Source organism: Amblyomma maculatum, chromosome 10 (assembly GCF_055883805.1).
Source record: "Amblyomma maculatum isolate TAMU_Amacu chromosome 10, ASM5588380v1, whole genome shotgun sequence".
Classification (NCBI taxonomy): Eukaryota; Metazoa; Arthropoda; class Arachnida; order Ixodida; family Ixodidae; genus Amblyomma; species Amblyomma maculatum.
The window spans coordinates 29,302,380-29,374,468 of NC_139353.1; the positions used below are offsets into that span (position 1 = coordinate 29,302,380).

At 44.0% G+C, this 72,089-nt stretch overlaps 1 protein-coding gene across 1 annotated transcript; it reads right to left on the reverse strand.

The window, feature by feature from the left end:
* Positions 1 to 26,208: 26,208 nt before the first annotated feature.
* Positions 26,209 to 33,376, reverse strand: LOC146176006 (uncharacterized). Its single transcript, XM_084582354.1, has 5 exons — positions 33,181 to 33,376; positions 31,390 to 31,530; positions 29,688 to 29,776; positions 26,592 to 26,811; positions 26,209 to 26,347 (listed from the first exon to the last, which is right to left on the reverse strand). The coding sequence occupies exons 2-5, from the start codon at positions 31,433 to 31,435 to the stop codon at positions 26,265 to 26,267; spliced, it is 438 nt and encodes a 145-aa protein (XP_084438480.1). The 5' UTR covers positions 31,436 to 31,530; positions 33,181 to 33,376; the 3' UTR covers positions 26,209 to 26,264.
* Between the last annotated feature and the right edge of the window lie 38,713 nt (positions 33,377 to 72,089).

Genomic DNA, 72,089 nt, shown 5'->3' on the forward strand with positions numbered 1-72,089 from the left:
CGAGGCGGGACATAAAAACAGACGGGTAGTTTATTTCTTTCCTGGCGACTGTCCGGGGCTGAGGTCAGCGAGGTGAAGGCCAAAAGCCGGGCAGCAGGTGAGGCAACCAGGAAGACGAAGGATATAAAACATAGCGGAATCCGCGAGCGATAGTGCGCTCGCTTGAGGACCGGTTCCCCCTGCCCGTGCAGGAGGGAGGAAGGGTGTGCGCGCGCCGCGATCGAAGTACAAGAAATGCGCGCGAGATTTTAATGCACTAGGCATGGGCCTCACGATATTCATTACATATGCAGCCTACACAAGCTTATTTGTGTCATTTTTCTGCTCTGCTGAAGCGCTCGTTGAAGAAAGCGTAGACTGAAAATATTACAGGCCTCAACATAAAATACCCACATCATATTAACATGCAAGAAGGCAGTAATTTTTCACGCAGAGGGTGAGAAGCCATCTACCGGTTATGACACTTTGTTGAGATAGGGAAACTCCGAGGTCGTCGAAAGTATAAACGTACTGGATGTTTACTTCCAAAACAGGTATAGTCAAATGATATTGTCATGTGTTTACAATGTCTGCAAAACTAGCTATTTAGTAAGTCCTATTTCCATCCTAGACAAATTACTATCTATCACTTAGTCTGGGTGCAATAACCGATAAACTCCTTAATAGACATTGAGAGCACGAAAAAAATTTCGAACCATTATTAATCTGAAAATTTTCATTTCAAAAGAGAAATCTTCAAGAATTTAATAATCATTTCATTATTCTAGGTACCAATATGTTGGTTTAGTATGGTTTGTAGGGTTTAACGTCCCAAAGCGACTCGGGTTATCAGAGATGGCTCCGGAAATTTCGACCACCTGAGGTTCTTTAACGTGCGCTGACATCGCACGGCACACGGGTGCCTGGCTTTCCGCCTCCGTCAAAAAGCAACCACTGTGGCCTGGTTTCGTTCAGGTACCCTTCAGCACAGTCATCGGGCACCATACCCACTGCACCGCCACGGCGGGGCGCGTACCAATGTTACCCTGTGATGCCACAATATGTGATTTTATGAAGAACTATTATGTAACTATAACCTCCTAAGCGTATATAAACTCAGCATTAAAAGATATGCGCAGTTTTTAAACATATAGAACTTCAAATTTTATGCAGCGAGGTCTACAATACAAAACAATTAACCGTGGTAAAGTGCCGAGGTACCGCGCAAACTGCGAACTGCAGATGCGTCAGAATAACCTGTATGGATTACTAAATGAATGCATTAAAGCAGAAACCAATGTTCAAAAAGAACATTATTGCTTCCTGAAAGCATTTATTACCTCTTTCGCATTTAGTAAACAAAATGCCCTGTTGTAACTTTTTCCTTTTGGTTGATGACAGTGTTTATGTATAGAAGGAGATATTTTAATTGTATAGTGTACTTTTCACCACGTCATTGTTAAAAATAACATGCTGTTATTTGTAGTTTTTGTTGTTCTAAACTACCTTGAAAATCTCCGTCAATGTCGAAGGGGCCAAGATGTAGTTCAAGCTTTAATCGAGTAGCTTTTTTCTTTGGCCTCTTTGACAGTGTGAACATAATGATGTGAAAAACAAATAAAATCAAATAACGCTCCAAAAACATTTTCTCCACGCCTTGTGTTGGTTTGATGGATGTTTCTAAACACATCGTGATGTCGCGATCCTGCCTTCTACTTTTCATTCTGCGTACATCATGTGAATTCTAAAATGGGTTGATAATTAATCGATTCAAAGCTGTTCAGGAAGAGGTATCTGCGGCATTTTTTCATGCACTTAATAGGCTCGAGCGCATCAAGTCTGTGGCGTCAGGTACCGTAGTACTGCAGACATTATCCATATTGATCCTTTGGTATAGATACAGTATCTTTCCAGAATAGCCAAGTACCTTTTTATACACACTGACCTTGTAAAGAGTTTGATCATTTTGTCCTGTTTTCTTTGCGCGCGCTCGAAGGGCACGCGATTACTGGTGTCGTTTGGATGAGGGGCATTCGGATTTCCTTTCAGCACTCGCATACACCTTACAAGTATACTTTTTGATCAAGAATTAACCAAAACCACACAGCCAAAATCATCTGTTCGTCAAGGCTTTCAACTTTCGGCTTCGTTCTGTGCCCTATTCTAGAACGCATTTGCACCAGCGTTATTACCAGTGCAGCTGAGTTCTCCAACGCGCTCAATACAAGATTCAGACTTTACTGGACTAACTGACAACATGCAAAAGTATTTAGCAGTTCACTAGATTGTTCATGAGTAGATATGTGTTGGTTATTTTTGAATTAATTTAGTTTGGTTTACGGGTTTTACATCCCAAAGCGACTTGGGCTATCACGCGCCGTAGTGGAGGGCGTCGGAAATATCGATCACCTGGGTTTTTTTATTCTGCACTGACATCGTACAGCGCACGGGGGGCTTCTTTTTCACCTCCATCGAAAAGTGGCCGCCGCGGCGAGAATTCCATCCCATGTCCTTTGGTGCAGCAGTCTAGCGTCCTAAACACTGCTCTACCGCTACGAGGGAAATATATTTCAGCTCCACAATTACTTCTTTAGTTCTTAATATGCAAGGTTAAAATCAAGACAAAAGTATCATCAACGGAGGCCTAGGTAAATAGTACTTGGGCCGTCATGCATCGCGTTCCTGGTATTGCAGATGGTATGAAAGTTTGACTCCGAAACGGCATCGGTTGTGGATGCTGTAATACGTGAAGGCTGCAGTAACCTTGATCACCTGAAGTTCGCGTCATAGTTTTGTGGTTGAAGTAAATTTCAACAAGGAAGCCAAAATGGCACCGAGAAAGGAGCTTTAGAGAAGCTTCGCGTCGATAGCTAATTACGCATGGTGCTGAAATCTGTCCGTCTGCCTTTATTGTGGACAAATGCCTCTTATTTTCACCCGTTTCACTTTTCATAACCAAGCACCAGGCCAGGAGGAATCGGGTGCACATGGGAATACAGCTGGGCTTCTCCGGCACTGTGGATCAATTTAACACGTTCATTATACGCCTTCTGCCTTGGAGTTGTCTCCATAGGGCACGCTTTGAGCCGTCTGCACTACGACATTTTCTTAAAACAGCTTTAAGAACCATTACCATTAACTCAGGCTAAGGAGCTCTACCTATCGATCAAAATACTAGCGCATTAGCCGAGAGCGCTATTATACATAAAGGAAGAATAGCAAAAAGATAATAGCGCTCTCGGCTAATGCGCTAGTATTTTGATCGATAGGTAGAGCTCCTTAGCCAATCCTTAGCCAATCAATCTTGGCCATGGAATTCTGAAGTCATGAGGAACTAACACCAGCAACCGGCATCCTATGCAAAAGCGCGAAGTTGCTATCTGGTCATCATAAATCGGAGATAACGCTAAACCCAAATGTATTATAATACAATACCTCGCCCTCGCTGCGTGTTTTGTCGCTTTTTTTTCACTTGCAGTCGTCATCCTACACCCACATAAATACAAAGGATTGCTTTGAAATATATATGTGAATTTTTCCAAGTGGAACACCCAATGAGCAAACTAAATAAAATAGAGCATCGAATGTGCAGTAGACAGTCTGCCAGACACTGAAAGGAATTTTAATCAATGTGAAACAGAAAAGTGCCCGAGGAAAGCCGACAGCGAATTGACAAAAATAAAAATGAAGGGAGTAAGTTGTATGTAATGAAAATTTTGAAATAATATGTAATTGTGCAAATAACTGCTTGAAAACTAAACGAAAAATTGGCAGTAGTTTAGCTGTGGTTAAACCTGGTAAGTTGCGCAAGCAATAATGCAATTTTGCGCTTAAGGGTCGGCATGTAATGTAGCATCGCCGGTGCTTCTCCTTGTAAGACGGCATAGCAACTGATTTACCACGACGCGAACTCCTATTTCTCTCTTTCCACGTTCACTCCTGTTAGCGATTGTCTTTTTATTACTGCGAAATTCCTTACCCTGGACGGCGGCCGTCCGCCCCTTAGACCCTGAGTGGTGCGTCCCGACCACCGCTTTGGCGCACGTGCCCGGATTTCGACGCGCGCATGCAACATCGGACTTTGCTTGCATCGCATGCGTTGAGAGAATGCGATTCGGGTAACTCCAGGAGTGCGATGTGCGAAAGGATGGGAAAGAGCGGTACGCCAGCTTTCGTTCTAATGCTAACACTTCCCTCTTCCTCCCTTCCGTTACGGCGCGGTTCCGGTGCAGCCTGTTGGCTCCTACTTGCAGGAAGAGTATACCCAAGAAACTTTTAGGCTTAACCACCAACTCTCTGAGCGCCCATTCCTCCCTAAAACATCAGATCACGTGGGGGCCTGGTCACGCGGGATTAGAGGGCCAAGAGGTCACGGACGCACTAGCTCGAGAACATACCAACCGAGCAGGCTCCAACGCCAATTCAAATTCTCTTCCCGAAGTTTCCGCCACTTACAACACACGACTCCTTCCTGAGACAGCAACGACAGCATTTTCCCCCTCCACACAAGAAGCTAAATGCTGAGGAAGCTCTGGACTGAAGGCAACTCCAGACAGATACATTCCCCAATCTCCACAAACACAGCATACCTTTTCCCGACCGCCATAAAGGTGAATGTCCATGGTGCGACAATAGACCCGACACATACCACATCACAGGGGGATGCAAGGGCCCGAAACCCCCGGACATCAGAACACATAAAACGAAGGAGCAATGGGAGACCTCTCTGCTCAGCTAGGAGCTTGAACTGCAGCGCGCACTCGTTGCACAGGCTAGAGCAACAGCCAAGGGCTGTGGAGTTTTAAAATGAAAACATAAACCATTGTAATTTTTCCTCGAGTCTTTTATTTTCCTGGCTAATAAACGTTTTCTACTACTACTACTGCTACTACTGCTACTACTGCTACTACTGCTACTGCTGCTACTGCTGCTACTGCTGCTACTGCTGCTACTGCTGCTGCTACTGCTACTGCTGCTGCTACTGCTACTGCTACTGCTACTGCTACTGCTACTGCTACTGCTACTACTACTACTACTACTACTACTACTACTACTACTACTACTACTACGGTGTCGACGCAGCTGCGGCTCGAAGTCAAGCGTGACGTCCGCCGGGTATACGCGACGACTCGAAACCTGGCGCCAGTATTGCTTACGCAATAAAAATAGCAACCGCATATCACCAGTGGAATCTAAACCCAAAACCTTCAAGTTTTGCTTTCGCTGCTCTAGCAACTGAACTACAGCGACGGGTCTCCAGTTCTTAAGCATTTATCATCATCATCATCATCAGCCTGACTATACCCACTGCAGGGCGAAGGCGTCTCCCATATTTCTTCACTTAACCCGGTTCTGTGCTAGCTGCATCCACTTGACCCCTGCGATCTTCTTAACCTCATCCGCCCACCTAACCTTCTGCCGTCTCCTGCTACGCTTTCCTTCCCTTGGAATCTAGTTTGTTACCCTAAGCGACCATCGGTTATCCTCTCTTCGCACTACATGTCCTGCCCATGTCATTTTCTTCTTAATTTCCACTAGAATGTCGGTAACTTGAGTTAATTCTCTGACCCACTCTGCACGCTTCCTATCTCTTAATGTTACCCTTACCATTTTGTGTTCCATAGCCCTCTGGGTTGTCCTCAACTTGAGTAGAACTCTCTTGGTTAGCCTCCACGTTTCAGCCCCATAGGTGAGTGCAGGTAAGATGCAACCGCTGTATACTTTCCTCTTGAGCGATACCGGTAAGCTGCTAGCCGTAATCTGCGAGTGCTTTCCAAATGCGCTCCATCCCAATCTTATTCTTCTTGTTAATTCCTTTTCATAGTCCGGATCTGCGGTTACTACCTGCCCTAAGTAGACATATTCGCCTACTACATCCGGTACTTCGCTACCTAGTGCAAACTGCTGTTCCTTCCCGAGGCTGTTGAACATTACCTTAGTCTTCTGCATATTGATTCTCAAGCCTACCTTTCGACTTTTCCTGTCTAGGTCATCAATCCTTATTTGTAGTTCATCCCCCGAGTTGCTTAGCAAGACAATGTCATCAGCAAATCGCAGATTACTGAGGTGTTCTCCATCTTCTTAGCCATCGCTACCCTTCACCATAGCGCAGAGTTAGCGACGTGGTGTGTTACAGTGAATGTCACATGGAACGTAATCATACAGGTGCGGTGACAGCACTGTGTTAACCCTATTTTAAGGCTGTCAGGTTGGAAGATCACGTTAGAATAGTTAGCAAAAAATATATTTAGAGTAAGGCGCCCATTATGAGGCGCTTACGAAGGAAAATAATAATAATAATAATAATAATAATAGTAATAATAATAGTAGTAGTAATAATAATAATAATAATAATAATAACAATAAAAGTAACAATTGGTTATCAGGAAGGAAAAAGCGCACTATCTCTCACAGTTGTTCTTGTGAACACCTGAAAAAAAGAATGCACTGAAGGTTTTCCTGGCGGCGTGTGTGTTGATAAACATGAAACACCGATACTATCGTATAAATAATTGTTCAGAATGGCCGTGTCTGCTCTTAGTGAACGAGAACAAAATTTTCACCTTAAAACAAAGTTAATTTGAGGTAGTCGCTCATTTATATCTTTAATTTTAGCCAAAGGCCAGTGATACAACCTTAAAATCCTTTCCGTCAGTTTGCGTTGTTTAGCTTCGTGAGTGTGCAACCACAAGCTGAACTACCCAGTACCTCCACCAAGACGTTACGGTGGTAGTTCAGCTTATGGTTGCAGAGAGCGGAGACGGGAGACAAGGCTTTCAGAACACAGGTCTTTCCTGCAGGCACCAGCCGACACTGCTCAAACGTCGTCGTCGTCTTCGCCAAAACTACCGAGCTCTTCTTTTGTCTTCTTAAGCTCATTCAGCGCATGCATCGCCTAACGTAACAATATCACGAGCCACTGCCGGCAGCTGCTAGCAGCGAAAGTTTCTAATCCCGCTTTCTTGGCCACCATCGCGGTGGCGACCGGACAAACCGTTGTCGTAGTTTAACGTGTCTACGCCTACCAAAACGTTCGAGAGCAGAAGTTTGAGGGTGTTTATATTAGTAGGTAGTAGATGTACATGATGTCGTTTTCTTCTTTCCCGCTGCTTTTCTCGTCATTTGGCACGGTATATTTCAGCCTGAAAAAACTGAAAAAAAACAGGGCGCGCTACTTATTTTAAAGCAGACAATATTCACACGCTTCATCACGCACTGCTGACGTCACATACACGTATAATGCAAACAAGCACAAAGTCAATTGACTTTAAGACAGCTGACGTCACACAAACCGCCAACCAATCAGTGCCCGGCTTATGGCACCTTCCGACTACCATGCATATATCACAGGCACGGTCATGAGGAGGACCGGGATGGATGCTGTCCTGCCCGAGTTGCGAGTAGCGACATAAATCTAAAGCCTAAGGTTAACACCGTATAGATGTGCGTGCATGCTTCAAGGGTAGCTTGCCTGTCACAGTATCCAAGGGTCCTAGGAGGCTGCATTCCGATCTCATCCTCTCATCTCAATGGTGAAGCCCGAGTTGTCTGCGCCTGCCGATTATTAATATCATTATCATTTGCCTATAGCGCTTGAATATGCCAGCTTTTTGAAGAGAGAGAGGAGTGAAATTAAAGCTTTGATTAGTAAGCCGCACGAAATATTTCGGCAATGTTTCTGTCATATTAGGCGGTAGCTTAACTGAACAGGTGGAAACGGCTAGTGGGAGTTGACTTGTGTATACTCATTTCCTGTTAAGAGAGCATTTATTCGTACGAAAAGTGATGGAAGCATCCGTTGGTTCTTTCGACATAACACCGACGACATGTCTGATATAGAAGAAATTTTATGAACATGAAAAACAATGCTGTAAAAAATCTTAATTTTGTACTTTCTCTAGAGTAATGAACTATCGCTACGGTTTCATATGTTCAAGAGCGCAATTTGTACGTATTCCGAAAAACTTTCTCGTGTATGTCTTTAACGAGCAAAATATTTACAATTGTACCTAGGTATATATTATCATAAGATTCCGTTATCAGGCGCTTTTGAATGAAAAAAAGCCATTAAAATGTAGAGAAAAAAGTAGGAGTGTGACACCAAATGTTGTGGTGTAACAACATTGACAGAATGCAGTTAAAAGCAATTTAATTTTTTTGCCGTGCTTCCTGCGTGCGTGCTTCTTTTTGGGTTGCATTCAGTGGCAGTATAAAAGCGAAATATTTTTTTTAGATTGGGAAAGACAGCGAGGGAGGAAATGAGAAAGCGGGGGTTCCACACTGTTGATAGATCGAAATCTGTTTTGAAGCCAAAGTTTAATTATCTCACTCGGGCCAAGGCCAGCAACGGTTCATGTGTGACCTTCAAATACCAATAGGGTAACGTGTGGATATAAGTAACGATCATGCGCGACCGTTATGATATCACACCACCATTTACGGTTGATTGGAAATGTGGCTATAAGCCTATAAGCAGGAACCATACTGACACCACAAGAAAAAAAAACTGTCTCCTCCGCGATTCAAACCACTCTCCCTCCGATCACCAGCCGAGGCCACAAACCGATACTGCACGCCAGACCGTTAGAAACCAATTATAATTCGTCTTGCCAAGCGTGGGGATGATGGTAGCGATGACAATGACGATGTAGTTAGTGATAATGATAGTCATTTGCGATGGTAGCAGCGTTGATGATTTCGTCGCACTTAGGGATAATGAGACTGATGGTAGTAGCGATGACAATGAAGGTGCATTAACTTTATAATGATGACAGCAGCTATAGTGATGAATACGATGAGTGACAGAAAACAAACTAAGACTAATCTATCACTTCATCTGGATTGAGAAGGATTAAGCAGCTTTTTTTCTTCACGCAGCCGCTAGGCGCCTGCACCCCACTCCTTTTCCAATTCCACTGCGCCCAAAACACACTTCCAGCCTCAAACTGCCCGTGCGTATCTCATGTCAGGGAGAGGCGCATGCGACAGATGGCGGTAGCTATCGCAAACACCCTTTGGCATTTCTATGGCGCAGTTAGCTGTTCTCATTACCGGATCCCGTTGCTTCTCCCACAAAGGTGTTTACAACTATATAGTAGCTAACAGCTTAACTTTCGTCACTTCTCAGAGGCGCCACATATTGTAAAAAATGCGGATGACGCTAGACTGCAAACGAAGAAGAAAATGCGAGAGGAGACAACGCTAGCGCACCGCGACAGTGTGCCTTTGTTTAGCGCTACGCGTTCCCGAGAAAGACAAATACCAGTTCCCTCTTGTAGTCGATCCTAGAACCGACGAGCTTGCATACACGCAGAGGGAGATAATAAAGTCACGTATCCGAGGGATATAAATCAATGGCACCAATGTTTTTTTGTTTCCTATCAGCATGTCATTTTAAGCATCAAGTTAATATTATATAAATGTTGAACACAAAACTGAGTAGCAAACTACCATGTGCATCACCATCGCCATGCAACGAAAGCACATTACACTCATGTTCCTACACTCTGTTTAGAAATAAAATAAAGAAATTCGCAAACATTCTTTTTCGCTCTAGAGCTGAAAATATAAAGTACACTTAGTCTCTACTAAATACAGCAGGTTGCAACAAATACACAGAATTTAAGTCGGTTGTTTTCGGCGCACATCTGGACGGGCCGAGTATTTCATCAATATCTCTTGCAATGCTAAGTTGTCGTCGGGGTATGTGTTACCAGGTCTGAGTGAAACACAATATAGGCCTCGCAGTAAAAACATTCATCATATCGATTCTGTCCCCTACTGCGAAGCCTTGTACGTAAGAGTTCTGGAATTCTCACTCTGTACGGGTTTCAGTTCAGTGAACTTGACATATGTTCATTTTGCTTTCATTTCGACGAAGCGCAAACAGACGCGTAATGATATTGCACGCATCGGCCGGCATATCTGCGTTCGGTCGCCCTAATGGCTTCGAATTATTTCATGTATTTAAGCCTAATCGGCTCTACATTGTAAATATATTTCCCCTTGCTTTTTTGTAATCATCTATTTACTTATTTTTTTCACAGCGTTGTCTGAGTTTGGTGCGCTTCGTGTTAGTTTGGTTTCTTGTTTCGTTCACAACGTTTAACATCCCAAGCGCATTGAAATGAGAGGAAGGATCTAGAACTTTTTCCACCACCTGTGATCGCTCGTGTTCATTGATATCGCAGAGTACACGGGCGTCTAGTACTTCACCTCCTTCAAAACGCGACCGCCTCAACTGGAAATGAACACGCCTTCTTGAAATTAGCAGACTTTAATCGTAATCACTGACCCAAGGTGGCAAGTTACTAGAACTCTACAAAGCGAAATATGATAATGGAGTCAAATGTACGTTCACTAAGGGCACTTTCTCACAAGTGTTGGTGTTCAGCTACATCTGTTTGTATGCTATTCTTGCACTTAGAGAAAGATTCAGAGTTCCACGTTTGAACGCGATTTCTAACCGGAGTATAGCGTGTTCGATAACACGGACGTTGGCCGAGTACAATGCATTCTGATGCCGGCGTCAGCGTTGTTTTCAGCGCTATGAGCAAAACATTACGAGCAGTGCTTCTAACAGGTAGTTGGCAATGACGTGACCCAATACTGCCTGGTGGAATGAAAATGCCGACAGCATCGTATTTTCAGCTGCGAAACGGAATTTTAAACGCGGTCGGGTCAATAAGCTGCATTTTTGTTCACTGGAACCAGAGTTCAGTGTACAATCCATACCTGCGTGATGGTACCATGCCGTTAAGCACGCCGGATTTAGAGCCGCAGGTAGAAGGCTGAGAGGAAACGCCAACGGAGAGCGGAAACGTTTCTACAAATCAACAAATCACAACAATGGCCGCAAAGACCTCCGCCAAGGAGCGAGGAAAAAAGTCTTATTTTTAGTCCCATGTGCAAATACTTAGTTCAAAAAAAAGGTTGTGGAGTCATTTGCGTGGTAGGGACCTAGCGTTTGACAGCATAAAGAATTCGCTAAAGTCACGTGGGCCGACACTGTGCTAACCTAAAGTGTCGCGGTGAGGTGCAGGAACGAAGCATATTGTCAACTAATTTTTGCATCCTGGCCTAAAATTTATCTTTTATGTACTGCCCATGTAATTTAGAGGTAGCTCTTCAGCTTTAAGAACAGGGGGAAAATTCTGTATGCAATGAGAGTCCTGCCGAGGTTTGCACCATGAGAACTCTCGCTGTATATACTACTGTTTGTTTTACGCCATAACTGTCAAGCAAGGCTGTAAGCAGCAGCTCAATACACAATAGAGACTAGCCACCAATTCAGACATATATATCATCCGTTCTTCCGTAACAGAGGTCTTCATGCATAACCTTTTTACATATGAGCGACCGGCGCACATGCAAAATAGGGAACCAAAGGATCCCAGAAACAAAGTTCATTCGTTTTTAAGTGTCGCGTTGTGATACGCGGAAAGACACAGCTAGGGACAGACAGGGCTGGGGGAGGCGTACAGATGTTGGCAGATGTGTGTGCGGGGGGCAGGGCCCTTTTGATGCTCAAGAGGATGCAGAGATAGCGGACGGGAGGGGCTGTGTACACGAGGTGTCAGCGATAGATTGGGGGCTACGCCCAACGGGCTGACTCAACACAGAGCTTTGCTGGTAGTGCCGAGAACAAAGAAGACTGGGTAGGCCAAAATTATGAACGCATCGTCCTCTGTTGCTGCTCCCTGGTCTCTGAATTGAAAACCCCTTGGAGCCATATTTGAAAAAATCCCTCGGTTACAGTTACCATCAGGTCCACTTGTAACTTTTACCATATGGAATCTGTGCAAGGTAATTGTGCACTAAAAATCAAGGAATAAATTTTACAGCAGCACAATCTGCAAGCACACATGAATAAAATTAATAATTCTATAAACAGCAAAAGGGAGCCGCACATTTCGTTAAACAGAGGGCGACCTTTTGATAGAGATTGTAAGAATATATACTCATTCATAGAGCTAGCCTTTTCAGCAAACACTGCCGGCCTATTGCCACGACGTTGCAGTAAATTACTTAACAAAGGCAGTTTCTGCCTTTAAATCCTTCTCAGCCGCTGCCCCCTCCAGACCCTGAAACCCTGCCACACAGAGTTATGTTTTCCCTTCATCGGAGTTCAGTGTCCACTCGTGATAAACCAGCGTTCCTTCCGCTGTTTCATCTCCCGTGATCAGAAATTGCATTCGTATACTGAAATATATTCTTTCCTATAGTGTTTCTGGCTGCATAGCATTTAGGCTTGTCAATATTAACATGTGTTTTTCCACAACGTATGATATATACGGAGCCACAATTCTTTTTTCCTATGCGACATAAAACACTGAGCCAGACTATAATGAGTAGGATAGGCTTTGTAGAAGAACCGGTTCCAACAGGTGAGTTCTATAATTCGAGTCGCAAACAAAAAGAAATCACAGGTTTCCAGAATGCGCAAAAACCCAACAAGCGCCTTGAATTTCTTGCTGCGAGGCAGCTGTAAAAGGAAGAAAGTATATACAGAAAACAAATGAAGTGACAAGATGCATATTCCCAGTCTAGGAGGTTTTTACGCTTTACCGCTGCGACGTTCTGCTTAAATGTTAAAGGAGAAAAATTCTTAAAGGAAAAAAAAAGCTTAAAACATAAAGGAAATGTTACAAATATGCTATTCCTAGACATCGAACGACGTCAACAAGGCTCAGAATACCCAGCTGCTACGCAGCTGCACTTGCATTAAGACTCTTGAGAGTTCCTTGGACTGCCAGAAGATCAAATCAGTCAATATTGTCGACCATAAACCCTGACTGCTCATTGGAGGGTCAAATTCTAAAGTTAAAGCTCAGCTACTTTGGTCATCTGATGAGAAGAGAGGAGTCGCTGGAGAAAGATTTGATGTTGGGAAAGGTTGAGGGTCGCCGGAGAAGGGGTAGGCAGCGAACGCGATGGTTAGATGGCATCCTCGAGGCACTGCAGATGAAGTTATGTGATGTTAGGAAGATAGTGAGAGACCGGAAAGCGTGGCGTGACATGGTCAATAGGGTCACGAAGAGTCGGACACGACTGAACGACTGAACTGAACTGAGAAAAGCCACTGTATGATTGAGGGTGCGAGTGAAAGAGGCAATTTTCTCTAGTTGTTGGTGCCGGTCCTAATGTATCCAGGAACCACTCACACAGCTTCACAATAAAATTAGATTACTTTCTCTTTGAAACAATCCTTGTTTAGTTCACAGTTTTGTAGCGAGAGCTAACTGGCCACGATCTCGCCATTTCGTCATGCCTCCCTGCCTGTTCGAAGAGCGCGTGTCTGTCAGAAGAAGAAGACATATAACTCGGTAGTTGGTAGAGGCGAACGACAACAGCGAGTTGCTAGGTCAGACGGTTCGCTCGAACGTTGTGACTGCGATGTGGTCCGCAGTTTGACGTAGAGACGATGTCATACCACTAGATGTCTTCTACACCCGAATGAGAATGGTCAACGACGAGAGGCAAGGGGCGCTCATACGTGAAGTAATTCCCTTATGTCATAAATAAGGCTGAAACCTTAAACTCAGAGTAAAGCCATGTCTACTCTCAAGCCAAACCTAAGCGTAGGCGTGCAGATTGCTCTCGCGTGACACCGTGTTTAACCACAAGTTAAGCCAAAACAAATTTTTTTGCGCACGTTCTCCGGCGTCCATCCATAGAACGACTCGCTCCAAGGTACCGATATGATTCAGCATCTACCACGCAGACTGAAACAAGAGTTCACATCATCAGAGGTATCATTATTTTCACCACTATATGTAAACCCACCAAACGAGACGTCGCCCATCCTTAGTCACTTCCCTTTATTTGAAAACCTTTTGCGAGCAAACAATCTTAAGAAAAAAAAATGCATTGAAAAAAGATTGTTTGCTCACAAAAGTTTTTCAAATGCATTTTTTCAATGCATTTCTTTTTAAACACTTTTTTGAGTTCAATTTTTTTTTAATTAAGTACGAAACAACCCTTTTTGTATTATCGACGGCGCTTATATTGCATGTCTTGCAAAGTCGAATGTCTGCTCGATTTCTTCCTCGTGTCGGGGTTTACACTATATACATCGACGAAGAATACTTCGAAACCAAAAGGAACAGCTGAGCTCAATATTTCGACAACCTACTGTTTTTAACCATAATAAGGTCTGCTTAAAGGTACTGAAAAGTATGAGTATTCACGGTGGCCAAAGACAGGCCAACGTATAGGTCACGCATGTGAGACTAAATAACTTGGCTGGCCTTTCAAGGTGGTAAGATTGCGTGTCGAAATGTTTCAACTCCTCGAGATTGGAATTTACCGGAGATAGGTGCAGTAGTCACCAACTGAGCACCTGCGATGTACGCTTCTATACAATTTTAGAATGTGTTACGGAGGTAGCTGTTCCCGACTTTCAGAAAATTTCTCAACAAAGAGGTGAAATCCATCTACCAAGAGGTGAAAAGGATTTTGCGCCTATTATCTGTCGGTCTAAATCCAGTGGATTACTCACAGCTGAGGCTCCACTAGTAAAGCAAGCAGCAGAGGATAAACAGAAACTGCATGAATAATCTTAAGAAAGTAGAGAAGCGTTCTCCGAAACAACGCGAAACAGGAGAGAACACGTTATCTGAGCTCGCAGGTGATAATACCGAGATCTTACACCCAATAGTGCACAACATGTTGTACAAAAGCTGAAAACAACATCGCTCAAATTGTTTACAGATTACTGCGATAGTGTGACGACCAATTCCTCCGTCACGATCACGATAAGACCGCCCTGAAATGGGCACGCGCTGTCTGGCAGTTGTGTGGTGGGTCAGCCAGTAGTCATTCTGTAGGAGGCGTGCGTGAGAACCTCGAGAGTAGTCTACATAGAGGCATTGACACTACTACAGCTCGAGTTGACAACTTACCATAATTAAGCGCCATTCGACTTTCAACCCTACCGCGCCAAAGCAGACATGTGCTTACATAACTTTCCCATCGTAAGCTTCCTTTGATCCTCTCATCGAGTCGTGTATTTTCATTTTTTAGGCGCAGAGGGTCATTCTAGAATTTCCGAGCATCTTAATTTTGTGCTGAGCGCCAGGTTTTTCGAAGGAATTGGAGAGGACACTTCGCATCTAGTATGCACTCTTGAAATTCTCTCGAAGCTTGTTTTACTGGTATTGTGCAGTTGTACAATTACAAAATGCAAAAGAAATAAGCCTAAAACTGTTTTAGAGACGTTTTCTGAAATTTCTGGATATGAAAAGCCAAGGCCGATAAGAAAGTTCATACTTCCGTCATTCATCAACCTCTCCATTGTGAAGTACAATGCCGGCACCTTTACAATTAGCCAATTAAATTATCCATGCAATAGACCGGAGAGTGGACAAATTGTCACGTGTCTCGTGACGTGCCTACTGTCTAGCACAAGTAGCAATGCTCCTTGTTCGCCATGGCAGCGCCCCGCCTACTTTTACGATGCCAGCCGGTTTGCCCGCTTTGCAACGGAAGTCATCGCTACACATCACTTCAGTCAGTTGCCGTGATGCGGCGTTACTCTTAAGGTACGAGATACTTGCGTCATGCTTGCGTCCGGGCACGCATGGGTAACCCCAGATAATTTACGGGGCAGTAAAGTCCCCACCCTTCAAGGAGTCAGAGTCATCAGTGGTTTGAAAAGCGTGTAATCTGTAGGGAGGGTTATAAAAATTGAGAATGGACAAAGGGCGATATGAAGGATCAGAATACAGTGTAAATGCAACGATGTGACGTTCAAGACGGAACAGGACGTCGATGGCCTCAAATCGGAGATCCCGGCAACTATAAGGGCTCAATGATGTGGCACAATCACTGTCATGAGCTGCCTGCAGCGCATGGTAGCCACAATACCTTTACGAGGACGCGATTCTTGAATGCGAATGACGTGAGGCTGCAATGGTAAACTCAGGAGCCATTGGATAATGAGGGTTCGATTGGTACTGAGGTTTCTGCTATTCAACTGCACAATCTGCATGTTATACTTCACATCCATTCTTAAGCTACGTCAGCACGCTTCTCGGGGGGAGGACGAAAGAGGAGGCCGCAGTTGCCGCCGCGGACCGAGATTGTTTTTGCTCTTTTTGCTTTATCGCTGCTGACTCCGTGTTGCTACGCCCGCGCTTTTCGTCTCGTATTCAGTTCGAGCTGCGCATTGTTTGTTGTGCATGCGCTGCGTCGTTCGCTCTGTGTTCGCTGCAGTCCATCGTTTTGTGTGTGTGTGTGTGTGTGTGTGTGTGTGTGTGTGTGTGTGTGTGTGTGTGTGTGTGTGTGTGTGTGTGTGTGTGTGTGTGTGTGTGTGTGTGTGTGTGTGTGTGTGTGTGTGTGTGTGTGTGTGTGTGTGTGTGTGTGTGTGTGTGTGTGTGTGTGTGTGTGTGTGTGTGTGTGTGTGTGTGTGTGTGTGTGTGTGTGTGTGTGTGTGTGTGTGTGTGTGTGTGTGTGTGTGTGTGTGTGTGTGTGTGTGTGTGTGTGTGTGTGTGTGTGTGTGTGTGTGTGTGTGTGTGTGTGTGTGTGTGTGTGTGTGTGTGTGTGTGTGTGTGTGTGTGTGTGTGTGTGTGTGTGTGTGTGTGTGTGTGTGTGTGTGTGTGTGTGTGTGTGTGTGTGTGTGTGTGTGTGTGTGTGTGTGTGTGTGTGTGTGTGTGTGTGTGTGTGTGTGTGTGTGTGTGTGTGTGTGTGTGTGTGTGTGTGTGTGTGTGTGTGTGTGTGTGTGTGTGTGTGTGTGTGTGTGTGTGTGTGTGTGTGTGTGTGTGTGTGTGTGTGTGTGTGTGTGTGTGTGTGTGTGTGTGTGTGTGTGTGTGTGTGTGTGTGTGTGTGTGTGTGTGTGTGTGTGTGTGTGTGTGTGTGTGTGCTTGTGGACGTGTGCCAAAGTTGTAGCTTTACTCGGTTTCTAGTGCTTATTATGAGTGAAGTAGCGAAAAAGCGCTCAGTGATGAGCGACAGTCACGTTTTTAGTGCTCGTTGAGAGCTGCCCATCGATATAAAATATTGACGATGCTTGCAATAAAGAACCCTTGCAATATATGAACGCTTTTTCGCTTCCTCGTCATCCTCGCACACTTCACGTAGAACAGCCAAAGCAGCGAGACGACGGTTTCGCTCGGCGTCCATGTTGAAACTCTCGATAAAAAGGTTTTCGGCAGCGCGCCGCCATCGATGGGGAGGAGGGTACACGCGGATGGTCCGCTGGCTTCGTGTGAACGCTCGACGGCCGGATCGACGCGCGGACGCGTGGTCACGTGGCACCAGATCCATGCTGCCGCGCGCGGACCATTCGCGCTCCGGTCCTTTCGTCTGAACCCACCTTTAGTGATTGTAGATGAAAGGGGCCGTTTCAGAGAATGAGTTAGGAATTCCATGCGTTTGTCATCCGGCAATGGCGGAAATTTTTTCTGCAAGATACCAGATAATGGGGTCATTCTGATCTTTTATGTGGCATATATAATTCTCAGATGTAATAACTGGTGTGGAATCGGGAGATGTGTAAGAGAAAGCTTTGAGGGGGGATATGGGAAGTGGCGGGCTCGGCTTACGCGGTGGTGGAAACGTAGCTTGCGTGAGAAGCGGACGTGCGGCAGCTGACTATTCCTGAACTTCTCGATATCAAAAATTGATCCTATGGGGTCGTGCAGTCTCCTGATTTGGCGATGATAGTGTTGGGAAGTCTTCGCGGATTAGAACTTGATGGGGTAGCGTGTCCTTTTTCCCAGGGTGGCTAGATGATGTTTGTCGTGTAATCGATAGCCGCTTTGTAGTGTGATGCCGGGAATTAGATGGCTTTTCCTGTTCTTGGTTGGAAGGTTCCAGTTGTTCCCTGAGACTCTTCCTTCGATCATATGCAGCTTTGTGGTTGTTTTGGTCTTGTTGATTCTGTACAGGGCTGGTTTGGACAAAAGTAAGGTGGGTTCCACCACACTAGAAGCAATAGGCGGGGCAACGATTGGGTTCGTCCTGTTAGTTGAGCTGGGCTGAGCAGCTGGAGTAGCGTTGATATGTCGGAGGGTGAAGCCAGTTCGGCAGCCGATGTCCACATTCACGGCACCTGCTGCACTTCAAAGTATTGGGAGTTTCAGTCTCCCATCTGTACAAGACGCAGCGGAACAGAGTTTGTCGATGAGTACCTCGACAGTGAAAATTTGGTGAAGTGAGAAAAAACGTTTTTTTTTTTTATGAAAAACAGAAAATTTTGGGAAAAAGTGCAACAGATCGCGGTTATATTTGCTAAAGAGCACGAACATTTACACTCGATGTAGCTTTAACACATCATTAATAAGAAAGCTTAGGCAATGAGCCGCATATCCAAAACATGTGATAATTGAGAATTACTTTCAACAGTATCAAAGACTGCTTGGTGTTGCTGGTGTTGTCCTTCAGTAATGTCAGTACCTTATTTCTTCCGATCAATACAGTCTTTTGCGCACGTCGCCAGCAAACATGAGTACATGAGTTGTTGTTCTCCGTCGCAGCGCTCGTAATTTGCAATCATATACCAACTAGCTCAACTTTCCGTATGAGTACCTTCAAACGCTATTAGCACTGACTCAGTCTCTCCCATCATACGAGAGGACAAGAACGCCTCATGCATCGATTCAAAGCTTTCTAAAAGTTCGATTTCTGAAAGACATTTCTCGATTCCATGAAATACGCCCCGGCATGAAACCACGCGGCCGTCACGTAAGATTGGATGTTATGAGTTTTGCTTTGAATAGATAAGGAGGTAAATGCTGGTACTCTTCGTGCAGTGACTTCGTTGGCGGTCTTCCGAAGGATGACATTCTGGTGGTACTTGATTTGCACAGTCAGAGCCTGTCGCTCAAGTAGCGCCAAGTCTGCTGCTAAGGCAATGACCTGAAGAATTTCGTACGGAGATATTGAGACCTGGCAGATTTTGAGCGTATTTGTTGTCTTGCTAACGACGGTTTTCAACGCTGAAATTCATTCATTCATAAACCTTTATTCATGAGGATCACCTGAGGCCCAGAGGGGAAGGGTGTCGCCGGAATCCTTGATTTGCTTTCCTCTTGGGGTTGATCCAGACAACCGCATCTTCGGGGTTATGAGCGAGTGCTTCGGCGGTGTCGGAGGCATGAGCGCGTGCTTCGGCAGCGTGGGCACGTGCTTCTGCAGGAAATTCATCCGTGGCACGTACCAGTGGCGACAACTGTGTCTTTACCATGGTAACACAATCAAGGTCCGTGACAACGCTTAGCGAGCCTGGGGCATCAACAAAACTTACAGATGGTTGGTTCACAGCCAAACATTCATCACATTCTGCACATGAGGAGTCAGAATGAACCTGGCTACTTGCTGAATAACATGAGCTGGACGAGTGAAGTCTCGGGGCTGATGATTTGGCCCAAGGACGGTAGATTCCGGAGCTCGGTGTTCCGCCGTCTTTCCTAGGATATGCACCTGGCGGGGCTGAGTTCCATATATCTGTTACAGACTTTCCATATATCTGATATGGACTTCAGCCACCATGTCATAGGTGTAAAAATATGTGTCGCTTTTAGTACGACAACACTGTATCAAATTTACAACGCAGGAACTTACTAACGGCGTTAAACAAGCAGAAAAATGTAAACTCTATTATTCAAAATGCTGAAATTTTTCCAGCATCCTGTGCTCCATCAATCAGAGGAGCCACGTGATCCCACCAGGAGCGGAAGCTCGACCCTGTAGTAAGATGCAACATAAAAAAAAGCAGCAGTTGTATCTGCGAACAACGGTGCTTGGCGGGTGTATTAGTGCGCACAACATAAAACGAAATCAAGTTTTAATATTTGACTCCAAAAAACAACTCAGACATCTAAAGCATTGTGCTTATAATTGCTTCTGATGCTTAGCTTTGCAATGGACAGAGGATGTGTTTTCTCTGCAAACTACCTGCGTCACGAAGAAATAGGTGCGGCAGTTACTGCAGATTTGAGTTGTACGAGACAATTTTCGTTTCCTCCATAGGGGGATTCACACCCAACAAAGCTCGCAACTCTCGTTCCCGTTTCTTTCCATGCGAAACTTGCTGCTTGTCCACAGTGGCAGACGCGGGGCAGTCAAATAATCCGCAAGAGCAGGCGAGATTTGTTGCACTGCGTCAGTGTACGCGTCAGTAACTAGAGATGCATGTTTGCTGAAAATTTGGAGAAGTTAGAAAAAAAAAACGTTTTTTGTTATGAAAAACAAAATTTTGGGAAAAAGTACAACAGATCGCGGTTATATTTGCTAAAGAGCACAAACATTTACACTCGATGTAGCTTTAACACATCATTAATAAGAAAGCTTAGGCAATGAGCCGCATATCCAAAACATGTGATAATTGAGAATTACTTTCAACAGTATCAAAGGCTGCTTGGTGTTGCTGGTGTTGTCCTTGAGTAATGTCAGTACCTTATTTCTTCCGATCAATACAGTCCTTTGCGCACGTCGCCAGCAAACTACACCACACTGTTACAGTTCTTTCCTGTTTGGTCTGATCACAATAACAGTAGTTTAGGCGTAGCAGACCAGTTCATGAGTGCCTCGCCACGAATATATGGACCGCCCGTATATGAAAACTACCAGACACGAAGCATTTATAAGGTCTCTACAATTGTTCACTCGCACGTACTTCGAGTCGAACGAACCTAAATTCACTCTGAAGGTATCGAAAGGCTTGAACGAAGCATTAGTTTGGCTTTGCAGCTCTGGATCGATATCGTTTAGGGCAGATGAAGCCCCTCGCATAATTTCGGTTGTAGGTCGTCTTCTTTGCATGTGCAAAGTGCGACGCACTTATTTTGTTTGATTACTGAACTGATAAACAGAACAGATTCTCCGCGTTCATTTTGTTTGTAAACATTTATTTGCTCATGCCATGTCAAAAGCGTTACATTAGTAAATCCATGCTCGATCAAGAAGAATGTTCCTACGGGCTAACTGATTCATATTCGAAAAAAAGGAAATAAAATGCATTACAACACAACGACGATATAAAAAAAAACGAATACCGGTGGCGTTGTGAAATTGTGTACAGAATTGTCGGCTCCATCTGTGAATTAATTGTGGAAAATTGAGTCGAGGGCGGAAATCGAATCCGGGCCTCCGGCATTCGAAACGGGGGCGCTTCTTCTACGCCACGACGATTTTTTTCTTGCTACATAAATTTCCATAAGTACTGCAGTAAAAATCGTGGTTGTCATGCCTTTGGGCAGTCAACAGTGTCTAAATGACTTTTATTGAATGTCCCTAGGCCACGAAGACTCAACGTTTGAGCACGAATAAAGTGAATGCGCGGGTTTCTTAGAAACATATACTCGAATCTGTGCTGAGGCATGAATGAGTAATTATCAATAAGTAAATTGCACACTTCAAAATTAAGCGAGTAGTATACGTATTCTGGAAACTCCCTCCATGGTTTGCGTGCAATCGTATCGCCATCATGTGGCATCCGGCAAATCCGGCAAAAACAGCCCCTCCCCCCCCCCCCCCTAACTTCGCCAAGTATGGCGCCAACGCGTAATTATTCAGTTTTACAATATTTCCGCTATCTATCGCCAGTGACGCTGCTCAGAGGACCCTACCATTGAGAGAACGGAATCACGCGGCGCCACCATGATGGCGCCCACATGGTGGCGTTGAACGTTGCTTAGGCCTTTGCCTTTCTCCAGTGCAAGTTCTCCAGTGCCTTAAGGTCTATTCACACTTGCGACTAGTTGAGGACGCGCGACTACCAGTCGCGCGACCAGAGGAGAGGAGCTCGCCACTACCGATGTTCACACTTGCGACAGTCGCCTTCTCGTTCTGTTCTCGTTCCGAACGAGTTGGGAGTAGGAGAGCTGCTGGGCGATGACAGTGAACGTCGGTAGCTGCCGCCTGCCAGACACTTCAGCTTTTTCAGGCGAGCCGGTACGCATGCCGCGCTCTCGTGTTTCTAGGAAAACGCCGACAACGAATAGACGATGTCAATCACCGTGGTGTCAATATAACATGTTGCACCTGCGTGAAAAACCCATTTCTCAAAAGTTCATGGTATTTACCAGATAGTCCGAATATCTTTCTAATCTCCTCCCAGGCCATATCCTATCTCCCTGCCTTCGAATTCCGGGTGCCGTTTGTTGAAAAGGCAGGGGTATTCAATTGCATTGAGAAGGTGCTCGATCAAGTACTCCGGGACCTCGCTGATTGGTGAAATGGTTTGCGACTAGTAGTCGCGTGACTGAAAATTCGAGCAGTGCCCGATCGGCCCGCGGCAGTCGCTTTTCGACCGATGCGACCATTTGCGACTGTCGCTTTTCGACAAAACGGTCGCGCGACCGCTGCTAGTCGCAAGTGTGAACGGGCCTTTAGGGAGGCACGTTCAGCCGCTTTGCTCGGCTTAAGCATCGAGGAAAAGCCTTTAATTTTATGTTGCGCTCAGCCCGGTGCGTCCCTGTGACCTACTCTCAGCCGACTTCCTCGTACGACAAACTTCTGACGCGGTATTTTGGCAGGCAATGGCATAGGCGCTAAACTACTGAGCTGCATTGGTGTTCCGGAGTTCGATCTTGCCCGGGGCACCCGCGTTTCGACGGAAGCGAGACGCAGGGAGCCGTGTGATGTAGCATATCACCGAAATTTAAAGAACCACACGGAATCGCAATTATTTGGAGCCGTCTTCGTGCTAAGTAGTGCTAAGTTGTTGACATCAGCAGTTGTGGATTTTATACGGCAGCATAATACTCTTAGAAGCAGTAGTATGGCATCTGCTAATGTTGCCACACCGTGACGTCATGAACGATGTCATAAAATCGCTGATTGGGTGGCAGAGCACGTCGCGTCAAAACTCCGCGTCACATGAACCAGCTCTGATTAGTCTACCAGGTTTGAGACGTTTAACGCCGCGTCACATTTCCGAGTTGGTAGGTGCACTAAAAGGTTATAATAATGAAGTGCGTTGATCACGTAACAATGTCAAGTGCTGTGGCGGGATCGGCATGAATGAGCAGCTGCGCTTGGTTATGTCTAATATTGTTTTAAAGCGTCACGGAAATATGGCCGAAGGTGCACAGGCTCGGCGTATGCGGCGACCAGGAATTAAGAAGTAGGCGGAGCGAATTTCACTCTTTAATGCTATGGCACTCTCGACCCGCAATGTAATTCAGCTTCATTAAAATGTTTTCTGGCGCTGTCTCAATCCGCTATGTTAAATCATAGATTTTTGTCTAATGCTTGATTGATACTTTAGGCGTCTATACCTGACAACAGGGCAAAGAAGACGAAGGGCCGTGTTGGACGAAAACGATTAAATTAATCGAACCAGCCGCGCCCCGCTCCGTAATCGCAGGTTTTTTTTGTTTAGTTGATAATTGATTTATTACACTAATTAAGTATCTGCAGTACATTTCGCAGTCCACACTGAACCCGGGCCAATCTTCCTTCGTGGGTATGTATCATTTATCAAGGTAGAAGATGTAAAAGAACATCACTTTAGGTATGCACCGAAAGAAAAGAAGAAGAATGATTCTTCGGGGCACAGAGCCAAGCCAAAATGGAGGTCACCAACCCGACAAGGCCTACCAAGCGGCTGTAGACACGGCCATGTCGGTCATGTCATATCCTGAAGAATCTGAGGCAAATGACCCGGCACCGATCATTCCAGATGAACGGGAAATTAACCCCGAACCACTACTTGAGTCGCAGCACTGATCCTGAAGACGGAAACGTAGGCGACAACAGTAGAGAACACTTCCAAGATGTCGCCTCAAGAAGTGCCCATTCCAGGCAGCCGTAATGCATTCATGCAACTCGAGAAGCAAGCTGAAGAGCTCATGAAGCCGTTAGGTAAAGAAGAGCCGCAAGAACGGAGGTCAGTCTCAGCGCATCAGTCAACTTATAGCCCGAAAACACCTGAAGCGAGTACTAAGGTGGCCTCCCGAAGTTGGCCGGGTGCCATATCGACCCGAGGTTTTGTTGCCTTTGACGAAGAACTAGGTGTGCAACTTGCTGTGCAAACATTATCGGAACAAGGAGTGTCGTCAGAGGAACCCCCGATTGCAACGAATCATTCGGCAGAAACCAGCCTGGCCACGATGGCTCAAAGCGACCTCCAGCGTCAAGCCCGCTCACCTTACGGACAAGGAAAGTGTCGCCGAAAGTGTTGATGAAAATGAAAATGAGAATATTGCTCAACATTTCTTACTTTTATCCATGTTCCTTTCGAATTCGACAAGGACTTTCATAGATGTGCCATCAACAAGACTAATCTGCTGAAGCATAACTCTAACATTGTTTTCTCTTTATTTTGAGGCTCAAAGAATTAAAGACACATCACAGATATTACAAAAATAATTTCGCACAATTTTTGATCTGCATTAACAGTGATGATTAATATCATTATTGTCTTCTGGGGAAATGCTCGAACATATTCAAAGTTAGATGCAGATTTTTTTATGCTCGAAAATAGGAAATCAACATGATTAGATATTTAGGTTTGCACAGTAAAAGTACACTTCGAACTTTTCTGATAATATCAAATCATGCACCTTTCCTAATAGTGCTGTTTTACATCCTTAGGTCTGAAAAATAATAAGTCTATCGAAATAGTAAAATATTAGAATAAAATTTTCGGCATGTATACATTTGAAAATGCAAGCTTTTTAAAATTTAGTTGTACCACCTAAATTGTTAAAGGTCCGAGAACATTTGCATCAGTCATTTTAACTGGTGTAGATTATAGCGCTAGAAAATGTGCCAATCGCTAGACGTCTATACTTCGGACCAGTTTGAATTCCTACAGTAATGGTATACGCAGCCTTCAACTCATGTTTATGGTATTTTTCCCGCATTAACTAAGTTTATAAAAAGCCATTACTGGCCTTTCTAATACTTATACAACCAGCAAAAATGTCGTTTCGAAAAGAAAATTATGCACAGCTGCACTATTTTGAATGTACAAAACGAAAAGTTCAACTAAATGTGCTTCCAGAAAATCGACGCTCAAATTTATTTTTTCCAAATTAGGCAACTTTGTCAGCTCTTCATATCTTACATCTTAAAGTCTTCATTTACAGCATTGTTACCACTCGAAAACCAGAACTTTACAACGTTTGGGGGCCTAATATCCATTGATAATTTAGACAAAAATTGCGCAAAATGTCTGAATTTGATATTTCGCATATGATAAGACACGAAACCTCGAAAACAACTCAAATTTTAGCTGGAAACTTCTGATTACCGAGAATCGGGAGCGTCGGGTAAGTTTATCTAACGCTTACGATCCCCGGTAATTAGAAGTTTGCAGCTCATTATTCCGCTCAACAGCTGGCGTCTTCGTCGTCAGCAGCGTCAGCAATAAGCATGCATCTGTTCTATTATACATATAGTCGCACTGAGCACAGTACTTTCGTTTCAGCTACGTCACCTAGAGGCCTATAGGATGCATGTTATGAAAGCAAATAATAATTTTATATGAGCGAGTTCCTTGTTTGACGCTAAAGCTATCCGCAGACCGTAGAATATTTATGAAAGCTAACGAGATAGCGATTAAAGACGCGACTCCTCGATTGTTACGCGGAGTAACAAATTCGTTTTAAGTTTTGAGCAAGAAAAGTGCTGTTTAGAACTGCTTATTCAATATTTTTTACATGCTGTTTTTTGGTTTCATCTATCGAATTGTTTTTAGAACGTTTAAGAACTTTTTGGGGGGCCGGGGAGCTTAAATTTCTCTTTTAAGAGTAGCATTCAATTACGCTCCTGTCAGTGTTCCCCATGACCATGAAAATTTACGCAAGGTACATTGTGTGCCAGCTGTTTTCCACAGTTGTTTGCCACCCGGGTCCCAAGCCCTGAAAGGGGGACGTATCAATGCGTTAGCCTTAATATGCTTTTGTTACGTGGGACGCGGTAGCTGCCAACTGACATGGCCGAGCCCTACCCTTATAAAAATGGGAACATCCTTTGAGTTCAATGTGAACTCAAAAAAGTCAGAAGGAAGCAACTTCCTCTGAACTGAGAATTGGCTACTGATTTTGAATTCACAGTGAATTAACTTTCTCTGACCATCCTGTGAATTTCCTTTGAGCTCCCAGGGAACAGACCGTTGTCAGTTTGAGTTGAGTTCACAGGCAGTGGCCAATTATTGGTTCAAAGGAAGTTCGAAGGAATGATGACTATGGGATATTTGGTGGATGTTCGAAGGAAGTAGGTTCAGACTGAAACATTTGTTTGTATGAGCTTATATTTATTTGAATAGATGTACTTCGTCTGTTTAGGCCTTGCAATTAGGCCTGCTTTCGAAGACCCTGCAACAAAAAATTGGATCACTGTCCACAATCCCAGTGCGAACTTGCGCAACTGCCGGTGACCACCTTGGCTAGTACTCCATTGAGCAAGCAGGTGTAGGCTGCAAAAAAAAAAAAACATTAGAAGCATGACTGCAATGAACAAGCTAGAGTCCATCCAGCCTTCCTTAGCTTTTGTAAATTAAATATACAGAGCACGGACAGTGTGAGCGCCATGCAGGCACCACAGCACTATGCATTAAGGCAAGCATTATGGCCCTGACCATCACTGAAAAGTCAGCTGTTTGGACAATATTTCAGAATGCTCTTGCATCACATGCACAGGCTATGAGCTCGAGGACTTACAGATAACAGCATCCAATTTTGGGCAGCCCAGTGCCTTTTTTGGAGCTTGTTCCTTGCGGGCATTGCAGACACGGCCATAGAGTGAGCTTTCTTCCAGTTCTTCGGGTGAGAACACAACCCGCACCAAGTTACACGCAAACTTTGTTGCTTGATTGCCCGCACTGAGTTTCATGCGGTCAATCAACTGCTGATTTACCATAATATTGCTGCCAATGTGCACCTGCAAGAACAAAAAGCAAATATTAGTACTATGACCAGTATTGTAACATGCAACAATATTCCTTGATATGCAATAAGAAAATGAAGGGGCTTTACAAACAACGAAAAACTTAGATCAGCTTAAGAACATTCAAAGAAACCCCAAAATGCATAATTAAGGTCATTTGTTTGCAAGTAAAAATACACATTCAAGAAGCCGTACTTTAACATGTACAACAATGAAGGCATACGAAAACTATTGGATGTTTTTGACACCTTCCCGAGCGGTGTTTTGATCTAATTTTGAATCAGGCCAAACATCTTTTAACATTTTTATTAGTGTAACCTGACAATTGTGTAATATGTATTTAAAGTAACTAGCCAAAAAGAGGGCACATAATGCCCCGCAAAGGATTGAGCGCTAATAGTGCATTGCTATAGCAGAAGAAAAAACAAGAAATAAGAGATTATTTGACGACCTAATTTATGCTTGCATTTCAACAATAAAAAAAAAACAGATTTTAAGTCAGAAAATAAAGGGATTTACTCATCATTTACATTGCAAAGGCCATTAAAAGCCAGTTTAGACAGAGCACAGTGCCCACATTGTCACCTCCTGTTTAAAAATACTAACATCCTTTTCGTACATCAGAAGCTCAACCAATTAAAAAAACTGCCAATGAAGGTTTAGCAAAAGCATGCACTCCCTGCTCTGTATGTGCTACTTTGAGGTAACATTTAGTTTCCAGCTTGCACAGGTAGCTTTCATAATTTAACCCCTAAAGCGCTTTGGACAAGCAGCTCGTGCAAAGATGCCCTCAAGCCATTTTGGACGAGTGCTTGTCCTTGCAGGATAGATCCTCACCCTGAGAGTTTTAGGCGAGTACAGCGCTCCTCTGTGGCTTAGGTCATGCACCATTTGACAGATGGCACCACTGACCCGTTAAGTGTTTTTTGTTCTACCGCTTGAAAGCCTTTTAAGCAGCCTTAATGAGAAAAATGGTGCCTGGTAGAGGCAACGCATGCACTGTTGGCCCGTCATCGCGGGAAAGAAGCTTTTCTTCGTTGCCATCCTAGCCATCCGAAGATGGCTCAGACACCAATTTTTGCATTGTTATGGGAAGTGAAGACGACAGTGATGACATGAGTAGTTCTTCCGACGAAGATGATGACAGCTCAGACGATACTATTGCGAGTTCTGTGTCAGTGGATGAAAATTGACAACATTCCGATGAAACCCCCTGGGCTTCCATTCTTGGTCGTCCCTTGTAAAACATTTCCAGTTACCTCGCTATATGTTACTCGACTAGATTGCTGCTTATTGGCGGGCAGTTGATTTTTCAAGTAATGAGCAATAAACTTCACTGCGCTCATTTGACTTAGTTTCTGGTTCAAATATTTTTGTCTCGGATACCTCCTTTTTTATTACACTACCAATAGAAACCAGCAGTAAAAATAGAAACTAAAGGGACACTTAAGCTCCGCCTTTAAGGGTATGATGCGACCAGTGTAGGCTACCACCCAACATATAAAGCCCTGCTTTAACCAAGCTGTATCAACATGTCTGCGTAGCCTAGGTGTAGCAAGCCTGGCTCAGCATTGAAGAGCACTGGAATGTTGATTCGTATTTCACCTTCCCACCTCAAATGAACGACCGGAGTTAGCAGCTCCTCCTAACTTTTGGATATCATGTGGTCTCGTTAAGCCACACAAATCATCGAAGAATGTGTGTTCGGCCATGCCACTTGCCAGCGCCATGCTCTTGATGTTTCACTCACAACACAGACAACAAATTTTCATGTAATGGGGCCTTTAACGATATCGTAATTTTAAGCAATTTTAGCTAGAAATCTCGAAATAATAGTGCTCAAGGGGTTAAAGTGAAATTGAACTATTGTTGGATCAGCTTAAGAAGCCACAACTCCTTCTCAAAGGAGACCCTCCTGGCAATACCATGGTGGTTAATTGCCTTTGACTTGCCAGAGTGACATTGCAGGTGGCTGTCAGGTGCAAGTGGATTATATGCACATTAGCTTGAATACCATGATGACTGGCCCAAGTCGCTAAAATGACTGATTAGAGGAGCACCAGCTGCGTCATTCGGGTTGTAGTGAAAAAAGATGGCCTTCCGAGATCGATAACCTAAGAAATTGCTGAATATTAAACAAGCTAATGGAAATCTCTTTTCTGATGAAAAGGGCTTTGCTATAGCCCAAGCGAAGTATGCTCAACAGGAAGCGTAAACAAAAGTAACCTTGCACTTCCGATCACTACAGCTTTCACAAAGACTCTTCCAAATCAATATACACACGAATGAAGTAACAGTCACTAAAATGAAAGGAAGCAGTTGGGATTTTTTTTCATGGTTGTTTTGACGAATTTAAGAAAATAGCACTGTCTGTCTTTCGTCGTTTCTATCAAATTGACATTCATTTAAAAATATCATTATGCTACTAATTATGCAGCCTGTGAGCCCAGCCTCATAAACAGCATCCCAGCCAGGGCAGCCGCTTTTCAGTGGAGCCGAAACGCAAGGTGCCCGTGTGCTCTGTGTTGTCGGTGCACGTTAAAGCACCCCAGGTGGTCGAAATTTCCAGAGCCTTGCACTACAGTATCTCTCATAGCCTGAGTCGCTTTGGACATTAAACCCTAAGAGCCAACCAATCATAAAGAGCATTGCTTCTTGCCTATCCCTGAATTCAGTGACTGCTGACTTCATTCACATGAATAATGAGCTCCTCGTTTCCCTATCCCTGCACACTTCTCAATGGAAGTGCATGACTTGTGGCAGTGCTATCATAAAGCTAGAACCAAGTTCTTGTGTGACCCTTAAAAAAGTTTCATCGAGAAAGGCAGTAATGAGCACAACCATGCAGGCACTAGACTAAAGCAACTAACCTGAGCCTCGGTTGGCAGCACAACTGCTTGTGTTGTACACGCAGCATTATTAACGGATTCCGTCAGCTGATTGACCAGCTCAGCAACATCTGAAAAAAACAAAAAAGGAAAGCTGGAACAAAACATACTATTTCATCACTAGCAGCAGCAGCCCATGTAACATTCACCACAGGAGAAAAGCCTTTTCTTTGCCCTTGACTGCATGACCAACCCTTTTCTGTCACCAAATGCGCCATTCAAAATTTAGCTGCTAGACACTGGCATCACTCACGCACTCAAGGCGCCCTATCAGCGGTACATAATCTAGGGGATGCTGATAGCAATTGATGAAGCCAATGCTGACATCCCACTTCTGATCTCTTTGTTCGCTGTGGAAATGCCTGGATTGAATTAACTGTGGAGGACGTTGTAACTACAGTGCAACTGACGGGTGCTGCTATTGCTTAGAATGAATCCATGGGTGCGAATGATGATGCAGAGATAGCTGTGAGCGCTTTAACAGAAGTTAGCCAGATCACATCCCTGAAACAGTTTGTCGGTAGCAAGGGCCTTGAAGAGGTCAGCATGCAATATACATGTATGGCGGCAGCAATACGCCATACATCTGGACAAAGGCTGACACTCCAGTGTGTAGCTGATACTCGATAGCCCATGCTTCACCTATCTCGTGTCTGTCTTTCGTGTCGACATTTGCTAACATGGTGTAGTGACCGAGTTAAGTTAGGCAGATTGCTGAGCCAGGTGCCGAGCTTGGACAAGCATAAATTTCCTGTTGTGAAAAAAAAAAAAAAAAACACCACCTAAGTGACCAAAATGGCACAGGAAAATGAAGCGCATGCCATAAGGATTCCAAGGTCCAAGACAGGACGAGGCCACATATGATAATTTCATACAAATTTAGATTTTTTGCTGTCCCTCCTGCGCTCATTCTAGATGCACCTCATCATTTGCAGGAGACTCTGAGGTTAAAATCTGAGGGAATCAAGGGTTCCATTCAGATACGCCATCCACAGTAATGCAAGAGCACCACAGACCTGCCACAGCCATCTGGCTACAACTTATACCCCGTGAATGTGTTTGAACCTAATGCAGCTCTCCGGGTTCACTGGAGCGTTGTTGTCACCGACCACTCCAGAACAGAAAGGAACCCAAACCCGCGCCCGTTTTTCGGCCTCGGCTTGAGCAGCACAAATCAGCACAGGTGCTCACCTTGAGTGGCATTTGTTTACCATGCATTTTCATGCAGCTATCACATACGACAACAGGCTCAATCTCAGATGCATGCCGATCCCAAGCAATGACATGTGACACGCAAGTCACTGTAACACAAACAAAGCATGCTTGCAGAGCAGGAGTGGCAGCAGTTCATCTGCTACGTGCACTGCAAGCATGGTGGTTGGTGGCGTCATGCAGCAGCGCCACGGTGTAGCTGAGCACTACTGTACACCACCTATAATGTGTCGCAAAGACTACAGGAGGAACACCAATCCTAATCCTCAGTGTAGGGGGAACCTTATTGCAGCAACATAATCTTACTGGTGCTTTTACTAGGACGTGCTACAGACCAAGGTGTCTTATTCATTTAAGAGTTAGCACTTGAATTTGTTATGCTTTACGTAGCATCTGGTGACACAGCAAATAATTTGTCTCATGGCAATGGAGATCAGCATTCCAATGGCTTCAGAAAAAAGCGATCACATACCAAGCATCTGACGTGCTTCATCTCTTGCGGCCTTATATTTCTTCATTCTTTTTTTTTTGCAGACCCCACTTCATCCTTAAGCTCCAGGACTCTCTTTTTCGCATCTGTTGGCTTAGACATTTTGTCACAGCTGCAGCTTTCCTGCAAAACGACATGTGGCAAGGTCTATTCACTAAATTGTATTTGCACTCAAATGCATCATACAAAAATTATTCAGTATAACGCATTGTGCAGATATCTGGTTCCACACATGAGATTAGCAAAATAGTGACCAAATGATGACCACTGACAAGAGAAACGTAGCATGGACACTGTTTAGGGTTCAAAGCAACACTTCTTAAGGAGGAACATTAGCCCTTGAGCAAACCTTGGCACATAAAAGGACATGGTAATGTTTAACTGCGAGCTGACACCATCCAGCATCACTACTGCTCAAGTGGGCATTCTGCCCACTTGAGCAGTAGTGGACAAAACAAAGGATGCATTTCCAGAAAAACAGTTTGAGCTCCCACGCATACCGTAAAACATAGCCACTCTGCTTTATGGTAGGTTCATGGTGTTTTATGTCCCAAAGCGACTTAAGCTATAGCGATGAGGGATGCCGTAGTGGTGGGCTCACCTGGGGTTTTTTAATGTGCAAATGACATCAAACAGTACACAGTCAACTTGCATTTCACCTCCACTGAAATGCGTCTATGAATGCTGGGATTGTACCCATGCACAGTCGTGAGCTTTATGAAAGGGAGCATGCGATCCCGTGGCAGATAGCCTCATCCAGAAGTAGTGGCAAAGTGCAACGGCAGCATTGAAAATGAAGTGGAGAGAGCGGTGCCCTTCCACCTGTTGGCCATACCCCACGCACTGGGAGCAACTTTTACATCGGCAGCTAAAAATCATTGCAGCATTATGCTGTTGGTAACTGATATCACTGCTTGCTTTGCTATGCTCTGACCTAGCAACCCAGCGTAGGCTGGTAACTCAGGCAAAAGCGGCAGCCCAGGCCACTGGAGTCTTAGAATGGAGACTCCACACACTGCCTCCCCACCACACACACTTTTTTTTTTCCCCTTTTTTTTAATAAAGTTTTCTCTCTCTGCGCGAAATCTGAGGAATGGCTGGTAGCGAAGAAAGGAAGCATGTTTGACGTTTCAATAAAAAGAAACAAACAAATGAATATGAAAGTAAATGAATGCGACAACACGTTAGGCGCTTTTATCTGCTTAAACTTCAGTCGCCTGCAGCTGTGAAAGCGTCCGTTTCGCAGCTACACTACCAATTGTCTCGGAACGAGCACCTTGGGCATCTTTAAAACTTGTTCTAAATCAGCTTCAATAATCAAGGAGCTGCCATTCTCCATGCCGCACCGTTCCGAGACGACGATGCGGGCAGGGTGTGTGGTTTTTTTTTTTTTTTTTTTTTTTTTTTTTTTATAGAGCCCAAATTGGGAAGCCTACTCCTGTTATCACGAAACACCGAGAATTGCCATTTGCTGTGTAAACAGGGAGAATCAGGTCCACGTAACAACAGCAGCCGCGTTTATTCTACTTATTTCCGCAAATTCAGTTCATTATGCATTTTTGTTTTAATTTCACGCAATTCCCGGAATCAACTGTCTACCTCTTTCACCATGTGCACTACTGTCACCTGCCGGTTAACACAATGCGGTCGTAATGCGGGCATGTAAACGACTTCGCGACACGACTCACCGCGAGTAGTAAAGGAAGGTGTTTCACAGGTAAACATTATTAAGACACGAATACGAAAAGAGACAAGAGACGTTTGACTACTTACCCACTCCGAGAATGAACGTAGGAGAGTACGACCCCTCCTTCCACTGGGCATGTAGTGCTCCTTGGTTTGGAATAATCTTCCAGTATTTTGGATTATCCATCAGTTTCGCCTGCAGTTCGTTTGATTGTAGGTTTCTTACAGGGTATACGTCCCACTTCTGAGCGGTCGCCCATTTAACCAAGGCATGATCGGCCATTTGCACTACACACGCTAAGAAAACACGACGAACACAACGAACGCGAACAATCAACTTCCTACGGTCATGAAACACATAGTGAAGCATGCCGCCGGCTGTTTTCACGAAAACGATAGCGCTAGAGTCTCAAGCGCCATTGCAAATTTTTAAATGCATTTTTGCAAACTTCACAAACTTTCAAAATAAAACTTATAATTTATAAACAACCTTAAATGTTTGTTTTTTTAGTAGTAATATGTGATGCGTAACAAAACACAAAATAATTTAAGCAAATTATTGCCACAAGCAGCTTCAGCGCCCTTTTTTTTGCTGCGGAATTCTTGTGCTGCATGTCAATCTTCATTGGTTTTACTCGCCGTGAGAACGTTGGTTTTACTGGCAGTATTCGTAACCTCGGCTGCGGGGGCTTCTGTGCGTGGTGGTAGCGACTATAGTGAACTAGAATACTTTCTAGTGGCGCGAACGGAAGGAAAATGGGCGCCTCTTGCACGCCGGCCGCCACTGACCGCCGCTGGTGGCGCTGCAGTTACGTCTACTAGTAGCTACTAGGACCGCGTGCCCCTCCGGAAAGGGAAGTCAAGGCTTGGCGCGCCGTGCAGTCTGCACATTCTTGCGATTTTGCCCTCGAACTTTCAGTTCTGCCTTTCATCACAGCAACTAAGACATCTCAGCTCTTCAAAAGCTCCATGCGCAGTTCGAAATGGCCAGGAAAAAGACCAACTCGCACTGTTTTGCTCCGAGATGCCGAAGCGCGGCTATCCGGATGCTCCAGTCACCTTTGTTTGCTGCTCCGAGGGACAATAAACATCGCACAAAGTGGAAACGAAGCTTGTGAAGGCAGGAAAAGCCTCTCACAGAAACATTGGCAGTGTGTGAGCATCATTTCAAGCCACATCTCATCCTGCTGCGTGACTACGCATATATATGATCAACGGCAGAAGTGAGGATATACCGCGTGAAAAGCCATCACTGGCACCTGATGCGGTGCCTATACACTCTAGCCGGGTTGTCCGGCATATATTACCGTCAAACCCGTGAAGCCAAGGCTGGATGTGGGCAATATTGATTTTGCAGAGAGTTGTGCTCAGTGCAGATTCTTGCTATTAAGCCTGTGGCACCAAACGATAGCCGACATATTTTATACCGCGTGTCCAAGTTAACTTCAGCCAAGGGTTAAAAATAAACCATTTAAGATAGGCTAGAGAAACCACTTGCTGACAGCCACCTGGCGCACCAGGTCTGAAGAAAAGGAAGACTTCGGGGGAAGAAAGCTTCGACTGTTTGCGTGATCTCGAATACTACCACTGGCTCAATAAAGCAGGCAGCTCAGATTAAATTAAATTCAATTCCGCGTAGTCATGGTATATCCTTGGATCTCTAGCTGGCATATTTATTTAATCATTTAATCATCCTTCATATCATACCCTACTGATGCCGTAAGACAATAAATATCGATAAAAAAAACGGTGCAGGCAATTTTTCAATTTGCAATTCTAATTTACTAAGTATTGCGTTCAAATAAATGTGATTTGCAAAGTTGGGGAGGACCTTCTGAAACCCCCATTTCATTTATTCCCGATAAAGAAAACCTCACTTGCATAGTTTTTCCCACCTCTATAGAAAGCCCGCGAAATAAAGAAAAAAAAATCACGTGACTGACGCATTCATGCGCTACGATATTGTAGTGCTCCCAACCGTGCATGGTTTGAGTGACAGAAATTAGCTGCGGCTGTGACTCAACAGCCCAGTCTCAGCGCTATACAGGCTGATAATTTTTGTATTTCGCGGGCTTTCTTTAGAGCTTGGAAAAACGATGAGGCTTTCTTTATCGGAAATAAATGGAATGGAGGTTTTAGAAGGCGCTCTCAAATTCTGCAAACACAGCTATTGTCTAAAGGCAACTGTCAGTCAATTAAAAAATAATTACTAATTACTTAACTTCAAAAAACATTGCCTGGGGTGAGCCAGTTGGCTGGCAGCTGTATACAATTGTGGCCTCTCTATCCTACCTCAAATCCTACCTCAAACTAACTGTGAGGAAGGCTTTAATCTTTTTCTGAAAAGAAAAAGATGTCACATGTATTAAACTTGGTTAATTTTACTAATTTTAAGGACAACAGAGGCCTTTTGTACCCTTCAAGAGATACCAGTTTGTGGCTGACCTTGAGTATGTGTTTACAACCTGCTTCAGTCTAAATTCAAGCAGACAGCTTGTACACAGTATACGCTACTGGCCAAGCAAACCTGCTAACTTGGGTGCTCTGACCACTGTCAAATTGGTGCAGCTGAAATCACTGCTTAAGTACCCGCGTGCACTTTTTCACAAAATGCATTAACCAGCGCAATGTCAAGCTTCAAAGCACCTGAAGATGAGCAGATGGATGTTCTTAGGACTGTTTGTGTAGTCAATAATTTCACAAAACAACTCATTGTTAGGACTGTTTGTGTAGTCAATAATTAAAACAACTGATTGTTGATGGCTTGTGTCCCATGCAAATAAAATAAAACAGCAGTGGAGAAGCCTTGTGAAGTACCTAAATAAAACTGCTCTGCCCTCCTCATGTATGTATTTTTGGCATATATGTTATGCATATGAGATGATGAAAGGATTTTAATTAGCACCTGGCTTACAGCGATGGTTTATAGTAGATATTGCTGCTGTGAACAGAGAATAATGGTAACACCACAGAATATCTCCGGAGAGCTCGTTTCAAAAAACGTTTTTTTTTTTCTTTTTTTGTGGCCACTATCTGTCAAAAAACAACATCCTGAAGTGAACAAAAGAGAATATCCACAGAACATCGTCGGATGGCTCGTTTAAAAAACGTAGTTTTTTTTTTTTTTTTTTCGTGACCACTTTCTGTTTAAACTACATCCTGAAACTGCTCCTCACTTTTTCATTTGGTAAATTTCCTAATGCTACGCAGATCTCGCGCTAAAGTCAGTATTTCCTGGTTACCAGTGCATACCGAACAGCGCAGTTTACTATCCATCCTTATTTGGCTAAAGGAAAGTTACTGCGACGCGCGAGGCTGAACAGAGATGTGAGAATCCGTGCATGCGCACAGTGCCTGGCCACTCTGCTACCAGTCTGCTGCTGACAGTTGAGTTTTCTCTTTAATAAAGCGGGCTCTGCGGGGCTCAGAAAGTTACATAAGTACAGAACTCATCCCGCATAAGCCGTAGCAGACGCCAGCGAAATAAGAGCGCTTTCGCACTAGTGCAGCCGTGAAAAAAACAGTAATTTCGAATGAAAAGCCAAACTTCTGACATAGGTGGAGGTCTACATACATCAGCACAGGGAAAAATAAGCACTTATTACTATATATACGCGCAAAAGTATCGATACTATGTCGCACTATTGCAAGAAAGCATTGAAAAGTTGACTAGAAGATGTTTCAGTTGCGCCACCTGGCGGCGTCAATGAGAAACGGCGTGCCCCAGCGGCGTCGTTCGCGCCACTAGCAAGTATTCTAGTTCACTATAGTAGCGACGTACCGATGTCGCTGACGTATTAATTGCTGGTCTTTAAACTGTGATAGGAGGTAAACGAGCTTGACTTTCGTGAACAATGTGACATCCGGTACTAGGCACATCGTGAAGTGCATTTAACTGCAGGCTTTTGAAGCCGTTATCGATGGTGCTGCGGTAACCGCCTACCCGTCGAACGCACTGGAAATGCCACCACGGTAAAAGCGTACTTGCGCGACGTCAACGTCGCGCCGTACCGAAGTGCACTAAATCACGACGGAAGCAGGCCGCGCTTGCTAACAGCGTCGCCCTTGGCGTCGCTGCGAGCCAAGAGTTGCCAGGCTAGCCACCATAGCCAGGCTGCAATGCCGACGCAAATACTGACGAACCCTGCCAGCCCTGAGCCGAGCTTTGTTGCGTACCGTGTCAGAGTGCTGAAGCAGCGGTCACGGATGTATGTACATGCCGTCTCGCGCATGCATCGCCATCGAACCAGCGGGCTGCGAAAGCGATGAATTAGAACCACCTGGCATTCTTTAACATGTATGAAAATTCTTGAATGTATTATATTTTATCTTAAAAAATTCAGAGGGGCAAGAAATAGACCAAGCAATGCCACACACACAAAAATAAGCACAAGAAATGAATGAAAAGAAAGTTATCTTTACACTTAAGGACAAAGGAAGGAAGGTGGTGAATATTATTGGTCCTTGTGTGGTGACCAAGAAGAAACTTGCGCTAAAAGTAAGATCTAGCGCGTGAAAAAAAAAAAAAAGCATGGATTTAATATAAAATGAAAAAAAAAATTAAAATGATGTTTACTTGCACAACAAAGAAACGAATGCGATTTTGTATATTTTGATAAATGTATAATTGGTTTATTCAAAAAAGTTCAGAAGTTAAAAAAGTGCAAGGGATACTAATGAAAGAAAAAAAATGAGAAGTATAGCTGAAAAGAAAAATGAGCTTCGTATGTTTTCGCTTAAGAACAAAAAAAAGAAGGTATGATGAATAAAGAGTAAAGAGAACTTTCTCTTTACTTGAGGAAAAACAAAGGAAGGTCATTATTGATATTGCCAAAGAGAGCCAGTTTAAAAATGAGCTTCCTTCTGTCAAAAGAAAGGAAAGTCTCAACAAAGTGAGCTCAAAGGAAACTTCCTTTAGTCAAAAGAAAGGAAAAGTCTATAGGAAGGCTGTTCAGGAAGCAAAAAGGAAAAACAAAGGAAGTAAAAAGGAAAATTCGATTTTCATAAGGGTAACTGAGCATAGGGCTTCCTGACATTACGTTTGGCAGGCGCTTCCAACTCGGGTCTCTCTTTTCATATATGAAAAGGTGATATCAGAATCAGCCTGATATCACCCTCCCAAGACCCTTGAATTCACGTTATCCCTAAGTCATACAGGCAAGATCATACGGCTCGGTTAAAACGGGCTTTATATGTTGGCTGGTAGCTGACGCTATCGCGTCATATACTGATTCAGGCGTCCGTGCGGCGCCTTTCATTCGGTGCTTCCGCGAACGCCGCACCACACAGCCTGCAGAAGTACACGCAGTAAAATCAGGAATCACCAAAGATTCAAAGGCTCTCACCTTATAGCACTTTCGTGGTCCAAAGTGTCGCCGAAATTTTGGCTGTTATACCGCATTTGGTACAGAACTTTGCAGGTTCCATCCTTCCCCGTATAGATAAGAGGGAAGGAATCGGTTTATTTGTAATCTCCAGTCTCTGCACTCCTGAGGTGTGAAAGACTGATCCGGAGGTGGGGGGTCTAGTCCTTCATTTCTGTGTCCAGCCGTGATTTTTGTATACGTGATGAGCGGGTCATTCTACGCGAGTAAGGGTGATTCCACGGCCGCCCGGTTGTAGATATCTTGGGCGAGACTTAGGCTTGTTGCCTAGAATCCCCTCGTGAGCAGGTACCCATAATATGGAGATATCTCTATCCAATACTGATTGTATAAGTATATTAAACACTTCTTTCGAAGCGATCACCTTAATAAATTATCTTACTGCTATGTTGCTATCGCAAAGTATGAATTTGGCTTTGGTGCTCCTGCAGGCTAACGCTAGAGCGGCTCCTTCCGCTATTAACGAGTTTCTAGGGTTGAGAGATCCGGTGACCACCGCCCTGTAGTCCCCATCGATTAGTGTCATTACCTCTGCTCCTTTTAGACCACAGGCCGCATCGCAGTATGCATTAGACTAGAGTGAACACCTCGTAGTCTTTTTCTTATAACTTTGACTCTATGTTCCCTGCGCTCCTTGTTGTGTCTCGGGTTCATTTTTCGAAACTGGAGCGATCTTTAGTCTCTTTCGAATCTGAAGATCTGAAGATCTATTTCTGCTGCCACGTATGACCACTCCTTTTGGTTTTCCCCTATGCCGGCCAGGATATTTCTTACTGTCCTCGTGGAACTGAGTCTCCAGAGTTGCGCCTCCCTCACCGCTGTAGCGATTTCACACCACGTATTATGTACCCGCTTTCAACAGCTTCTCAGATGAGACGCGGGGGGGGGGGGGGGGGGGGCCTAGTGCTTTTTATATGCCTTCCTAACAAGAATGTGTAGTTTCTGTTCCTTACTCAGGCTGAGATCCAGGAGTGGAGTTGAATACGCAATCCTGCTAACAATAAATCCATGTGTTAGAAACAGGCCGTGCTCCCGCGAACCCTTATCATGGAGGAAGATTTTGTGGAAGATCCCAGTTACCTAAGACACATAAAGGGGCTAACATGTTTATGACTATAGTTTTTCCATTCTGTTACATGACAATTGCTACATGACAATTGGAGTTACCCAAAATGAGCACGTTCTTGAAAAGTTCTGTGAAATAACAGCAAGTCCGATAGCATTTTAGCCCAAACCTAAGTCCCCTATTTCAAATATATTAGCTAAACAATTTCTTAAATATATCGACACCGGCAACGCAAATTAAATAAATGGCCACATGCTTGCTGTCTGCTTCAGTGCGCATCGGTCAAGATGACAGTATTTCATTGCACTTTGTCCACAAAAGCTTGCTGCAAAACTACTCTTGCCCTGCACTTTCACTTCATATCTTTATTTTTTGCGATTATGAATATTTTCCAGATTAGCATCAGCAAGCCAAGATACCAATATTGCTCTCGACCCCGTTGTCTACGGAGTCAAAAGCGGTGCCTCAATCGCAGAACACACGGCCAAGTCTTAATCATTAATTAATCAATAATGGTGGACGAGCAGTGCACCAATTCACATGGACAACAGACAGGCCTGAGCTCGCTATGTGCGTTCTCATTTTCGTACAGCATGCTATTCAACGTATTAGTTGCACAGTGAACATGTTTTCACTCTCATGGTGCATCTACAACTTGAGTGAAGAATGCGGTGGAGCGCAAAACTGCAAATTTTTGTTTCGATGATATTTTCACAAAGCATTGCTTTGAGGGGAAAAACAGCGTTATTCTAAGACGGCGGAGATCATTCCCTTCAGTAATCGTAATCATTAGCGGTTGCGGCATCTGGTGCGCCGCGGCCGTTTGTAGGCGTCATTTCGACAACATTATAAAGAGCAAAAATGTATCCAGCCTTCCAAACGCGTGCGCAATGATTAAAGAATGCAAAAAAAAAAGGTGGAGAAAAAACTGATTTTTACGGCTGTACATTTAAGAGGAGAGAGAAGAGCCTAGATTACAGCCGCTTTAAATCAAGCAACTTATAGAAAATGGCATCTACGTTTGCCTCAAAATCCTGCTTTTTATTTTGCGTTATTATAAGCCAAAAAAGCAATGCAAATTTTTGAGATGGCGTACTTAAAGATCTGAGCACGCTTGGCAGACCATTGCTTGCATGAACCATTGCCAGCAAAAATACAGCAAGAACATGCTTATCATTTCTCTGCAACTTGTCTGCTTGATTGGTGAGGATTTTGAAAAGTCTGGTTTGTTAATATGTATTTTTCTGGCGGTGCAGTTATACAGCCAGTATAAGCCAACTTACAGACTTTTCGCTTGCTCATGATGCAGATTCGTTTCATGCCAGCGATGAAATTGGTTTTATGAAATTATTATGAGCATTTCAAGGAGCTGTTCTGAGGACTTTCGTCACTGAGGATCGGCTCTCAGAGTCCAGAGAGAATGTCAATTTATGGCTGCTGACCGCTTTTTTCCCTAAACGCGATAGCCTGCAGAGGAAACAACCTGTGTAGTAGTCAAATTTTATGACTTTTGTGAACGGGAGTCTACCAGTTTTGCGGTGCTTTGACTATCAGGATTGTGGGCTCACTGATCAGGGTTACAGCAGGTACCGTGTTTTGGAGAACTGCGATTTTCCCCACGGTGCTGGCCGGCTGATTTCGGCAGGCATAGCGCAAGTTCTTGCGGGACATAATCCACCACAATATTAGCTTGCAAAAGTTACCTTATACATGTTTTGCTATTTCATTTATATTTTGGCAGCTGGTTTGGTCTACCGGATCTCAAAGCAACACAGCCTATCACTGGCTAATCACCCAATTGCTTTGCTGCTGTATACGCTTCATTATTCTGTCATTGACCATCATTTTGCAATAGAAGACTGCTCGTGCTTTCTCTCTACCTCGTTCATACGTGCTCCACATTCTTGGTTCTTCAGGTGGTGCGGTCCTTCTTTTGGTATCCCAGTGTCTTGCAACGTCACCCATGATGTAGAACTAGCATTTTGTTAATAAACGTTTTCTTGTATACAGGAAAGAGCAGGAAGCATAGGAACTAAAAATAAAGCATGATTACTTTTTGGCGATACCCAACAGAACCAAAATCTCACATTTTAAAATTTTAACAACTAAAGCCCGATATAATCACTGCTTTGTCAAAAACGACTCACTGCAAAACTATCTTTAATTTATCTATCACCACAGCTAAATCAAATTTACAAAATGTGGACCAAGGTTCATAAACTGGAGAATACTTCACCTCTTCAAAATTTGCTTTCTCACAACTACCCAAAATATTCATAAACTTAATATACAGCAACTTCCCTTCCTTAACCATTCATTTTCTGACAAACCCTATATAATTTACATCTAAATAAGGTGGCGTGCTGTACCAGGAACTGATTCCAAATAGATTATAGCTTCATGCAACAAACAACCAATACGAACAAAATGATCGCAATTACAACTATTAACTGCTCCTCATGCATTTATTCAATAAATAATACGTTTACTAGCCAGAACATACCACAATGATGCAAAAGCCGCTACCAGTACAAATAAACAAACAGTCCGCAGGAGTGCAATTAATTATGCAGAAAACTAATATTTCTTATATCATGATCAACAGGGAAGGGAGAAATACCTCGTCAAAGAACGCAAGAATATGCGTTGTTACATGGCGCGACATGTGGAACTTCATCGCATGCACGGGGAGATTCACATTCCCATTCTCGTAACTTATATGCGTGTTTCATGAAAGTCAGCAGTGAAACTCCTTATGAAAGTTGGGCAAAAAAAGAGCGCTAAATTCAGACGCTTTCAACCCATTAAATGTTTATATATATTGATCGAACCGTACGATGTTGTTGTTCTTTTCGTGAGAAGCAATACAGATGCACATGGACCTGTATAAGTTCTTTGTGCATATTACAAGTTTTAATGAAAACCTTCAAGAATGATAATGAGCACAGTAGCTTTATTTTATAGCACATTTGCGACAGGGATCCAACCAATTAGAAAATGAATTCGAAAAGGTAGGAAAGATAGTCAGAAACTATAACGAAACTATCAGCACAGTCAGGCTAAAGGAACACAACATAAAGGTGCTAGTTCTGCAAGATGCGGTGCTTTCATTTCATTTGAGGAAATCCTATTATACCTTTGGTATAACAAACTCAAACAGGAATATTTCCTTCCCAGGTTTTACGATAATCGCACTGGTGAGTGTAGATGGCTACGGTGGTGTTGCTACTGCAAAACACTTGGATCAAGTATCTCCTAGAGGTAAGACATTTTACGCTTTGACTGTAGAGGCTGCTCATGAGTGGCATGGGCTGAAAGTGTCAGTACCTAGTGGTAAAAAATTTTGCCGTGTTTGCTGCTCGCACCAGGTGCGTCGTGCCCCACTCGTGTCACATTTAGCACTGCAAGTGTGATGTCACACACTGTCGACCTATCGAGGTAGAGAGCGAGAAAACAGAACGCACAGCAGATACCCTTATGTTCAGCTGGCCATATAACCTACGAACTCGGCCCCAGTCTAAGTGGCGGCCAGACTTGTTCTCTTTCATATCCAGATTTAACGCAACCATTCTTTGTGCAGCTTTTCGGCTTGTGCCATACCATTCCGCGAATTGATATGAATCCGCCTAACTAGCTTGCGATCCGGATTCCAATCGACATACCTGTCTCCAATTGTACACCTTAATAACCTACCTGCCCTGCATTATTTAGCACACCGGCTATTATTAGAAGAGAAGGAATGGATAGCGCGACGTCAGAGAAGAACGAGTACTGATGGCATTGCGCTATACTGATCACGTGGTGGCGCGCGTCACAGGAGCAAGCTAAAGCGGAACTTTGAGTTACTGCACGCATTCCACAAGCGAGCATTCGGCTTCATGCTTGTAGGAGACTTTATTTGTCGTCTTATTTTATTTATTTATATTTTAATGCAATAGCCCTCATACGCTAACCAACACCGACCAAGTACCTTGTCCGATCTTGGTAGCGCCGTTGCTCTGAATGGCTAAGCTTGTGTCAAGGGGGGGGGGGGGTAATGACAAAGTGCACTCGCGCGGCCGGTAATTGAAAGTTAGTGATGGTGCCTATGACTGAACATTAGTCACCATTTCTAAGACTGATATCTTGTGGTGCTTTCGCATAAAAATAAGCAACAGAGTCCTTTAGAGCATGCCGCGTTCTAAACCCAGTAAACGGGTTCTGTAGCTGAGTTTCTTAACCACTGAGTCGCCGCGGCGGGCTGGTTACGTTAGTAATATCCAGAGTTAGGTAGTGGTATGCACCTGCATTTGACCAGGCGCCTCCCAAATGGCGTCAGCACCATCTCTCTTTCTTTTACGTTTTTTTTTTAACTCTTTAAGAGGAAAAACAAACTCGTGGCCTCCGTGATCCAGCGTGTAGTAAAATCGGAGCTGATCGCGCAGCCCATAGTTAGGCCTCCGCCATATGACGCCGTTGCATCCAGATGGCGCCAGATCTACAGCTGAAACTGGAGTGCTCCAGGCCAATAGCCACAGGAAACATGCCTTGGATAAATATCCTGTAAAAAGCACTTACACAGCGTTAGAACAGCCAAGATAAAAAAAGGTCCGTGCTATAGTACTATATAACCCGCTTAGCAGAGATAACCACTGCCATTTTTTTTGTACTAGAATTGTAGTTATCGCTATTCCACGAGCAAAGAAGAAAAATATTTTCTTCAGTGGTTACAGCCGGGATCATAAGCATGGCTATCGCTCACTGCTCGATTTCGATTTAGTTTCACGCCTCCGTGTTCAAACGCATATATGAAAAAGAACGGTCGCACCCTCTAGGCTCCGTAGATATCTAACTCTGGAGCGACATGCACGCCACCAGTTTCTACTTCTACAACCAAAGATAGATCGCGTCACTTACTAATACAAGTACAAATAATCTTTATGGTTTCACAATGCACCTATGCTGTTCTTCGTTCGTTAGAAGAAGCTGAGTACACCCTAGATAATATTACGAAAGGGTCAAACATCACGTCAAGAAATATATGTTTGAAATGACGCAGTGGCCTAGAGGTTATCCGGGCCGCCGGCACCGGACGGGAGCGTGAGCTACAGGATCAAACATTCCGTTTTTCTCATTTCACTGTGTACACATGTGAGTGGCCATTCGTTTACAGTTGGCTAGTGCATTGAGAAAGACTGTGACAAAGAGCCAACATAATTCCGAAGATGCTTTATAAAACGGCATGATAGATGCGTCTCGTTAAGCAGGACGCATCCTCAACGAGGCACTCTATCAGCTGGAGTTTGTCCAAAATGCACAGGCTTCGCTTGAAGTTCGAACATATTGTCACGTGCGCTAAACTAGCTGTACAGTAATGTCGTTGAAACTGGACGCACTACAATCAATGCTATACACAAAAGCAGTACTCAAACGGTTTGACAGGTGAACAAAGATTAACAGCTGTACCCAATAAGGGTGTGATTGCTCGTTAGCGTCCACCTAAGAACAGCCATACACCTAGGCAGGCAAGCTAACAGCTTTCACACAAGCTTCGTTGTTGAAAAAAAATGTCCCTGCTACGGGGATCGAACCCGTGACCACAGCTTGCCCAGGGCAGTTGATCTACCAGTTGAGCCATCCAGCACGGCCAGCATTCAGATCGTAGCGCGAGAGCGAATAGATCAATAACTCGAAATGGAAGTGGTGTTGACTGATTATTCAGGAGAAACCCCGAAGGTGGAGTAGATTTGTATTAAGAGAGTAATTACTCATTCACATTCACCCAAGCACAACAGTATTAGCAATACAGCTTTCTCAGAAACTGCGTAGCTAGAGAAAAATTCGACTATGTCCAGTATTCGAACCCAAATACACCGCCTGCCCTGGGTAGTCGCTTTATTAAGGAAGTAAACCAGGAGGGTCAGTAGCATCGAGGTAATCACTGCTAATGCAAATCTACTCCACTTTGGGGTACTCCCTTAAAACCATGGGACAAACTGCACAGAGTGTTGCCGCAAGGACAAAGTTCTTCCATTCTTTTTACGTAATTGACATCACAGGTGCGTTTCACGCTTCTTTAGAAAATTGTAAAAGACTGCCTTCTTGTTACATGTTCTGTTTGCTGCGAAACAGGTCAGTATAATACCCTGTTTTTTTTTTTGTTTTTTTTTTCCTTAGCCGCGTATCATTTACCATCGCGGGTAATTGTGGCTTGTGGCCATTTGGCGCCGTTACGGGACTCTCAAATTCAGTCCTGAGATTCCTCATCTCGTGGACGCGGCTGGATTCAAATGGTGACCGCCTCTAGCATTAAATTTTCGCCCCAAAATAATCTTGTCAGGCCACTCATCAGCCGAAACCCCGTTGCGTTTAGAAACATGGGCCTGGCGTGCAGAGGCGGATGTGGCCTAGGTATCGTCTGCACTATCCTCTGCAGTGGTGTGCACTTCGTCTTCATTCGTTTGCCCCATCGTTTGAGAGCTGCTTTTCGCTTATAGCTTTCTAGGTTCTTACTAACCGTACTGTTGGGCAACTGTAGCGCACGTGGCAGCATATTGAACTCCAGAAGGTTGTTCGATTCTAAAATACACCAGCTACTAAGTATCTCTCAGGCGCTTGTCCGCCTTCACGATACACACTTACATTGTCTCTTTAGAAACATCTTAGAAATGTCGTTTTGTACTCTGCCGCTCTATTTCTTAAAGGTCACTGCAAGTTTTATACCTGAAAATATCATTGAGTGAAAACCAACCAGCATGTACACAAGATCCTCTCAACCGGGAATTTGAGGAAAATAACTTTGAAACTTCCCTGATGCGCCAGAGCAGACCGCAGGACAGTTGTGATAAGAAACTACGTTCCTGCTACGCTAGCGCCCGCTTGTAGGTCCGGAAGCTGTACCAAGGACTTAAAAGCTACACCTCCACCTGCGAACACAATCAAAAACAGGGTGAGCACAAAGCGTACTGTAATTTGTAAAATATGCCACAAAACATTTAGAAATATGCTCTGCATGATTCACAAAACAAGGTGTTCTGTGTTTCCAACACTTCTGTCGGTTTGATGCAGCGAAACCTACTTCAGCAATACCGGGTAGAGCAATGCGTCGCATATAACAATGAACAAGCGTGGCACCGTCAGCCTTTCCGCATTCCTGTAGTAAATAACGGGCTTATAACAATCGTGTCAATACACATTATCCAGCATAACTATTAAATCTGGACACTGAGACCTTGTATTACAGGAGACAAAAAAAAAAACAAAAAAACGTTGAAACCAATTTAGAGCAATACCATGCAAACCATGCTCACAATGCGGAAGCCTGCCCATGAGCAGATGGCAGGGCTCCGTGGTCTGACCCGGTGCTAGAAAAATGAAAACAGAACGAGACCACGTACACAGACGTCACCGAATTTCTGGTCTCCTTCGGCGCTGCAGTCCATTAACTTTTATGAGGGCGTGCCTCTCGTAGAAAACCGCGTGCGGGAACCGGCGCGTTGCATCGCTGTGTAGGTCGCGATGGAAATGATGGAAAAATACAGCGCAGAGAAGGACGAGGACAAAATGAAGACACATAGGACACACGAGCGCTGACTTGGTTGCAAGTCAGCGCTCGTGTGTCCTATGTGTCTTCATTTTGTCCTCGTCCTTCTCTGCGCTGTATTTTTCCATCATGAATAACCAACACGCCCAGACTGCCACGGTATTGTGTAGGTCGCGTGCGCCATGCGTGACTCATGTCAGTAACTTAAGCGGCGTTTACATTGACCTGACAGGAGCGGGTTGAGTTGAATTATCGGGTCGGAATCTGGTTACAGGTTTCATGTAAACGCTGTTGGGTTGAGTTGGGGCACACTGGGAGAGGCGAACATTAACGGAAAACGCTAGATATGCGCGGAAAAAAAAACGGAATCGGGTGCCGTCTTCTAGTTCTTCACCTCGATGCGAAGTGCCGTCGTAATCGCTGTTCGTCTAGAGCCGATTCTGTGCTCGTCAGGTCGGGTTCATGTAACCTCGGTAGGGACGAGTCCACTCAACTCCTTCACTCGCCCCTGCTGACGTGTTCATGTAAACAGGGCTTTGGATGCACACCACTTGTGATCACGGCTTTATTTTCTCTGCGCCATTACTGTTTTCTGGAAAAAGTATATTTCGTCAATAAGGTGATTGCCTCAGCTGTCAATGTGCTGACAGCGTGAACCAACTATATAAGAGACGCTTTACAAGCGATTAAGTCCCTCCGAGGCTTCTTTTTCCGCACAGTCGCCCGGTAGAGCATGTATAGTAGTTAGTCGCCCAGCCGGGAGACATGAATGAAATGTACCGTTTACCTACTAAAGCTAGTATAGGTTTTTTTTTAAATGATCTATGTTGTAATCTAATTTAGTATAACTTATAAACAAGGAACTTTGCATATTTATATAACCCAGCAATAAAACTTATTGATTAAACAATAGTATTCTCTGGGTAGTTCTTTTTGTTATAAGCAAGTTCGACTCTAGTTTATAAACTTCGCTGTATGGGTGTTTGGACCTTTATTCGGTAGCTAAGCTGCAGTCGCTATAAACCACCTTTGATACTAATCTTTGATACCATTTTAAAATGTCCTTAGTCCAACAGCGAAATGCCTGCCCCTATTTGCAGTGCTAAATATAACGCTTTGGACAGGAAAAAAGAAGCGCAATTAAAAACCCACATGGTAGGGAGAAAACGACAGGAGAAGTGGAAAATATTCCTTCCGGGAATATTTTTCGGTTTTGTTTCTTTTCCCCTTCAATGCTAGGTACCATCTAGCCCAGATAAAAGATTTGTTAACATGTAAAGTTGCCATCGAAACTTCGAGATAAGGAGCGAAGCGCAAGTACAGCATTCTAGAACAATAATGAAACAGTAAGAAATGGCTGTTGATACACGAGATGAATCTGGGCACCATCTCGCTTTTAAAAAAAAATGTTACTGCCCCCTCCTGGCGACGTTGAGCGCGAATAAAAATCTCTTGTTAGTGCGCCTTCTGCTTTTGCAATCAGAGCGTTGAAAACAATTAGCTTTTACTTTATCGTATATTACAAATGTCGGATGTTCTCATACATTGGGACACACACCTGCATTTTTACCGTTCTTGAGAGCAGCACTGAGATTTACGCTTATAATATAGAGCCAGAGCGAAATCATAATATTTAAATGTTGTAATATTTCAATGTATTATATCGCTTCAGACTTGAGTGAGAAAACATGCTCCCAAGTGAAAAAAAGGCCGATAAGCTGCAAGAAAGGCGAAAAAGTTCATGTCATTTTTCGATACGAATTCGACAGAACTACAAGAAAATGCTTAGAGTATGAAGCACCCAGCTGCAGGCGGGAACGAAAGAAAGAGTTTTCCACTTTTACGGAGTGCCTAAAAAATTGCAACGGTAAGCATCCAAGCACGTTTTTTTGCCATTATATTTTAGCATTACCCTGGAAAGGATCCCATAAGTGTACGGTGAGGAAGGTAAATTTGAGGTATGCTTGTCAGAAAAAATTCCAAAATTTCATCGCCTCAGCAATAACAAGCACTGTTAAGCTGTTCTTTTCTCAATAATTACCTGAAAACAATTTTACGAGCCCTATAAACATTCACTTTAATTGAATCAAAAGCTTAGAGACCTCTGCAGAAACTGCATTGGGAGAAATCGAACGCATTAGCTTTGGCGAAATGTTGGTGCATCCTAGTCAACACCTCTCCATCTAATTACCCGCATGGCATGCATGACTCGGCACTTTTTGTCTCATGAACCATGAAGCACAAGACTCGTTAATTCTATGACTCGAAGCTTTCATGTCAAATGACTAATGTGTCATGGCTCGCTGATGATACACCACTTCTTTATACCATGACGTACAGCTCTAATACGGTTATTAACTGATGGCGTCACTTGGAGATGATGTCCCGAAGAGACCAACTTGTGGCGACAAATTTTGTGGAGAATTCCTACGCCAACATAGCCTGTTTATGATTTCACCATTCCAAAATTCCTAAAATAATGTCTACATTAATAGCGCAAATACAGCGGAAGCATAAACAGTTTCTTTCAAAGCTATCTTCAAATCGGCGTATAAAGCCTTGCATATTGTTATAAACCAATCACCAGTACAGGACATGGGCTTCTACTCGCCTTCTTTCACTCTTAACCAACATCAGCAGCATGCGCATCATCTATGATAGCTTTATTAAGCTCAGTCAGCTCGCTCACTTTTGCGTTCTTGCATGTTCGCCGTCTTTTAATTACGTTTCGTTGCACCAAGCTACCATCTCTTTTATTGGCCTTGCATGTGTGGTTCTTTCCCATCTGTTCCTGTTTTTATTTAGACTCTCACTACATGGCATGTATCATTTGCGGCACGCTTCCCTTTGTCTCTTGTTCTACTTTGTTAGTCTTTGTTACACTCTTAGTTGTTGGTCGTTAGCGGGTATAGTTGCCTTCGTGCGTCATTGCAAAATTCTGAAGCTTTTCTTGCAATAAATGTACGAAACGAAAAATTAAAGTATTCATTTCCTTCCGATGACTCCCTCTTGCGTTGCGCTTGATACCAGTAAACTTCGGGTTCGATAGACGAGGCTCGTTTAAAACGGAAGCTCATGGTGAAAATTTAGCGGCGGCGAGATCTGTCCGCAAGATTTGTCCGCGAGACGTGTCCACGATACTAAGCTGCAATCCGGGGGATTTCGGCGGGGTTCTGTCTAGTCTTTAGGGGGAAAAAAATGATCCTCCACCAAGAATAGAACTCCAATTCCTTCGATCCTCAGCCGAGCGCGTTAACCGACACGTCACGCCGGGCACATGAAAAATTATATCTTAGTTCTCCTAGTGCAGCTTTCCTGCCGTCTCCATGGCAACGCAGCGGCGCGACAAAGACACCTTCACCTCGGTCTCCAGAATGGATGGATGGATGGAGGGATGTTAAGAACGTCTCCTTTAAAACGCGGTGTTGATAGTCATCACCATGCTCAACCTTTCTTTTTATGCTTTTTAACTCAGATAGCTTCTCAACTTTATTGACTCTACTTTTATATACCAGTTATTTTTAAATACCCTTGTTTAATTTCGACTTAGCCTCTCTGTTATTTATACTCCAATATTTCAAACGTCTCTTGCTAACTTCTACCGCCCACTAATTCACGCTACCTCTGTTACCTCTAAACACCAGGGCATCGGCTAGACTGACTGTGCCCACATCGGCATCTGGATGGATACTGCCACACTCCAGTATAAGATGTGTAATTGTTTCTGGGCGTCTACTGCGCATAGCACACGTTTCATCTTGATTAAACTTTCTTCTGTAGCTTCGCGTTCTAAGACACCCTGATCTAGCTTCAAATAGAAAGCCGCTGCCTCTTAAGTTGTATTAGAAAGCTTCTTTTTTAATCGGAGTTTTCAGTTTTCTATAAATGTCTGGGGTGTACTTACTTCAAGAAATGGTTCCGCGCGGCAGACAAGGACAATACGATTATTCCAGTTTTGAGCCTGTGTGTTCTTTACCTCTCGTTTAATGTTCTTTATTTCTCCGTCCTGCCTTCCTATATACTTACTGGTTAGTTTTCTGGTCCTTTTCCGTCACTACGAGTCAATATCCTTTCAGTATAAGTATTTAAATACTTTACTTGCCCACTTATTGTTCACATTGATGAGGCATTCCTCTTATAATATTTCGCCCTGAGCCTCGTGTGCATCGAAATACGTGCAGCCTTGTCTCCTTGTTCTGCTTCGGTCGCAGTTTTGCCGTGAGCTCCAAGTGCTAGCCTTCGCACAGACCTTTGTTTATTTCTAACCCCGACTGAACTTCTGCCCTTAAGCACAAAACCACGTTCCTGAAGGTAAACCCTGGTACCATTAGTTCCGTTCAGTCGTTCAGTCGTGTCCGACTCTTCGTGACCCTATGGACCATATCACGCCACGCTTTCCGGTCTCTCACTATCTTTCTAACATCACATAACTTCATCTGCAGTGCCTCAAGGATGCCATCTAACCATCGCGTTCGCTGCCTACCCCTTCTCCGGCGACCCTCAACCTTTCCCAACATCAAATCTTTCTCCAGCGACTCCTCTCTTCTCATCAGATGACCAAAGTAGCTGAGCTTTAGCTTTAGAATTTGACCCTCCAATGAGCAGTCAGGGTTTATGGTCGACAATATCGACTGATTTGATCTTCTGGCAGTCCAAGGAACTCTCAAGAGTCTTCGCCAGCACCACAATTCAAACGCGTCAATTCTTCGGCGGTCAGCCTTTTTCACAGTCCAACTCTCGCATCCATACATCACAACTGGAAAGACCATAGCACGAGTTATACGGATCTTGGTTGGCAGACTAATGTCTCTGCTCTTTACTAGGCGGTCAAGGCTAACCATTGCTCTCTTTCCCAGAAGCAGGCGTCTCCTAATTTCATGGCTGCAGTCTCCTTCCGAGCTAATCTTGGAGCCCAAGAAGAGAAAATCTGTCACAGCTTCCACTTCTTGTCCATTGATGCTCCAGGACTTGATAGGGCAAGACGCCATGATTTTTGTCTTTTTAATGTTCAGTTTAAACCCAAACTTCTCACTCTCTTCTTGTACGCGCATCAGAAGTCTCTTGAGTTCCACTTCACTTTCTGCCATTAAAGTGGTATCATCCGCATATCTAAGGTTGTTGATACGTTTTCCAGCAATCTTCACTCCAGCTGAAGACTCGTCCAGACCGGCCTTCCTCATGATGCACTCTGCATATAGGTTAAATAGGCAGGGCGACAGTATGCAGCCTTGCCTCACTCTTTTCTCGATCGGAAACCAATCAGTAAGACCATGCCCAGTTCTGACTGTGGCCTCTTGCCCTTCATACAGGTTCCTGAGGAGACAGATGAGGTGAATTGGAACTCCCATCTCTTGGAGAGCTTGCCACAATCTGCTGTGATCTACGCAGTCAAACGCTTTCGCATAATCAATAAAGCAGAATTAGATGGGTTTCTGGAGCTCTCTTCCTTTTTCCATGATCCAGCGAAGGTTGGCAATTTGGTCTCTAGTTCCTCTGCTCTTGTGAAACCCAGCTTGCACGTCCGGAAGCTCCCGATTCACATACTGCTGCAGCCTACCTTGGAGGATTTTCAACATCACCTTGCTAGCATGCGAAATAAGCGCGATCGTGCGGTAGTTGGAACAATCTTTGGCACTGCCTTTCTTTGGAATGGGGATGTAAACTGACCTCCTCCTATCCTGTGGCCACTGCAGGGTTGTCCAAATCTGCTGACATAATGTATGCAGAGTGCTAACAGCGTCATGGTTGAGGTTTTGAAACAACTCAGCTGGACTGCCATTAATTCCGCTAGCTTTGTTCTTAGCAAGGCTGGCTAAGGCCCATTCAACTTCACTCTTCAGGATGCCCGGCTCGAGATCAGTAATCACAACCATCTTATGTTGGGTTTGCACATTCGGGTCCTTCTTATTCCAAACTCCTTTCCATTATTCCTTTCCAAATACATTTATGCACTTCATATCTGTTGTACATCCATAATGCCCTGTGCTTGATTGCCGCGGCATCCCTTTGTTCCTTCACCCTGGTGACCGGTTCATATTTTTCCATGTATACCGGTCCTTTGTACAGCCATACCAGAGACATTTGTATTCTCCCAGTCTTCGAATCTGGCTCTCTTGAATTGTAAGCTCTTTATCAGGAAAATAGTTGAATACAATCACATCTGACCTAACTGCGCTTAAGGTAAAGCCGGCTACATCTCCCTCGTATCCACATATATTAACCAATGCTTTTAAACATTTTTGGCTATTGGTTAACTCTTTCAGGCACGTTGGTCAGCGTTGCTGACCACCGTCTGCTGACCACTATTGCTGACCTATTAGAACAATGCCGTCTAATAGTACAATAGTTGTTCTATGTGCGTTCCACCTAGTTTATACGAGAAATTAAAACCAAGGTTGCTTTTTCGCCGACAGTTTTTCATATTCTATCATATAAATCATGAGCAAAAGCGGCGATAGCGGACATCCTTGTCTTAGTTTTTTGCGTACCTCTACAGTAGATGCACTTCTTAACCCCTTTCACGCAATCTCAACTTTATTATCTCTATATATTCCTTTAGTAATTGAATTACTTGTTTACCGACGTCTTCAGATTAAAGTATATGTTCCAAGGAGTTCCCTAGTTACGCGGTAGTATATGCACCGCTTATGTCCAGAAAGGCTTAACAGAGCAATCTATTTTCCACCCTGACAAGTTGTATGTATTGCGTTATACGAACATCTAAGCGACTACCACTCCTAAAACCTTTCTGCAGTTCGTACAGTACATTCTTTCTATTCATGCCTGCAATTTTATTTTCACCGCGTGTATTGCCAGCCTGTGCGTAATTGACGCTATCGTGATGGCTCTAAATTATTTATTGTTCTTCCTGTCTCCTTTTCCTTTATAGATTAAAATCATCCTACTCAATCGCCAGTTGTCCGGAATTTATTTGTTATGACTGTTCTCAATGCCTTTACCAATGTGTCCTTCATAATTGGACAAGGCCTATCAATTACTTTGATTAGAGTTTCGTCCACCCCTATGGCAGTACGCACAGGAACGTTTGCCTCCACCTTCTTCCAGGTAAAATTAGTCGAATACAAGCTCCCAGCCTTTAACTGACTAATACTGTTTGTTCATTCGGGGCGATTATCCCATCAGCGCGCCTAAATTATTCGGCAGTAACTCAAATAATATATCATATGGCATCATTCCCATCTAGACATTTTCCCTAGGTGTCCGGAATCTGTTCCTGTTCGCAATTATTCCCATCACCCAGCAGCTTATATGGCCCCATAAATATTTTGCGTCTCTTCAGTTGAGTCGCATACTTCGGTATGTTAAGCACCTTCACTTTCAGTTTATTTGGCGACAGGATTCTTAATTTCTGCCTATTTCTTCTTGAGATAAGTGCGCTTTCTTAGCGTCTCTGTGTTCTCAGGAAACCATCCGTCTTCGTTCGATTGCCTATTTAATTTCACTTTCCATTCGCTTCGAGGAGTCCTCCTACCTTTCCACCAATTTGACTATTTCACTTGTGGAATTTTTGTACGGAAGAGTTGTGCTAAATTATTATATTCCCACTCCTCCACGGGGCATTTCTCTACCGTTTCCTCGATGCTTAATGCTATAAACTCCAAAAGGAAGCGGAGAAGGAAGTTCGCCGCATGCCATCTGGAGCCAGATATGAAGACCAAACACCGCAAATAGCGCGCGCCATCGCCGTCGAGTGGAACTACTCGTCTCAAATCCGGCACGGAAGAATCCGCTGTCCTGCAGTTCGTGATCGACTGAGTAAACTGTACAGTAGAACATGCCCAATAAGGTTTCGCCTTATCACTCCAAGGGGTCTTAAGTTTCTTAATGATTTTAACTTGGCCTTACGACATGCTTAACGACAAAGAGACGAAGTACGATGCACTTGGAGCAATATAGACGCAATGTTCATAAACATACGCTAATAACAAAGAGCACATAAAAGAGTACAGTACGCGTTTTACAACACACACACGCGTCTTGTGTTCCAACTACGAAAGCTGGCTCAAATAAGTAACGCAGAAATCTGGGCGAGTTAGTCAACGTTCATGATGTAAATATTCGCTCAAATATTCGCACTGCACACAAACTGGCACTCTGGGCAATTGTCGAGCTCACAGCAAATTTAAATCTGCTTCCCCAAAGTCGGGATCTGCCTGCTTCCTCTGTCGATTTATGACCAAAAGCCGGCCATTGGGGTGCGAAGCGCTCCCCATTAACTATGTCCGAAATTTGCGGAACTATCATTAGGACCCTGAGACCTGCTTCAAGAAATAACGCAAGCGTGGTTTATGTCTTCAGTGGGAATTGTACTTACTCATTCTGACGTTTTACAGAGAGCTCGCCATGTCTGAAGGACAAGGAAACCTTTCATGTTTTTGGCAGCGAGGAGAAGACGTTCTATCATTTTGACTCTGATCAAGACACTTGTGTAAATCTATATACGAACGCTTTGCCTTCAAAGTTTTGGCCTGAAGCTAATCTGTTCAAAAAGTACGAAGAATGCAACAGAGAGTGCACCCCCTCTTTGCCAGAGTCCTAAGTTACAATACCTCTAAATGCATGCTATACTGGGCGACCATGTTTTAATAAACGCCTTCGTGCAAAATAACGTGGCCACTTTTCTTTCTTGTGACGGTTTCCTAGAGTTGAGGCGCAGTCTAGTCGACCGCATCATGTGCCAGTTCACCCTCGCTCTTCTAGGGGGAAGAGTGCACTCGCCACCAATGAAATGTACGCTCCACGAGCCAAGGCAGTACCTCGCGCAATGTATGTTCTTCATTAACATATGGTGCGGCATGAACTCGTAAAAAGGTGTCACCTAACGTTTCTTAAAGAAACGACCCCTAATTTATAAACACCGAAATGTCGATTCAATCGCATTGCCCTAAGGGACCTCTTGCAACTCGTGTCATTGATTGTTAACATCGAACAATGGAGCTCCGTCTTTCAATCCTCAATTTGCAGCGGCGAATATCGCAAAAAAATTTGCTGTAATGTAAAGTTCCGCCTGCATGCAACGTAAGACTTTTTAACATGTTTCGTAAGCATACAAATTCCAGGAAAGAAGAGAAATCATCAAAAATGCACTAATAGAAACAGCAAAGAGCCGGTAAATGCCAATATACGGATAACTAATACGCAGTTTTCACAATCATACTTGCCAATGCCTCAAAATCAAAACGTCAGCCATCAACTGCAGATGCGTTGGGCAGATATGGACTGATTTACCTTATCTGTAGTCTTTCTGTAAACCGTGCGATGGCAACCAATCAACGTAAAGTAAGGACAAGCTTCCGTCAGTTTGCTTGCAATCATATCCCAATCCAGCATATTTTTTGCATCAATTGTAAAAGTTATGAATATACTCAGGCGGTAGCATTGTATGCCCTGGATGTTGCAATATATGAACTTTATCGTACATTTTCAGAAACTGCACCCTTCATCAGCTCTGGTTGCAGTACTTCATAATAATTAAGCAATTCTGCAGCAGGTCGTCAACAGTGCTCTAGTATTAAAAAAAAACTGTCGAACGGAAACCCGTCGGTGGCTGCCTGGTGGTGACAGCCTCGGAGGCACAAAATTAAGAATATTTATGACCACGACTGCAAGCAAAACCTCTACCTCTGCCTTAGAGCACCGATTCACCGCAGCAACCTTAATTCTTGAGTGATAGTTGCGTGCCACTGGCCGTGTGCTTTTAACAGCTCCCTTCTGCATTGTTGAAAATCGAAAAACAAAATAGCGCACACACTTGAACATTGTTGACCGAATTGAAACGCGTAATTCAGTCCTTGCGACCTTACAAATGCCAGAGTTTTGCTGCTGCATGCGAACATCATTTGCAGCGTTCGTACAGCTCTTAGCTATACCCCGCCGAGGTGGCGCGGTGGTTACGGCGCTCGACTACTGTTCCCAAAGATGCGGGATCGAATCCCGGCCTCGGTAGCCGCTTTTCGATGGAGGCGAAAAACAAGGCGCCCGTGTGCTGTACGATGTCAGTGCACGTTAAAGAACCCCAGGTGGTTGAAATGTCCTGGAGCCTTCCACTACGGCGTCTCTCATAGCCTGAGTCGCTTTGGGTCGTTAAACCCCACAAACCAACCCACCAGCTATTAGCTACGGCCACCGCCCTACTCTTCAAGCACTGCTTATGATGGAATAAGCAGCGCGAAGTACTGGGACGAAGATGGAGGACACACTCGGAGAGCGTTGCCTCTACAACTGATTTGTGTTCAGAACTTAGCAAGTATATATGCACGAGTCAATGCGTGACAGAAATAAAAGTGCGATGTGCATGCCGAAACCCAAGCTAATTATCTTTTTTATGGTTTGCTTGCCAAGAAAGTCAGCTCATTGTCAGATAACTCCAGAGAAGGGGTGCTAACGCAATGGCCTCCAAGTTCTAGGATTCCTTTAGTTTAACTTATCCGTCCTGTGATACGGTCTTTATTTCTTCTGTGCTTCCTGCACCTAAAGCTTTTTGTTCATTGGGGGCAGTGAATTGTGGCAAGTTTCGGCTCTTAGATCTAGCAAAAACTCGTGTTCTCTTAAGCTATCCTTCCGGCACCGTTTTATTTTTCCCACTTACATTTTCCCGCGTGAAAGTGGAATATTGCAAACTAGCCTCTCAGTGCGATATCAACATACCTGTTTTTATGATTAGGCTTGCATCCAGGAACTGGATCCGTCACAGGATTACTGAAACGGTTCACGAATACAGAGGGACATGAATGAACAGAACAAGCGCTTATCTCAACTTCTCCCTCCATTAAGAGAATAACATATATAGAAAACCACAAAAGAGACAACACGCCACACGTGTCACGTAAACAGTTCAGAATGAAAAGACAAAAATAAAGAGAACTATACAAGAAAAACACAGAAAGCAAAATACTAAACAAAAACACGCCTACACGTATACACGCTCCAAACTAGCGCCTTAAGTCCTTAAGCAATCCAGTTCCTTCTTCGACATTACAAATGATGGACGACTTGTCCATAAAATAAGGTTCCAAGTTTAATATAGATACCTTATCTTTATGTGCGAAAAGAATGACGGTGCTCTCAAAAATAGGTTTGCATCCAGATGAAAGATGATGTTGATCAAGACCAATCTATGATGCAGTAGAATCATTGCCACAGTATTGGGGTGTTCTTGAAGTCTCTTGATGCATTGTCCGGTCTGGCCAATATACACAGTACAATAAGAAAGCGGCAACTTATATACAGCAGGAACATTGCATAAAATTAACTTTGCGTGATGTTTAACGTGACTTGTACCATTTTACCCTCGTGAACGAGGCTCAGTCATCTGCTGTTGCCCACAAATACTACTCAATCTTATAGGCACTGGGAAAACAACCTTAACATCGTATTTAATTGCTTCCTATTTTCTTTAAACCATGTGACAATTAAGCACATATGGCACAATTGCTACCTGCTCAAAATCACTGGCGTTTTCACACTTCTTTCTGCCCTTTTTTTATCATCCTCTTTTTTATCTCTCGTAGCTATAAGATAGTCCGGAGCCGTGTCTCTTTGGCGCTCTTGTAGGATGGATTATTAATACGGCTAAGCATTGAGAGCTTGCAAGGAGCTTATAAGGCTACTCGTACATCAAAACGTCCCGATATGGCTTCCAATTTGTGAGCAAAGTTATGTATAGAGTGAATAACAACTGTCATTTTCTGCTTGTTTGAGTTGATTATCAGAATGCCCGTTATGTTAGCTTTTCTGTTCCTGTCTAAGCAGGCACTGATACCTGCATATATGAATCGAGCAGCCTACGATCATTGTTCTGTATGCCTGTAGGGCAATACTGTTATCTAGTAGGTGCTCACAGGCTTTAATGAGCGCATTGTTAAAACGTGATTTGACTATCTCTCCTCACCAGCTTACAATGTGCCGAGAGGGTGACTACGTCTGTCCCGAGAGACATCCTCCATGTTCCAGCCTCTCTGCTGCTGTTTAACGAACTTTTCTTAGAGCTAACATTTATCACGGCGTGCTATTTAGCATTATTTTAACCAGCTTCGTTGTAACATACAGTACACAATAGTGCTGACAACCTCGTTCTCCTGAAAATCAGATGCTTGCTTTGTCGGCGCGGGCTTTGCAAGGAACAAAATCAAGCGCATAGCTCTGGCACGTTGCAGTTAGCAGGTGATGTAAACCTGCAGTGAGCGTAGATCACGTTGTGTGACGTCACAGGACCCCATTAAATGGCTGATTTTGAAGGCGTTGCCATTACGGGCTTCGCATTGGCATGGGAGGGTAAGCTGACCAAAATTTCCAGGACCCTAGGGTTCCTAGTTAGAGGCATTGCCCTTGTAGCATGCAGGCACGTTTGTACGGCTTTGCTGAAACGCCGAATAATAACTATGTCCATCGACCTCTCACATAATGTGATAAATCACGAATGCATGCTTAAGAATTGTAGTAGTAGTAGTAGCGGTAGTATTCGCCGATGGTCGCTAAAGGCAATAAACTGGATTCCAAGGGAAAGAAAGCGTAGCGGGGGGCGGCAGAAAGTTAGGTGGGCGGATGAGGTTAAGAATTTTGCAGGCGTCAAGTGGATGCAGCTAGCTCAGAACCTAGTTAATTGGAGGAATAGGGGAGAGGCCTTCACCCTGCAGTGGGTATAATCAGGCTGATGATGATGATAATGATGAAAAACAATCACTGCCATCGTTGTAGCATGGAATGACAGGCTGCTCATATTTATATTGTAAGAGGCAGACAGCCAAATAAAAGCGCACCGGAATCGCGAAGCACACAACAGGCACCGTAGCACATGGCGCAAACCTGCATCCACACTGAGCAGGATGCGCCGCAGCTCCGCCGGAAGGGGTCGACTCTGCTCAATCTCACGACCAGTAATATTTAGTACAGACTTGTCGGAAATATAAAACCCTGCGACCATGTTTTTTTTTCTATAATGCAGGCGTAGTTGTAGATTATTTAGTCCTAATTGATTTGACAACAGCTTGATGGAATAGTTAAGTAGCCTCACATGAGCTTTTCCAGGTACCGCAATGCAGCTTACCCGCCTAACTTTAGTTATTATTGTTTGCAAATACTTCTGCCTTTGTAATTACACGCAAAGCAGAAGTGGCTTACATGATGTTTGAAAACAAATGTCAACTTTGAGAGTGACGCTAAGCTGGAAGTGTGAAAAAGAGCGAGAACGTTCGACACGCGCGCGGCGCCACGGAGCGAAGAAGCCAAGAAGCGAGATCAATGCGCATCCGCCCTTATTTTCAGTAATTTATTTAGTAATTTAATTTATTTTGTAATTTAGTAATTTACATTTTTATTCCTTTTTTCATTGCTTTCTATTACATCGCCTCAAAATTTCAAATTATTTCAGCAACACTAGCTCCTAATTATTAGGTTATCTATCATACAGTCAAATCGACATTATCAAAAATATTATGTTACCTACAACGAATTCTGGCCAATCCCCCATTGCGGGTATGTGCCATTACAACGAGGGAGAAGAAGAAGAACATCGGCCCTGAGTCGAACATGTTTCCTTCGCCCGCCGAGCTATCCTCGGTGCGAAACGGCTGCTCCTCCGCGCGCGCCTTGTCCACGCTGGATGAACTACACGTCAAGGCGACATCTTCCTTCCCAGAGGGCAGCGCCGACGTCGCGGCGGTGGCGTCGCAGGACTCGTCGATCGGAACATATGTACACAGGCGGTCGTCCCTGCAACTCACGTTCGCCGCAATGCTGGGCACCTTCGCGGGCACCTTCGCGTTGGTCACCACCCTAACCGTGGCCTTTCGCATGCTGCAGGCCGGCGCGCCCAGTCTGCAAGCCGATGGTCAGATTGACGGGCTCAACGACGTCACTGGGAATGAAGACGCCATCGTCACCTCCGAGGTGAAGACCAGTCTTCCCTCCATGCCGCAGCTCAAGTACGGCTTCGAGGACGAGCCCGTGCATCTGGAAGACGGTGCCACGCTCGACCTCGTGGAGGGTCTGGTGGAAGCGGTACGTGCGAAGTAGACGGGTAAATGACTAATAGGGTCGAGGCTTACCAGTTGTAGCGCTCACCGTGGTTATGGTTTTTGGAAGCTGCAGTCTGGTTGGGGCGGCTTATCACTGGCGGTTTTACTCGCGCAATAAGAGGCACATACATCCTCTTCATCGGGGTCCGTAACACAAGTAGGTAGGGTACGTCTCCGTGTTCACCTTATCTACACGGCCATACGCAAAACCAAGCGATCTCTAACGACTGCTCCTAATGCAAGGTTTCTGTAATGAAGGTCAATAGCCCCAAGCGCAACTTAAGCTCTCGCTTTTCAAAGTGTAGCGAACATGTGTCTGCTTGCAGCAGTGATAATAGCATGTTAGCAACTGGCAACGGTTACCGGACTTCTTAGTAGATAGAGCGTCTGCTTCGCAAGCACAACTCGGGATAACGACAAAGAAAGGCTGAGTTTAAACATTCAACGCGGCATGGTTACAGGAAGATATATTTATGGTGTCGCTCCACTGACAGCCTAGCATTTTCAAGGCATCTGCTGTAATAGAATAAGGCGTCTGGAAATCTGTCGTGAAAGATACTGACACTATATTGTACCCCCATTGCTAGGAGCACTTCTGTTAAGTTCCAAGAGCTCACGTCAATTCTTCGACAAAGAGATCCGAATTTTTATCCCAAACGTACTAGCTATACAATAGACTGGTGAGTCAAAACGCGCGGCGAGAGCTCGGAACTCTGTTCATTTTGACTCCGTTCTTTTTATCTTCTCTATCATCTCTCCCTTCCTCTTTCTATCACTTGCTTGGCTTCTGCTCTTTCTTCTCCTGCAACATCTGCTATTTCTTCTATTAGCGTCCTTCAATTCTGTCTTGTTCCACGTCCACGCATGTTAGGGTCTACCAACGGCTTTCACCCGTGACAAAAAGTCGCGAGAACTTCATGATGCTGGAGCTACTGATGAGCCATATAGATCACGTTTCATGCGTGCAGCCGGACTCCAAGTGCGGTCAGTTCCGCTTTTCCTTCTGCACCGAGTCCCAAGGTGGAGCGTACTTTGACCCGACGTTGGATGTCTGCATGCCGGTTACGGGAGGACCGGTCTACGTGTGTAACCGGAGCCCTAATAGATTTTCCTCGCTAGAAGAGTGCCGCCGCGACTGTGTGAATGCGAGCAGGCCGCACAGACGGTGCATGGCCACGCCGCAGTTTTCACACTGTGAAAAGTGAGTATGTACAGTAAGACATTCGCAATCTTTGTATGCCAGTCCCGTGTTGTGTCTTCTTCCTGTGTCCTGTTTCTTCACACTGTGTTTATTTTTTGAAAGTTATGAGCCAACTAGCCCAGACCAAGATCCTAATTGCGATCTTTACGACATGCAAATTTGGCATTTGACAACGAAACGACTGAAAAATAGCATATCTAACTGAATAACGATGAAGACATCATGACCGGATGTGACGTCATGACGTCAGTTTCAATTGTATGACGTCAAATCCGATCGTGAAATCACCAATTTATGGCGTAATAGTCATAGTACACTCTCTCATTATCACCACTGTTACTTATACTAACTACCACTATCATTATTGGTAACTATGTACCACTAACCAGTGGCGATGGTCTCCATGACAACCGCAATGACATTAGGCTAGACAAAGAACGCGAAGTTTTCTCACCTGCCCGGCGTGGCTGTCAGGATAACTGACAGCCAAGTGTGACCGAACGGACGACAGTATGATCCATTAAAGGCCTTTCTTCGGTAGTGGAGAATATTTTTCAATCAACGCAAAGAGTTTTTGCGCCCTCCGAATACCTATTTAAGAAGCGCGGCTTTTGAGCGTTGCTCCACTTCTGGTGCTTCTGAAGCGTACTCGTTTTGTATTTTCATCACGTACCGTATTTCATAGCTTCTTGATTCTGTTGTTAAATACGACACGTTCTTTTGAAGCAGCGGGAAATTTTCCAAAGAAGTACGAGTATATATGGTATACGGAAGTTTGAAGATCTGAAGTTTCAAAGCCCATGCCCGACAAGGAATAAACAGGTATAGTTACGTAAGGTAAAGTCGAAGGAAATATTAGCAATCACGGAGTCAGGTCCCTAAGGTATGCTAAGAGGCTTTGTTCCTGAGTTTATATAATTGTAGGTATTATTACAGCATGCAAAACTGGCATTTGTTGTGGATAGATAGGGGAATTCAGAACTTTCTCGAGCTCAATTTGAACTTTATTTTGCCATTCTTTATTTCAGCACGCCTTTGTAACATTGAAACTCACAGGGGCGGATTGTAGAAACAGATGAATCGAATGACAAAAATGGTGGAAGATTAACCTGATTTTCTCCTGGCAGTAATGAGCGACCGCACAATACCCGGTGGCTCCGTGAACCCGAGTACGCGGGTTCGAATCCAGACGGTTTGCTCTGCTCCACTGGACCTATTTTAGTGCGAAAGCACTACGCGTAGAGATACAAGCGTTTGATGATTTTTCTAGAATATTGTGTCGCAGTGGTCTTGCATTCATTATGTGCACCTGCCATCCGCTGCTTACGATCATAAAGTGCAAGGGGATATTCTTCCGAGACAACAGTGCGCTCGGAAGGTGATACCTTGCTTCCGCTCTTCACTCGCACATGCAGTCAAACATCTTAAATGTGATAAGAAATGGTACGTGGTAATTAAAGTGTTCATGAGCGGTACCAAGTCAGCGCCCGTTAAAAGAATAGGGAATTTTCGAACCTAACCGTAGCGGCGCTCTTCATCTGAGTAACGTTTGGGTGTTAAAACTAAACCTAAAATAAATTCAAAAACGAAAATGGTTGCGGCAGCCATTTTTGGTAGTTTCAATTCCTGCAAGCCGAACAGCAGTCGCTGGGCCTTCCTTAAACGTCCTGCAAATGCATCAAAATGTGTTCGTTTCTCAGTCACCTGCTGTACATGTCTCGAACGTTGATGTTATCAATTTAAAATTCTCGCTAAGCACGCGCGTCCATTATCGACTGCTTCGAAATCACATAAGCCGCTCTCACTGGCTAGGTGGAGACTTGTCTCGTTTAATCATTTCGCACGGTTCAGCAGCTTAAGAGTCACACTCAGTTTAGTTGCCATTGCCAGGAAAGCGTGAGTTTAACGTAAAATTTTGACCTCTGCCGTATTGAATAACCTAAGGAGCTCCCTGTAGGTCGTATCAATCACCAATGCGTGACAATTTTTATAGCTCTTTTAGGCAGGCGTTCTTATGTGTTAAGTAGCGCTCTATCGATATGAAGTTTTTTATATAAATTGTACAGCAGGAACCAGGATGTAGGGATAGAAGGCCACGCTTTTAACATACACACTATCAACGTTTGCACTGTGAGGAGTTTTGTCAGCCTCCGTTAAAGAGTTAGCCTGAATGACGACTGTAAGGTTATTTCTTGTGCTCCCTCATTTTACCCTCGGTACACGTAATCTGAATGCAGTGTACTTTCTCCTTCAATTGACCTGTCAATATGCCACGTCGACCTATCGAGATCATTTAGCCGACACTAAGGACCAAAGCATTTGGCAATGTACTAAGAGACTGACATTTCACAAATGCAGGGATCTCGCAGGTAGTTGGTGGTTCTCGAATGGCACTGCCTGCGAGGAGTGGCGCTTCCCGCTCGGACTGTGCCCTGCGCAAGGCAGTTCGGTGTTCGCATCACTGCATCAGTGCCGGGAGAACTGCCTGCCGCCAAGGGACAAGCTGCAATGCCGCCACAGACCCGAGCCGCAAGTGTGCGCCATGGAACAGCTGACGTACCCTTACTTCGCCGTCGTCGACGACGACGGGTCCTTCAGGTAATCTTTGCGCTAAGACGTGTTTTACAGTGATCGACTCGCACTGCTGCCATCCTACTCCAAATAGTCATTCCATTTTACCATCTCTTCGTTCCGCTCCTTGAGATTCTGAGTGTGGCTTTATAGAGGAGGAAGTTAGGTGAGGGGGCCTTTTGGAGAATAAAGTTGAATGTGGGCAGGTATTAGCTAGGTGGGTTGGCGGTTTATGACGCTCCTGGAGAGCTAATGTTGAGAAAGTGGAGAGGGTGTCTGGCGGGAGGATGGTGTTTCTGGTTGATAAAGACCGTGTAGAGTGCTGTTGAAGGCTCTACCCTCGGCAATAGACCGACGAACGAGTCGGTCGCTGAATATTTTCTTGCGCAACCGTCAATAGGCTCCTGGAGAAAAAAGCGAAAGCAGAATGCGTCCGCGGAAAGTGTCTGTCCACACACCCAAATTGCCTCTCTGGACTCGAAATTTAATTTGACTAAATATTGTGCCCAAACACTAAAGTATGGTTCGCGTTTGGACAATTCAGTGGGGACCTCTAGATTTGGATGGGCCATCCCCGATATATCGGGTGCCCCAACTAACTTGGACCTAGGGGAAAATATTGATCATTTGGGATAACGCACGGAAAACAGCTGCATACAGCTACCAGTCGTTTTGCGCATGACAGGCTATTTTTGGTTCGGAAATAATTCATTAGTTAACTAGGGCATTTTTTCTAGTTTTCTTAATAACCACTTTAGACAAGAAATGTGATTTGTGAAGTTAGAGAGCACCTTCAAAAACCTCAGTTCAGTTTATTTGCTGTAAAGAAAGCCTCACATGTATCTTTTTTTTTTTACCTTCAAAAAAAAGACCGTGAATTATAAAAACAATCACGTAACTAGAGCATTCGCGCGCCGCTGTTATCACAACGGTGATTTGAGAGAACAAAATCAGCTGAGGCCGTGGAAAGCAGCGGCAGGCCGATATGTCTTCGGAGCTTTTTATCCCGCATTAGCCAGTCGGATCATGTGACGGTGGCATTTGCAGCGAGCGTGGCTTGCTGGCTGAGCAGGCTGGGACATCGCGAGCTTAGCCTAGTGCGGGAACTGGCCATTGAGAAACGGTCAAAGGTGATTTGCGCTTGTCAGTTGTTTTGGTATTTCACGAGCTTTCTTCAGATCTCGGAAGAAAGATATACGTGTGACTCTATATTGTAGAGGAATGAAACGGGGCTTTCGGAAGGTGATCTACACATTTGTAAACAACATTTATTATCTAAAACAAATATTAAGCACATTTGAAAACTAGCGTAACTCACTAATTATTTCCGAAACAAAAATGCATGTAGTGTGCAAGAGGGCTGGCAGCTGTCTGCAAATGGATTCCCAGTTTCCTTTTGACCCTTGGTAAAAGTTCGCTTGAACACTAGTAATTACTGCTCCCTCAGAATTTGACCAAAACAGGTGTTTAGCAAAACTTGATTGCGGCCAACTCAGTGCTACCTTCCAAATTTGACTTCATGCGAACTGGATGACCGAATTTGGTATCCACCCTAATTTAACTATGGCCATTTCAATGCTGACTTCCAAATTTAGGTGTTCCATCCTCAAAATTTAGCATGCTTCTGCATTATCCGCTCGTGATCAGGCTAAGGACAGCCTTAAAGTTTTTCGTATTGTATCGCTGGTACTGCTTAATGCAGAGTTTAAAACGAAAGCATTCGAAGCCGTTATGGCTTGTTGCTGTGAATGCACCTGAACAAAGGTCAATGTTCCCACGCACAACCTTATGACCGGCGCTAATATTTAGAAAATATTCATTCTGACAAAATAATGTGATGTACTGTTTAAGTGGCCATTTTTACTTACGTTAACGACCGGGCACAACAAATTCTTTTCTCATCCAATAATTCCCTGGAAGCATCAATGCCGGCATCGCTGGAGCTGGTTTATTCAAGGGGGTGCGGGACTTTATGCAAGCCATGCTATCATGAGCGAAATTTCATCCACTCGGGCTGCTGTTTAACGCGGTCATACTGCGACTGACTGATGTCTCCATTCTGGACATGAATACATCTCGCGAAATTCTTGCGGCAGAGTATACAATAGGTGCTTCACCCTTGGTCTAATGACCATACAGGGCAGCACACCCTTATATGCGCCCAATGTCAGGATTAGCTGAGCAACCTGCTCACAGGACAATGTGGAGATGTGGTCCTTCCATTGCTGCTTGATAAATTTGACGATGACTTCAAAAGTTTCCTGCAAGGAGTGTTCCTGCCATTATCAAAAAGACGTGTAAGGACGCAACCATGGACTTAACTGTGCTAATATAATTGGAAAGCGTTGAAAAAGCTTCCCCATGTTATCCCCAGAGCCCGAAAACTGGTTCCTCCAACGCTCATGAAAATGTTTAAATAATCTCCTAAGACCTTTCAAAGCAAATACTGCACAGCGTAAGAAAACACATGTGTGATCTCCGGGCAATCGTTATCAACGTTGGCCAGCCAACATTGTTTTACGAAGCGTGCGCCTGTTTCAGGGTGCGGAGTTCAGGCATACGTTCTACGCAGATGCCTGGAGGCGAGCTCGAGTACCCTGTCTGGCTACCAGTGCCTGACCGGAGCCAACCACTTTGTCTCGGTCGACAGCTGCAATAATACCTGTGTCCATGGCGAACACTAGTGAAGAGGACAGCAGCCGCTAATTCCGGGAGCTCTCTTTCCGTGTTCGCATTCCTAGAGGAACTTTACTAATGTGGATACGATTAAACCACATTTGTCAAGTGAAATCGCATCTAAGCAAGCTGCAATGCTGAAAGAGACTGTTCTTGTGGTCTATGGGAAGTCTTTAGATTCATATACGCTTTACTAACAACGAATTCTGATCTGGCATAAAACGTACCTCCGCACTCTTCAGAAAATGTTATTCAACATGCACTCAACTTGTTTAAACGGTGCACGACTTCGCTATATCAATAAATAAAAGAATAGGGCAAATGCAATATTCATGAATTTTTTTTCAGTCCTTGATAAGGTTTTACACTTAAAAGTTAATTTACAAATCGAAAGAATACTCATAAATGCGCAGTTGATCAAATGGATCTCCGCGTATCTTACAGACAGGTAATCCTACGTAATCTTAAACGAAAACACCTGACATTTTAACTGTAGATTCTGGCGTTCTCCAGGGCTCGGTACTTGGTCCTCTCCGTTTCTTTATGTTTATTAATGACATTGTCCGCGATATCACTATTAAAATCGAACTTTATGCTGACGATTGTGTGATTTGCTGTGAGATTCAAAGTATAACTGGTCAAGGCCTGATAAACAAGGCTCTCCAAGACATAATTGCATGCTGTGAATCCTGACAAATGTCAATTAATTTTCGAATACCTTCTCTATGACAATCACACATAAGCGAAATTCTTTGAAATTTGTATACACTGTTGCCGATACTCATCTTTTTGCAGTGTATGGTTACAAATATCTCGAGCTATGGATTACCAGCGACCTGAACTGGACTAAACAAGTTGACTAACTTTAAGTGCAAACTTTAAGCTGTTGATTCTGAGATGCGCTCTAAAGCTTTCTACTCCTTCAATTCGTCTACTTGCCTATATATCAATTATCCTTCTTACTTTAGATTACGCTTCCATTATCTGGGACCCTTATAATAAATCTAATAATAATGTATAAAAAGTAGAGAGAGGGGGTAAGGTTTATTTAGAACTGCATTTGGGCGAACTTCAGCTAGTGGTTTATTAACGAGAGCTATCTTCCTATCAATCAGTGAAAGAGATTGTCTAAATTGATTGAAGTTCTTATTTCAATCAATTAAAGGGCACTAAAAAACCAACCTTACCGAAATGATCTCCTCAAACGGATATGCAACTAAGAAAAGGCACGCTTTAACAATAACTCCATTTGAGCCGCGTATTAACTGTTATAAGTATTCTTTTTTTTTTTCCAAAAACGGTAACTGACTGCAATAATCATAGTCATAATGAAATTTAGCAACCATCACGGACATCATTTGCTTCCCCCTTAGGTAATAGTGTTTTATTAGAACGCTGTTTTGTTACATGTTTTGCTTCTACCTGCCACAGTTCGTTTGTATATTGCCATTGTTATGTGTGATATTTTGCTCCCCACTCTGCAAAGTCCCAAAATATGGGATTGCAGTATCTACAAATAAATAACATATTCGCACTTTATATCCAGTTTTTCCAAAGATCGCCGAGACACTTGCATTTCTATAAGGATAGTGATTTTGATCAGCAGTGTCTTGTATACCCTATACAATAATGTGTGACCGGTGGCTTTGTTCTTCGAGATTAACCAATTTGTCTTTTCTGCTATGCCATCATACCTTATATGGCGGCGGTTGAGTTCATATACGAGGCCACCTGTGGAAGATTGGCAGTTAATTCTTTCAATAGTTCGACCAAAGTACGCAGATATGAGTTAATATCCTGTAAAAATTCCTCGGTACCGTTCACACGAGTTTTTATTTCCAGAAGTTCGTTACGTATCTGTCCACTCGTCCAAAATACTGTGGAACTAATCTTCAACTGGAGGCCCAGGGTTCTGCTCAACGTCACTACAGAGCAGTACTTTACAAGCAATGAGACAGTCATGAGCTATAGAAGTACTACACAACTAGTATGACCGCATTACCAACCCTCACATTCAGATAAGGTGCAGCTAACCTGTACAGTGAAGTGAATTTCGTGGTCAGTAACATGATCTCCGTGGTTTCGCCATGCACAGTGCCGAAAAAGCTTTACAGGTAGTCTTTTAATGTAAAGGGCCACGATGACGTCACTGTCATGCGCAAGTAATGAAGCGTATTGGGGCAGATACTATTTAACAATTATATAAATAATGCATGAAACAGTAGCACCAATTCAATACATTGTTTATGCAGATGATACCAGTCTTTTCTTTCAGTCGAACAAATTGTATGATCTCAAACACTATGCAAATATAGCACTAATAAAACTGCTTCAGTGGACTAGAACAAACGGTTCGGAAATCAAAACTAGTAATAGAAAAGCTGATATTTTCCCAGTGAAAAAACATTAGTCGGGAATGCAACGTGCAACTTGGTTCAAGGAAATAACTATCAAGTGAAGCTAAAAGCCGGGTGGGTAATCTTTAACCAATACTTAAGTTGGAATACGCATGTGGACCATGTGGCCGGAAGTTGGCAAAAGTTACTGGTTTGCTTTGTCGGTTCAGGCAGGTGCTTCCTTTAAAAATTCATTTTTTGCTTTATAATTCATTATTTCTCTCTCACATAAATTATCGTAGCCTTAGCTGGACTGACACAACCAAAGGTAATATACAGTGCCTACTACAGAAGAAAGCCATTCGTCACGTAGCATATTCCCCCTATGACACCCAAGCTAATAATATACCGGGTGTCCCAGCTAACTTGAACCAAGGGTTACAAAATAATATATTTGAGGTAGGTCAGTGAAACCAATTGCATACAACTGCCAGCCTGTTTGCGCACTACAGGCAATTTTTTGTTTTGCAATTACTTAATTAGCTAATTATGTTAATTTCTCTAATTTATTAAATATCGGCTTTAGACCAAAAATGTGAATTGGAAAGTTGTAGAGCACCTTCAGAAACCCCATTGCATTAATTGCGATAAAGAAAGTCTCGCGTGTTTCTTTTTTTCCGGGCTCAGAAGAAAGCCCGCGAAATACAAATAATACCACGTGACTAGCGCATTTGTGCGCCGCGATTGTGGTGCTATCAGTAGTGGTTTGAGCGAACGAAATCAGCAGCGGCCGTGACCCGATGGTCCCGTTACAGCGGCAGGCAGTAATGTTGGCGATGGTTCTAGCGAGCTCGAGCTCGCCCGTCGCCACCGCGATTTTGGCCATACCTGCGCACCGCAGCAGCCTACATCACGACAGGCGGATGGCGATAAAGAACCGGCAAATGAAGGTTCAGCGCTAATTTTAGTCGAGTCACATGATGTCACCCGAGTCACCCAAGCCTGTATGCGCAGATTCAGTGGCTGATACCTTATCGCTCATCCGTTTGTCGTGACGTCCGCTGATGGGAGAGAAGGAGGCCTTGTTAGAATCTCAGGGGTGTCGGCTCGCCGCTCTCGCTGCTACTGCACCGTCACGTGGGCCGGCTGTCTGACGCGGGCGAAGAAGCCATCGCAGGCATATCGGCCTGCCGCTTTAACGGGGCCAAGAAGACACGGCCGCAGTTAATTTCGTTCGCTCAAACCATGACTGAGAGCACCACAATCGCTGCGCACAAACTCACTAGTCACGTGGTATTATTTGTATTTCGCGGGCTTTCTTCTGAGCCTGGAAAAAAAGATACACGTGAGACTTTCTTTGTCGAAATTAATGAAATGGGAGTTTCTGAAGGTGCTCTACATCTTTCCAATTCACATTTTTGGTCTAAAGCCGATATTTAATAAATTAGAGCAATTAACTTAATTAGCTAATTAAGTAATTGCAAGACAAAAAATTGCCTGTAGTGCGCAAGGAGGCTGGCAGTTGTATGCAATTGGTTTCACTGACCTACCTCAAATATATCATTTTGTACCCCTTGGTTCAAGTTAGCTGGGACACCCGGTATATTCCTCTAATATGCTTCCCCTCCAGCACGTCCACAAATTCAACCTCATTATTAAATACAAAGAAGCTATCAGACATAATAACACTTTCATAAACCTTTGTAATCTTAGATTAGACAGACTACACAGACCACAGTACCACATGCCGAAATACCTTAATTCTATTAGAAGAAAGTAATATCGATATGTATAACATCTCAAAGAAAAAATGGAAAGAATACCTCATATTACAAAGCACGTAAATCTGCCATTTTTAACTTTAATTTCTAATTTTACACTGAATATCAAACAACCCTTTCGTGCAAAATGTACATTTCAATGTCTTTTATATTTCCTTTTATTGCTGTTTTTAATCTCATTTTTCTAACTAGTATATAGTTACGCGATGTTGGGTTTGAGCGCGTGTGATTTTATGGCATTGTAAATTTTGTTTAGTACAGAAGTGCCTGTTTGTCTTGTACCCATGCCAAAACACGGGCAGGAACCCCGTCAAGCTGCTAGGGCAGTACCTTTTTGTTCCGGTCCTAGTATTTTTTGTACAAAAAATGCTGAATAAAAGAAGGTGCTTACTTTCCAGGCAGCAAGATGCCACTTTAAAGCAC

Bases quoted from the DNA above. Each gene is read 5' to 3' on its own strand.
- LOC146176006 (XM_084582354.1), bottom strand. From the start codon at position 31,435: ATGAAGAAATATAAGGCCGCAAGAGATGAAGCACGTCAGATGCTTG. The intron at 29,777-31,389 runs GTATGTGATCGC...TGTTTTTTTCAG, and splicing joins TGAAGCACGTCAGATGCTTG to ATGTTGCTGAGCTGGTCAAT. The intron at 26,348-26,591 runs GTAAGTCCTCGA...TTTTTTTTGCAG, and splicing joins AAAATTGGATGCTGTTATCT to CCTACACCTGCTTGCTCAAT.